Raw genomic sequence first — 72,089 nt, 5'->3', positions numbered from 1 at the left:
ACCGGTTCTAAGTTGCTACTGGTATTCACCAGAGCCCGCCGCAAAGCGGGATGGACTTGCAGCGGCGGTAGCAACCAGGTCGTATCCACCGGCAACGGCTCAACCTCTCTGACTGCTGAAGATAGGCGCGGTACAAGGGAGTAGACAAGAGCAAGGTCGGACGTAGCAGAAGGTCAGGGCAGGCAGCAAGGATCGTAATCAGGGGCAACGGCAGGAGGTCTGGAACACAGGCTAGGAACACACAAGGAAACACTTTCACTGGCACAATGGCAACAAGATCCGGCGAGGGAGTGCAGGGGAAGTGAGGTATAAGTAGGGAAGTGCACAGGTGAAGGTACTGATTAAAACCTGCTGCGCCAATCAGTGGCGCACCGGCCCTTTAAATCGCAAAGACCCGGCGCGCGCCCTAAGGAGCGGGGCCACGCGCGCCGGGACAGCACAGACGGGAAACGGGTCTGGTAAGGGAATCGAGATGCGCATCGCGAGCGGGCGCGTCGCGAATCGCATCTCGGCTGGGAGCAATTTCGCAGCGCACCCGGTCGGCAGGTCTGACCGGGGCGCTGTGAATAAGAGAACGCTGTGAGCACTCCGGGAAGGAGCGGGGACCCGGAGCGCTCGGCGTAACAAGTGTTAGTCCAGTTCTAGCATAGTTGGTGTAGTTGTACACGGGTGTAGTGTAGCTAACTTAGTTTTACAGGCAGATGAAGTGTAGTTTAGAGAGTTTAGCATGGGGTGTAGCTTAGCTTAGTCATAAAGTGAAGGGGCTACAACTCCCAGCATGCCCAGAGAGCCAAAGGCCGTCCGTGCAGGATGGAAGTTGTAGTTTTGCAAAAGTAGCAGAGGCAGCTGCGCTCTGCTACGTTGATGCAGTATACAGCCACCTGTATAGATGGCTGGAAACGATGATCACAAGGCCACTTACCCACCTCCGTTTCCTGCTCCGTCACTGGACATGTAGCAATGCAGGAAGATGACAGAGCTCGAACGGGGGTGGTAAGTTAGGCTCTCCAGGTAATAACCCATTTTTTTTGTGTTTGTCTTCTCTTTTCAGATACGTGAATGCGGAGGACTACATGGGAATCGGTGGACTACGACGATGACCTGCATTTTTTTCTTTTCTTTTAATAAAATGGTTAACGAGGGCTGTGGGGGGAGTGTTTTTCCTAATAAAAATGTTTTAACTTGGGTGTGCCTTTTTTTCTTTGTTATTACTTTACAGGCTTAGTAGTGGAAGCCCTCTTGTAGACGAAGTCCATTACTAAGCCGGGGCTTAGCGTTAGCCCCAAAAACAGCTAGCACTAACCCCCAATTATTACTCCGGTATCCAACGCCACAGGGGTACCGGGAAGAGCCGATACCAACAGGCCTAGAGTGCCAAAAATGGCGCTCTTGGGCCTAGGCGGTAACAGGCTGGTGTTATGTAGGCTGGGGAGGGCCAGTAATGATGGTCCTCGCCCACCCTGGTAACATCAGGCTGTTGCTGTTTGGTTCGTATTTGGCTGAAAATGAAGACTGGGAACCACACACGTTTTTTTTTTTTTATAAAAAAAAAACAAACGTGTGTGGTTCCCCGTCTTTTCATTTCCAGCCAAATACCAACCAAACAGCAATAGCCTGATGTTACCAGGGCCCGTTACCGCCCAGGCCCAATAGCACCATATTTGGCACTCTGGGCCTGTTGGTATCGGCTCTTCCCGATACCCCTGTGGCGTTGGATACCGGAGTAATAATTGGGGGTTAGTGCTAGCTGTTTTTGGGGCTAACGCTAAGCCCTGGCTTAGTAATGGACTCCGTCTACAAGAGGGCTTCCACTAGAAAGCCTGTAAAGTAATAACAAAGAAAAAAAAGCACACACAAGTTAAAACATTTTTATTAGGAAAAACACTCCCCCACAGCCCTCGTTAACCATTTTATTAAAAGAAAAGAAAAAAATGCAGGTCATTGTCGTAGTCCACCGATTCCGATGTAGTCCTCCGCATTCACGTATCTGAAAAGAGAAGACAAACACACAAAAAAAATGGGTTATTACCTGGAGAGCCTAACTTACCACCCCCGTTCCAGCTCCGTCATCTTCCTGCATTGCTAATAGTCCAGTGACGGAGCAGGAAACGGAGGTGGGTAAGTGGCCTTGTGATCACCGTATCCAGCCATCTATACATGTGACTGTATACTGCATTAACATAGCAGAGCGCAACTGCCTCTGCTACTTTTGCAAAACTACAACTTCCATCCTGCGCGGACGGCCTTTGGCTCTCTGGGCATGCTGGGAGTTGTAGCCCCTTCACTTTATGACTAAGCTAAGCTACACCCCACGCTAAACTCTCTAAACTACACTTCATCTGCCTGTAAAACTAAGTTAGCTACACTACACCCGTGTACAACTACACCAACTATGCTAGAACTGGACTAACACTGCACTACGCTAACTATGCTAGAACTGGACTAACATAACACTACGCTAACTAATCTAAGACTACGCTAACAATACACTACGCTAAATATACTAAAAGTATGCTAACACTACACTACGCTAACTAATCTAAGACTACGCTAACAATACGCTACGCTAAATACACTAAAAGTATGCTAACATTACACTAAAAGTGCACTAACACTACACTACGCTAAAAGTACGCTAGCACTAAGCTACGCTACAATTGCGCTAACACTACGCTATGCTAAATAAGCTACAACTGCGCTAACACTACGCTACGCTAAAAACTGTAAAACTGCGCTAATACTAAACTAAAGCTACGCTAAAATTGAGCTAACGCTACCCTAACTACTTTATACCTGTGTAAAACTACAACTCCCAGCATGCCTGGGCAGCCTTTAGCTGTCTACGCATGCTGGGAGTTGTGGTGACTTCACTGCACTACAACTCCTAGCATGCCCGGGCAGCCTTCAGCTGTCTGGGCATGCTGGGAGTTGTGGTTCCTTTGCTGTCTAATCTAAGCTAAACTACAACTCCCAGCATGCCTGGGCAGACTTTAGCTGTCTGGGCATGCTGTGAGTTGTGGTCCCTTCGCTGTCTAATCTAAGCTAAACTACCACTCCCAGCATGCCTGGGCAGCCTTTAGCTGTCTGGGCATGCTGGGAGTTGTAGTCCTAAACTACAACTCCCATGCTGGGAGTTGTGGTGCCTAACCTCCTTTCACTATTAATGCTAAACTATGCTAAATTACAACCTACACTAATGTACGGCTACGCTACCAACCTATGCTATTTGCGTAGTGCTGCGCATGCGCAGCACTACTTTAGCATTTGCGTAGTGCTACTTTACCGGCGCCCGCTGCTCTACTTTCTGTTCCCCGTTCCCTGAGAGTTAACAGGGGACGGGGAGTAGAGCAGCGGGGGGGGGGAGGCAAGAGGTTGTCAGCGCTATCGGGCATAGGGATCCTGATAGCACTGTCGAGCGATCGCGCTGGCGGGTGACAAGCTGATAACGCCGCTATCAGGCATAGGGATCCCGATAGCGGTGGCGAACGAGCGCGCTGGCGGGTGACAATAAAACAGTAAGAGTATTAGCTTCTGTGGTCCACTACCGCTTTCGGAATCGGGCCACAGACGCCATGAGAGCTCCGTACAGCTTCGGGCTATTACAGGGAGAGATCCTGTCCCTGTGATAGCCCAAGTGAGGCTGTCGTGAGCTGCGATGCCTGATATATATTAGGATAAACCCCCCTCATGGGGCAGCACGGGGGCTCAGTGGTTTGCACTGTTACCTTGCAGCACAGAAGACAACATCTGCAATGAGTTTGTATGTTCTTCCATGTTTGTGAGGGTTTCCTCCGGTTTCCTCCCACACTTCAAAAACATGTGACCCCAATGGGGACAGTGACCAATATGAGTGTACAGCGCTGCGGAATCTGTGGGCGCTATATAAATAAAGAATTATTATAAAGGAGTCACCCTCAATTATAATAGACAACCCCAATTATATTAGACACCCCCCCAATTATAATAGACACACCCCAATTATATACACATCCTCAATTATAATACACCCCCCCAATTATAATAGACACATCCTCAATTATAATAGATACACCCTGAATTATAATAGACGCCCCCTCAATTATAATAGACACATCCCCATTTATAACGGAGACACCCTAAATTATAATAGACACATCCCCATTTATAATAGACGCCCCCTCAATTATAATAGACACATCCCCATTTATAAAGGAGACACCCCCAATTATAATAGACACATCCCCATTTATAATAGACGCCCCCTCAATTATAATAGACACATCCTCATTTATAAAGGAGACACCCCCAATTATAATAGACACATCCCCATTTATAACGGAGACACCCTAAATTATAATAGACACATCCCCATTTATAATAGACGCCCCCTCAATTATAATAGACACATCCCCATTTATAATAGACGCCCCCTCAATTATAATAGACACATCCCCATTTATAAAGGAGACACCCCCAATTATAATAGACACATCCCCATTTATAATAGACGCCCCCTCAATTATAATAGACACATCCCCATTTATAAAGGAGACACCCCCAATTATAATAGACACATCCCCATTTATAATAGACGCCCCCTCAATTATAATACACCCCCTCAATTATAATAGACACATCCCCATTTATAATAGACGCCCCCTCAATTATAATAGACACATCCCCATTTATAAAGGAGACACCCCCAATTATAATAGACACATCCCCATTTATAATAGACGCCCCCTCAATTATAATAGACACATCCCCATTTATAAAGGAGACAGGCTAAATTATAATAGACACATCCCCATTTATAATAGACGCCCCCTCAATTATAATAGACACATCCCCATTTATAAAGGAGACACCCCCAATTATAATAGACACATCACCATTTATAATAGACGCCCCCTCAATTATAATAGACACATCCCCATTTATAATAGACGCCCCCTCAATTATAATAGACACATCCCCATTTATAAAGGAGACACCCCCAATTATAATAGACACATCCCCATTTATAATAGACGCCCCCTCAATTATAATAGACACATCCCCATTTATAAAGGAGACACCCCCAATTATAATAGACACATCCCCATTTATAATAGACGCCCCCTCAATTATAATAGACACATCCCCATTTATAAAGGAGACACCCCCAATTATAATAGACACATCCCCATTTATAATAGACGCCCCCTCATTTATAATAGACACATCCCCATTTATAAAGGAGACACCCTAAATTATAATAGACACATCCCCATTTATAATAGACGCCCCCTTAATTATAATAGACACATCCCCATTTATAAAGGAGACACCCTAAATTATAATAGACACATCCCCATTTATAATAGACACATCCCCATTTATAAAGGAGACACGCTAAATTATAATAGACACATCCCCATTTATAATAGACGCCCCCTCAATTATAATAGACACATCCCCATTTATAATAGACGCCCCCTCAATTATAATAGACACATCCCCATTTATAAAGGAGACACCCTAAATTATAATAGACACATCCCCATTTATAATAGACGCCCCCTCAATTATAATAGACACATCCCCATTTATAAAGGAGACACCCTAAATTATAATAGACACATCCCCATTTATAATAGACGCCCCCTCAATTATAATAGACACATCCCCATTTATAAAGGAGACACCCTAAATTATAATAGACAGACCCAAAAAATAATACACACCCTCAATTATAATAGACACATCCCCATTTATAAAGGAGACACCCTAAATTATAATAGACACATCCCCATTTATAACGGAGACACTCTAAATTATAATAGACATATCCTCAATTATCATAGACACCCCCCCCCCCCCCCCCCAAAAAAAATATAATAGACATACCCATGACTATTAGTATGAGTTAAAGGGGTACTCTGCTGGAGAACATTTTTGTGCCAGAAAGTTAAACAAAAAAAATAAATCTTAAGTACTGGAACGATTATCAGCTGCTGTATGCTCCACAGGAAGTTCTTTTCTTGTTTAATTTCCTTTCTGTCTGACCACAGTGCTCTCTGCTGACACCTCTGTCCATGTCAGGAACTGTCCAGAGCAGGAGCAAATCCCCATAGCGAACCTATCCTGCACTAGACAGTTCCTAAAACGGACAGAGGTGTCAGCAGAGAGCACTGTGGTCAGACAGAAAAGAACTTCCTGTGGAGCAGACAGCAGCTGATAAGTACTGGAAGGATTAAGATTTTCAATTTACAAATCTGTTTAACTTTCTGGCACCAGTTGATTTAAAGAAAAAAATGTTTTCCTGCGGAGTGCCCCTTTTAAGACATAAGTTCATGAGGAGGGAGACTAAGAATGGAAGAATGGAGGCTGTGAGAAGCTGAGACAGAGGCGGCCATCTTGGAAGGATGAAATCCACCATTTTGGATGAGGTAACCGGCCCTTTGGGAAGAAAGTCCAAGAGGGTGAGATGAGACTAAAGACATTGAAGCCCATATAACTCTTCCTATATGAATAACCTATACTAAGGACGGCCATTATATGGAGATTTATTGTTTATGTAGTGTCGGCCATGTTGTCAGGAAGATTATAATAAAGAGCTCGGAAATCCTCCATGGTGACACCTGAGGACACTTACCTATATGAGGTTTATAACAGGGTATAGTAAGGAATCTATTAACCCCTTCAGGACACTGGCCATAAATGAAGCTGAGCACGCTTCATACCTGGTGGGTCCCGGTTGTTATCAGCAGCCAGGACCCACAACTAATGACGGACATCGCTGATTGACCCTTTAGATGCTGCAAACTAACCCTTTAGATGCTGCAATCAATGTTGATCGTGGCATCTAAAATAGGAAAATAGCATTTCCAGCTAGCTGAGGGAGCTGACCGGGACCGTCACAACAAAACTGCGGGGGTACCAAGGACACAAGAGGAGGGTCCTTCACCTGCCTCCGGCGCGTCCAATCGACGATTGATTACTCCAAGCCTGAGATCCAGGCTTGAGCAATCGACCGCCGATAACACTGATCAATGCTATGCTATGGCATAGCATTGATCAGTGCTGGCAATCAATGTACTGTATGTTATAGTCTCCTATGGGAAATATAACACTGCAAAATAAAAGAGTAAATAAGATTTAAAAAGATTTAACCCCTTCCCTAATAAAAGATCAAATCACCCCCCTTTTCCCATTTAAAAAAAAATGTAAATAAAAATAAACATATGTGGTATCGCCACGTGCGTAAATGTCCGAACTATAAAAATATATCATTAATTAAACTGCACGGTCAATGGCGTACACGTAAAAAATTCCAAAGTCCAAAATAGCGTATTTTTGGTCACTTTTTATACCATAAAAAATTTATAAAAAGCAATCAAAAAGTCCGATCAAAAAACAAATGATACCGATAAAAACTTTAGATCACGGCGCAAAAAATGAGCCCTCATACTGCCCTGTATACAGAAAAATAAAAAAGTTATAGGGGTCAGAAGATGACAATTATAAACGTATGTAGCATGTAGTTATGATTTTTTCCAGAAGTCCGACAAAATCAACCTATATAAATAGGGGATCATTGTAACCATATAGACCTACAGAATAAAGAGAAGGGGTCATTTTTACCGAAAAATTTACTGTGTAGAAACGGAAGCCCCCAAAATTTACAAAATGGGGTTTTTTCTTACATTTTGTTGCACAATGATCTATTTTTTCCGTTTCGCTGTAGATTTTTGGGTAAAATGACTGATGTCATTACAAAGTAGAATTGGTGGCGCAAAAAAAAAGCCCTCATATGGGTCTGTAGGTGCAAAAATGAAAGGGTTTTGATTTTTAAAAGGTGAAGAGGAAAACATGAAAAACCCTGAGTCGCCAAGGGGTTAAAGTTGTATTCAAGTAAAAACTATTTTTTCACATCAACTGGCTACAGAAAGTTAAACAGATTTGTAATTTACTTCTATTAAAAAAAAATCTTAATCCTTCCAGTACTTATCAGCTGCTGAAGTTGAGTTGTTCTTTTCTGTCTGACCACAGTGCTCTCTGCTGACACCTCTGTCTGTCTCAGGAACTGTGCAGAGTAGAAGCAAATCCCCATAGCAAACCTCTCCTACTTTGGACAGTTCCTCACATGGACAGAGGTGTCAGCAGAGAGCACTGTGGTCCGACTGGAAAGGACAACTCAACTTTAGCAGCTGATAAGTACTGGAAGGATAAAGATTTTTTTTATAGAAGTAATTTACAAATCTGTTTAACTTTCTGGAGCCAGTTGATATGAAAAAAATAGTTTTTAACTGGAATGCCCCTTTAAGCTTGTAATAAGAGATCCTGCTGAAATCCTTCAGTGATAGAAACTTAGGCAATGACTCTTGTTGTCGGGTGAATATTATGTCATCTGCATAGAGGGAGATTGTCTGGTTCCTTCTCCTATTGAGACCCCAGAAATACCAGGATCTTGTGGAACTGCTTGAGCTATAGGATCTATGCAGAGGATAAAAGGGGACGGGGGGGGGGGGGAGGGGGACGGGGGGGCCTTGTCGGGTCCTGTTACTAATCATAAATTCTTGTGATAATTCTCTGTATGTAAAGACCCCAGCATATGGGGCTGTATATAGAGCTTTTACTGCATCCGAAAAGTCCCCCCCCATCCCCCTCTGCTGGATGGTGAGAAGGTAAACCACCGGTTTATACGGTCCAATCCCTTCTCAGCATCCAGCGACCGAAACAGAGTAGACTCCTCCTCCAGCGCCACATCATGGAATAGGTTCAAGATTCTCCCGGCGTTGTCACATGTTTGGCGACCTTTAATAAACCAACTGAGGCATCCACATGGAAAGACGGCCTGCTAGAATTTTAGTGTGTATTTTTAAATCCATATTTAACCCCTTAATGACCACGGACGTAAATGTACGTCCTGGAGCAGAGTACTTCACACACCAGGACGTACATTTACGTCCATTTACATGACCGCAACAGCATCATACACTGCAGGACCCGCCTGCTATCAGCAGCCAGGGACCCTGCCAGTAATGGTGGACATCAGCGATCGCACTGATGCTGCCATTAACCCCTCAGATGTCATGATCAATACAGATCACGGCATCTGCAGCAATGCGCATGTTTAACTGGATGATTGGATTGCCCGCGGCGCTGCCATAATGGCGGACGGAGGTCCCCTAAACTTCTGCTTTGGTCTGAGATTGAGCAGACCAGAGCAGAAGATGACCGATAATACTGATTAGTGCTATGTCCTATGCATAGCACTGAACAGTAGTAGCAATCTAATCTATAAAATAGTCCCCTCTGGGGACATAAAAAGTGTATAAAAAAAAGTGAAAAATCTACTCCCCCCAATTAAATGTAAATCCCTTTTTCCCATTTTACACCCAAAAAAGCGTAAAAAAAATAAATCAACAAACATATTTGGTATTGTCGCATGCCTAAATGTCCGAACTATCAAATTATAACGTTAATGACCCCCTACAGTGAACGTCTTAAACATAAAAAAAAAAGTCAAAAATTGCAGCTTTTTTGTCAAAAGCAGTACAATAATAGAAAAGTATGTAATCATGGGGATCATTTTAATTGTATTGATCCACAGGATAAAGAAAACGTCATTTTACCGTAAAGTGTACAGTGTGAAAACCAAACCCTCCAAAATTTGCTAAATTGTTGTTTTCGTTTAAATTTTATCACAAATTATTATTTTTTTAGGTTAGACGTACATTTTATGGTAAAATGAGTGATGTCATTAAAATAAGACTGAGAGATCTTATTCTGGTTTTCTAATTCTTGTTGCTTATTTATTAAAGGGATACTCCGCTCCCCAGCATCCGGAACATTTAGTTCCAAACACTAGGTGCGGGCTTCCGTGGTCGCCCCGCCCCCTTGTGACATCATGCCCCCGTGATGTCACGCCCCACCCCCTCAATGCACGTCTATGGGAAGGGGCGCCTAATATACGCCAGTGATCCAGAGGAGCGCAGGACGTGTATCTGGGGACATATTTGTGTTGAAAAAGAAATCCAGGTCTTTCTCCAGTACTCCACTGTATGTAGTATGGTGCATAAAAAATATGTTGTTGCGCCATATTTATATTAGAACCTTTTCATTAAATAATTATTTATTTATTTTTCTATCTATTTCTTTCTTTCTTTTCTACAAAGAGTTTATGTTTGTAATTTCTGTATTATTGCGGCAATATGAAAATAATTGTGGTGGAACGATGATTTGTTACATTTTTTTTTAATCTTTTGATAACAATAAAGGAGACATTGGGGAAAAAATGTTTTTCTTTTATAACTTAGTCACCGATCCAGCGATGTCATCATCTTGGACCCCACGATCAGACATCTTATCCATCGGGACCCCGCGATCAGACATCTTATCCATCGGGACCCCGCGATCAGACATCTTATCCTCTATCCTTTCGATAGGGGATAAGATGCCTAGGGGCGGAGTGCCCCTTTAAAGCTCAAGGCACCTGAATAACATGGCTGAAATGTGAGAGAATATGTCTTATTCAGCCATGTTGTTCCAGGCGCCAGGAGCTTTAAATTAACAAATGACGTCTAACAAGTCCTTTCCTTGAACTGAGAGCGCACAGCTGGCTTCAGCCCCTCAGAGATCTGGGAACCAACCATAGAGCCACCTGGTTAATTCTTCTCCGCACTTCGGCTGAATACAACTTGTTCTTCCCTTGAAAACCTAAGGAAGGACCCTGTGTAGAGTAGGAGACCCAACTAATCTAACACCTATTAGATCAGAATGTCCTAGAAGAACCATTTCCAGAGTCTTTGTTGTAACCAAGAAAATACCGTATATACTTGAGTATAAGCCGAAGCGCCTAATTTGACCACATAAACCTGGGAATAACCTATTGACTCAAGAATTAGCCTATAATCAACTGCCACAAACACCCTTCCCCCGTCATCATCCCCCCTCCCCCCCCCCCTCCTGTCATCATCCATCCCCCCTGTCATCATCCACCCCCCCTCCTGTCATCATCCATCCCCCCGTCATAATCCATCCCCCCTCCCGTCATCATCCATCCTGGACGGTGGTGGGTATTTTCCTGTTGCCTGGTAGCCGGGAAAGGGAAGCGTCTGTGATGTCAGGGGCGTCCCTTCATGGTGGTGTCAATGTGCAGCAGCGACCCTACCCCATCGCCACTAGTTCGGGGCCAGCCCGGAGTGGAGAAGGTGGATGGACCACCAGACCGGGTCGCTTTCCCAACCTGCATGCGGACAGACCCTGCAGCGTCCCTACCCTGGAGGAGTCTGGGTCAATCCCGGTAAAAATGGACGCCTTTCTGCATGAAAAAATGTGCTTATATTCGAGTAATACGGTAATTGAAATATCTTCCCACCAGAAAGATTGAATTTTCAAGCAAGAACCCTGTATATGTAAAAGAGTCCACGACTCAATCCCACACCTCCAACATTGAGAAGATTCTGGAATACCATGTGACAAAAGGAGAGGAGGAGTCCCATACCCCCGACAATATAACTTATATGAACTCTCCTGTATACGAATACAGGGGGAGGAGCCACGTGAGCGCTAGAGATAAATCCGCACTGTTCTTCAGAGAGTTGGATATTCAGCTCCTCTTCTCATATAAGATGCATTTTGGTTACTATTAGTGTTGAGCGGCATAGGCCATATTCGAATTCGCGAATATTCGCGAATATATGGACGAATATTCGTCATATATTCGAGAATATTCGCATATTCGTTATATTCTCGTTTTATTTTCGCATATGCGAACATGCGCATATGTGAAAATTAACATATGTGAATATTAGCATATACAAAATTAGCACACGCGCAAATTCGCATATGCGAACATTAGCATATGCTAATTTTCGCATATGCGAATTTTCGCGCGCCAGTCTCACACAGTAGTATTAGAGCCTTCTTTACACCACACAAGCTGGAAGCAGAGAGGGGTGATCACTGTGATGTGTGCTGTGAAAAAAAAAACTATAAATAAACGAATATTCGTAATTACGAATATATAGCGCTATATTCGCGAAATTCGCGAATTCGCGAATATGCGATATTCGCAAATAATATTCGAATTGCGAATATTCGCGAGCAACACTAGTTACTATTAGGAGCAGAAGAAATCAGATAAGAATAAAGCTTAGATAGTACAGAAAATATACACTACAAGCGCTACCTAGGGTGGACACCATCAGGGTAAGTTGCCGATTAAAATAATATGGTTCCCTATATACCATATACAAAGGTTAAAAGTGTGAATAAATGTGCAATAATCAGCGCTAATAATTAAGGTGCAATAGTCTGCAGTGGTGATTAAAGTGCAATAATTTGCAGTTACCTGTCTATACTGGTAAATATAGAAGAATCGGTGAACTGCAAATGCTGGATGGTTGAAAAGGTGCACTATGCTGTAAATACAAAGGATGTGATTAAATAGGTGCAACATTCTGCTGAAAATTAGTATAAAATGATATATATATATATATATATATATATATATATATATATACACACCTTACTTCTCAGGATATAGTATTTTTCTCTTGAAGGTATGACTTGTTTAGTGGAGGTGAATTGCACTGTGCTGAGAAAGAGGAAATATTCTATAAGCCGGACATATAAGTGCAAGGTTGATTTGTACTTTTCTTGGGGGCAATGCTCTGCATCCGTAGCAAGAAAAGAATACCTGTGAATCCTTTATGTATTGTTCCGGTAGGCTTACTGTTGTGTCAGGTATCCACGATGTCAGCAGTAGATATGCAGCTGTGTAGGTTATGGGACACGGACGGGAGACAGCCCCAGCCGGTGGCGTCTCTACCGTTCCGTAATCCTCCAGTGTCCAGGTAGTTCGCGGTCTCTGCTAGTGACGTCACTACAGGTAGCAGAAGAGGACAAAAATCCGATGTGTTTCGGAAGTAATACGACTTCCTTCGTCTGGGATGGTGTATTCTGTCTCTTCTTGCTTTTACAGTGGTCCCTCAACATACGATGGTACTTCGTTCCAAACGAGCCATCGTTTGTCGAACCCATCGTATGTTGAGGGATTCCTGCAATGTAAAAAAGTAAAGTCATACTCACCTGTCCCCGCCGCTCCGGACCGCGTCCCGCCGCTCCTGATGGTGTCCCCGCCGCTCCCGATGGTGTCCCCGCTGCTCCCGATGGTGTCCCCGGGCCTCCGCTGGGCTCTCCTGGTCTTCTCCAGTCCTCCGCTGACTTCCGCAAGGCCTTACTGGGCCTACGTAGCGATGTCATTACGTCGCTGCGTATGCCGTTCCTATTGGATGACGGGACGGCGTGCGCAGCTTCGTATTGACGTCACCGGAGAGGGCCGAAAAGACACCGGAGGACCAGCGCTGGACCCGAAGGGCACCCCGGAGTATCGTGGAGGGGTAAGTAATACTTACCGCACCACACAGGGAACATTAAGCTGCTATCCGGCAGAAGCTTAAGCATTTTGTGCTGCAGGATAGCACTTAATGCGATTGCCCCAACATAAAAAAGCATTGTAGGGGGGGCGTGGCTCGACGCGCGGGCCATGAGCAGCGTTCTGTGAGAGCTCCGGCCGGGATCCCATCTATAAGGGCTTCTTTACCCTGCTATGGGAAGGAAACACAGGGGCAAAAAGAGTAAACCCTCCCTACAGCACTCGAAGGATCACCCGAAATCGATCGCGGCGTACTTCAGCCTGCAGCCAACCCAGGATCCAGCAGCGCGGCCTCCAACCTCATTGCCGCGGGCCTGCTCCGAGTTCTCCCCACCTCCGCTGCCTCGTGAACCAGCGCAGGACGTGGCATCAGATAAGGAGATGTCTGCGCCACAACCAACATGCTTACCGGCACCTCAGTCGTCATTACCCGCAAATCCCTCTTCGCAGCGCCTGGACCGAAGCGGATCGTCATCTAAGGAGGGCCGAAATGTCGCCGCACACGTGAGTGTTCCAGTAGAACAAAGGGGAGCGTCCTCCTCCCTGCCCCCGCCATCTATGGAGGGAAGTGTAGGCCTCTCTACTCCCAAGCCTCAACAAGCCCTGCAATCTCCACAGCTCCCACAACCAGCTCAGCCCCTGCACGGCCTGGAGCTAACCATAGTGTCCTCAGCTGCAGCTTTCCCTGCCATGAGGGAGATGCCGACATACGTGCCTGCTATAACAGAGGGATCCCCTCCTGCCATTCGGGGTTCAGCTCCTCTTCAAGGGGACATGTCTCCCCTAAACCACAGTACACAGACAGCAAGTACTTCTACTGTTACTGCTAGTCATACAGCAATCGATGCTTTACCCTCTCAGGAGAAAAGACACAGGGAGAACTCACAGCGTACCCGCGCAAACACCACTTCTCCTCTCTTGAAGGAAAAGGTTATTAGTACTTCAACTCCTGAACAGCACTTGAAAAAGGCCCCTGGACCGCCGCCGCAAGATGTCACGAACTGGGCGGATATTATGGACTCAGGATCTGATGAGGGTCCTAGGGACTCTGCTGCTGACAGTGACTCCCCCGACTATTGGGGTGCCAGTCCTCCTGCGAAAAAATCCTTGTTCAAGACACCCAAAAAGAGCACTAAGCGCTTTCCTCCACACTCGGGACACTCTTCCTCTGATGATACCCCTACTGAAGATAGACGACCAAGTAGACGCATGTCTACTCCAGATCATTCCCAAATACATCATGGACCATCACAAGTTACCAATCTGCCTTCACCTGAAGCAGCGGCTAACACCTTAAAACTATTTCCGGAATTACAAGCACTGCTCGCCTTATTGCCGACTAAAGCGGATATGCAAGCACTTGCTACCGACCTCAAGGTAGCCTGGAAACAGGACCTCAAACCTGTGAAAGCAGAGGTCTCTCAACTCCGCAACCGAGTAACTGAATTGGAAACGTTCCGCGCCTCCATGGACACTCAGATCCAATCTCTTAGAGGAATAACTGCTGCATTGACCATACAACAAGCTGCGGAAATAGAACACCTGGACGACTTAGATAACAGGAACAGAAGAAATAACATCAGAATCAAGGGTCTCCCTGAAACAATTCCTCCGCAAGAAATAGCTAGCACTCTTCATAGACTGTTCAATGAAGTATTACAGCGCCCACTTGACTCTCCCCTCGAACTCGACTGAGCCCATAGGGCGCTCAAAGCCAAAGATCCGGACCCTAAAAAACCAAGGGACGTCATATGCAGAGTACATCACTTCCTCATAAAAGACGAAATCATGAGAAGGGCAAGGGGCCTGAAGTCTCTCCGTTACAATGGTGTAACAATCCAGTTGTTCCCAGATCTCTCCTTGCGTACTCTTAAACTGAGGGCAACGCTCAAGCCTCTCTTGCAACTTCTGCAGAATGCCCATATTATCTACAGATGGGGATTCCCCTTCTCCCTGACAGCGAAATACGGGACTACCACTGCTACCCTTAAAAGGCCGGATGACCTCCCAGCTTTCTTGGCTACATTCAAGCTCCCGACACCCTCTCTACCAAAATGGGAACGCATGTTTCTGCCGGTCCCGGCATCAGCCCCGGTGAACTCTGATAGCTGTTTCAAATCCCCAGGGAGAAGAGCCACAACAGACCCATCATCGAGATTTGATCTTCAGAAACGCAAGGCCTGACTTGAACCAAGCAGACTCCGTTACTTACCTTCCGTACTTGACTGGGGATGACCTTATTGACATATGTCCCTCTGTTCTCCTCCTCCCCCCTTCCCTCCGCCCCCCCATGAATACTGGCTCTTGCGCCCTATATACTCACACTATTGTTTGAACAACCCACCTACTATGTCCCATTCAGGTCACCACAATTGCACATTATGTTACATAATGTTAAAGTACTTAGATCTCAGATACCTACTTATTGCCCCTGCCATTCGTTACCTGCTCATTTGTTTCTACCTTCCCATGTTACAGACTCAGTCTCATTATAATGCAAATGCCCTACATTCTTTGCTATTTAACTTCATAGATGGATCCACGCTCGACGAGCACTGCATACTTCACATATTCTCCAAATTTTCAGTGTATTTGACATCTGCTTAACGAGTAACATCATTGCCTCATGGTTAGCGCCTCTTCCATTTTGTCCCCCATTAGCGTACTGATCAGGCTGGTCCTGTTACTGATTTCGGCCCTTATCGCCTTTCTCCCTAGTCCCCTTGTGCCCATTCTCTTATGGCCGCTACATCATCCTTCTACTCTCTCTCCTCCCCTTGCTTGTCTCAGCCTCACTCTCTTCCCTCCCTTTTCTTACAGGTACAACTACATCTCACTCCCGAACTATCGGACATCGATGAGACCAATCACCGACGATGCCCGGGGTAAGTTGTTTACATACACAACACATCACCATGGCGGCTGACATTAAGATTGCCTCTCTAAACGTAAAGGGATTTAATACCCCTGAAAAACGGGCACAGATCCTCTACTCATTTCATAAACAAAGGGTACAAATTCTCTCCCTTCAAGAGACCCACTTTAAAGAGGGTCACATCCCTAAACTCTCCACCAAATATTACAACAATTGGCTACACAGTGTTAATGCGGAGAGCAGGATGAAAGGTGTATCTTTGGCCTTTCATAGGTCCCTTCCTATTGATATCACCTCTTCACTCATTGACTCAAACGCACGATATGTTTTCACTAATTGCATAATTGCAGGACAGCCCCTCACGATAGCAGCCTTATATGCTCCCAACCAGGGGCAAATCCCCTTTCTTCTCAAAACGCTAGATGTGCTCTCTGAATACGCTACGGGCCCCATACTCCTTAGCGGAGATTTCAACACCCCCCTCTTCCCACAAATAGACACATCTGCGGGTCACTCCAGTTTATCCCACGCTAAGCTTAGAGCATTGAGAAGGAGACTTCACGCCTTACAACTTAGCGACACATGGAGATCACTCAGGCCACAAGATAGGGACTATACGTTCTACTCCTTCCCTAGACAGGTTTATAGTAGAATCGACTAGATTTTCTGTCCACACCATTTATTATCCTCCATCACCTACACGCACATTGGCACAAGGACGCATTCAGATCACGCCCCAGTTTTTTGCTCCCTGTCACTCCCCTCAGTGTCTAAGCCACACTCGATATGGAAGTTGAACGACACTCTCCTGGCTGATCCTCTCTGTCTTCAGGAACTCAAAGAATCCATCACTCACTTTCATAGTGACCACACTTCTGACACCTCGGCCCCCCTCACGAAATGGGAAGCATTGAAATGTGTCCTTAGAGGTGTTCTGATTAAACACGGCTCGAGACTGAAGAGGGAGAGGATGGCCAAACAGACAGCTCTCCACCTTGAACTTGAAGGACTGGAGACGGCCCATAAACAGTCTCAACTGGATAGCGTTTTTAGGGAGATTGTCAGAGTAAGGAGTGAGCTTCTAGCGTTACTTGCCTCCCAACATAGGTACTACACCCAACTGACTGGCCGACGATTTTATGAATGGGGGAATAAACCGGGTAGACTTCTCGCTAGAGCACTTAAGGAAAAGAGGTCTAACTTGTTTATTTCCTCCATTAAACCTAACTCAGGAACCCCTTGTTCGTTGACATCTGATATTCTGGAAGCCTTTCGTCAGTACTATTCTGATTTATATAATCTACCCGAACCCACCGGCCTAGCTTCCGATAACACTCCAACTCCTTCCTTGATACATTACATATCATCAACGGCCTTGCCCCTGTTGCCCTCCACGACGAGGAGTGGGAGAGACCGTTCACGGCTGAAGAGCTGGAGGTGGCAATTGTTTCCATGCCCTCGGGGAAAAACCCGGGACCCGATGGGTATTCGGCGGCATTCTATAAAACACTTCGACCTGAGCTGTCTACTCCCCTTCTTGAAGTGTTCAACAAAATTTCCTCTTCTGAACCCCCGTCAACATCTTTCCTAAGGGCGTTTATAACAGTACTTCCCAAAGAAGGAAAAGACCCCATGTTATGTCCCAGCTACCGCCCTATCTCCCTCATAAATACTGATGCAAAACTATTTGCCAAGCTAATTGCCACCAGACTGGCGGCTCACATGGGGTCCCTAGTGCACCCAGATCAGGTGGGCTTTGTACTGGGGAGAGAGGCGAGGGACAATACACTTCGTACTTTTTCCGCAGTGCATTATTGTTACGCCGAGCGCTCCGGGTCCCCGCTCCTCCCCGGAGCGCTCGCTACACTTCCCTCACTGCAGCGCCCCGGTCGGTTCCACGGACCCGGGGCGCTGCGTTACCACCTCCGGCCGGGATGCGATTCGCGATGCGGGTAGCGCCCGCTCGCGATGCGCACCCCGGCTCCCGTACCTTCTCTCCGGCGGAGAGGAACTACTCCATCGGGGATCGAGAGCTTCTAGCCATTAAATTAGCACTTGAGGAATGGAGGCATCTGCTGGAGGGATCAAGATTTCCAGTTATTATTTACACCGATCACAAGAACCTCTCCTACCTCCAGTCTGCCCAACGGCTGAATCCTCGTCAGGCCAGGTGGTCTCTGTTCTTTGCCCGATTTAATTTTGAAATTCACTTTCGGCCTGCTGATAAAAACATTAGGGCCGATGCTCTCTCTCGTTCCTCAGATGCCTCTGAAATTGAACTCTCTCCTCAACACATCATTCCTCCTGACTGCCTGATCTCCACTTCTCCAGCCTCCATCAGGCAAACTCCTCCAGGAAAGACCTTTGTTTCTCCACGCCAACGCCTTGGGATCCTCAAATGGGGTCACTCCTCCCATCTCGCAGGTCATGCGGGCATCAAGAAATCTGTGCAACTCATCTCTCGCTTCTATTGGTGGCCGACTCTAGAGACTGATGTGGTGGACTTTGTGCGAGCCTGCACTATCTGTGCCCGGGATAAGACTCCTCGCCAGAAGCCCGCTGGTTTTCTTCATCCTCTACCTGTCCCCGAACAACCTTGGTCTCTGATTGGTATGGATTTTATTACTGACTTACCCCCATCCCATGGCAACACTGTTATTTGGGTGGTCGTTGATCGATTCTCCAAAATGGCACATTTCATCCCTCTTCCTGGCCTTCCTTCAGCGCCTCAGTTGGCTAAACAATTTTTTGTACACATTTTTCGTCTTCACGGGTTGCCTACACAGATCGTCTCGGATAGAGGCGTCCAATTTGTGTCTAAATTCTGGAGGGCTCTCTGTAAACAACTCAAGATTAAATTAAATTTTTCTTCTGCATACCATCCTCAATCCAATGGACAAGTAGAGAGAATTAACCAGATCTTGGGTGACTATTTACGACATTTTGTTTCCTCCCGCCAGGATGACTGGGCAGATCTTCTACCTTGGGCCGAATTCTCGTATAATTTCAGAATCTCTGAATCTTCCTCCAAATCTCCGTTTTTCGTGGTGTACGGCCGTCACCCTCTTCCCCCCCTCCCTACCCCCTTGCCCTCTGGTCTGCCCGCTGTGGATGAAATTTCTCGTGATCTTTCCACCATATGGAAAGAGACCCAAAATTCTCTCTTACAGGCTTCTTCTCGCATGAAGAGATTCGCAGATAAGAAAAGAAGAGCTCCTCCCATTTTTTCCCCTGGAGACAAGGTATGGCTCTCCGCTAAATATGTCCGTTTCCGTGTCCCGAGCTATAAGTTGGGACCACGCTATCTTGGTCCTTTTAAAGTTTTGTGTCAAATTAATCCTGTCTCTTACAAACTTCTTCTTCCTCCTTCTCTTCGTATCCCTAATGCCTTTCACGTCTCTCTTCTTAAACCTCTCATCCTCAACCGTTTTTCTCCTAAATCTGTTCCTCCCACTCCTGTTTCCGGCTCCTCGGACATCTTCTCTGTCAAAGAGATTTTGGCCTCTAAAAAGGTCAGGGGAAGAACTTTTTTTTTTAGTGGATTGGGAGGGTTGTGGTCCAGAAGAGAGGTCCTGGGAACCTGAGGACAATATCCTGGACAAAAGTCTGATCCTCAGGTTCTCAGGCCCCAAGAAGAGGGGGAGACCCAAGGGGGGGGGTACTGTTACGCCGAGCGCTCCGGGTCCCCGCTCCTCCCCGGAGCGCTCGCTACACTTCCCTCACTGCAGCGCCCCGGTCGGTTCCACGGACCCGGGGCGCTGCGTTACCACCTCCGGCCGGGATGCGATTCGCGATGCGGGTAGCGCCCGCTCGCGATGCGCACCCCGGCTCCCGTACCTTACTCGCTCCCCGTCAGTTCTGTCCCGGCGCGCGCGGCCCCGCTCCCTAGGGCGCGCGCGCGCCGGGTCTTTGCGATTTAAAGGGCCACTGCACCGCTGATTGGTGCAGTGGTTCCAATTAGTGTTTACACCTGTGCACTTCCCTATATCACCTCACTTCCCCTTCACTCCCTCGCCGGATCTTGTTGCCCTAGTGCCAGAGAAAGCGTTCCTTGTGTGTTCCTTGCCTGTGATTCCAGACCTTCTGCCGTTGCCCCTGACTACGATCCTTGCTGCCTGCCCCGACCTTCTGCTACGTCCGACCTTGCTTCTGTCTACTCCCTTGTACCGCGCCTATCTTCAGCAGCCAGAGAGGTTGAGCCGTTGCTAGGGGATACGACCTGGTCACTACCGCCGCAGCAAGACCATCCCGCTTTGCGGCGGGCTCTGGTGAAAACCAGTAGTGACTTAGAACCGATCCTCTAGCACGGTCCACGCCAATCCCTCTCTGGCACAGAGGATCCACTACCTGCCAGCCGGCATCGTGACAATTATGCCCGAAAGTATAACACTCCATTGCTGCTTCTCTCCCTAGACGCAGAGAAAGCATTTCATAGGGTGGACTGGGACTTTCTGTCAGCCACATTATCTCAAATAGGCTTAGGTCCAACAATGCTGTCCCGCATCATGGCCCTATACTCTAGACCGCAAGCGCAGATTAGGATAAATGGGCAACTATCAGCCCCGCTCAGCATTGGTAATGGCACAAGGCAAGGGTGCCCCCTGTCACCTCTACTGTATGTGTTATGTATGGAGCACCTCCTAGTCGCAATCAGATCGAACCCTGACATCAGGGGATTACTAGTGCCGCCGTGCCATTACAAATGTTCAGCATTTGCGGACGACCTCTTACTGTACATCTCCTCACCCCTTATTTCTCTCCCCTCACTCATGTCTACGATACAACAATTTGATTCTTATAGTAATTATAAACTTAATATGTCCAAGTGTGAGGCCCTCAATATTACGATCCCAGAACACGTAATCACCGCTCTCCGCTCGTCATACCCTTTCAGATGGCAAACCCAGTCACTCAAATACCTAGGAGTCCAGGTACCTGCCAACCTGAGTGACACATATAAACTGAACTTTCCTCCTCTTTTCCACATGCTCAAGCTTGGCTTGTCCAGATGGGAGCGCAGGGACTTTTCCTGGATAGGCAGAGTCAATAATCTGAAAATGAACGTATTACCCCGCCTTCTCTACCTCTTTTCAAGCATACCTCTACATATGCCTCGTGCCTTTTTTAGGGAACTCTCTGCGCTCCAGTGTGGATTCGTCTGGGCCAACAAACACCCTAGAGTAGCGAGACACGCATTGATTAGACGGAAGTGCGATGGCGGCCTGGCCTTACCTGATTATACATCCTATTACCTGGCTGCGGTTGTGACTCGTGTCCTGGATTGCTTCCACCACCGCAAAGATAAACAGTGGGTAGGATTGGAGGGACACATGATAGGTTCGGACCTGGCGGCATTTTTATGGCGTCCCAAACTGGCTCCCCCGTTGATGCCTGGAATATCCTTACCCCCTGTTCTAAGATCCATAACCCAGGCTCGTAGATCATACACGGCATGTGCGTCTCTTCTGCCTCGTGACGGCTCCTTGGTCCCCCTATTTGACAATCCCACCTTTGTGCCATCTGCTTCCACTCACTCTTTCCTCTCCTATACTAGAGACAACGGCATCACCATGAGATTGCTAACAAACGCGATGACACTAAAACCCCTATCCGACATTATATCTTGCACAAGCCCTACTCAATCATTTCAATACCAACAACTCTACCATTACTATCATGCGATGAAGCACCACTTTAACTTCCATCGCCCTTTGACTGACTTTGAACGTCTCTGTTCCGCTAACCATCCTGTTACCCACACTATCAGTGTTCTCTACTCCATGTTCCTCTCCACAGCCACAACTCTCCCATTGCCCTTTAGAGCGGGTTGGGAGAGAGAACTTGGCCACACAATCCCGAATGACGATTGGCATAAGGCCCTAATTACCTGCCATAAAACGTCAATCTCTTGCAGAGCACAGGAGACCAATTACAAGGTCTTGACACGATGGTACCGAGTCCCTTCTCTCCTAGCCTCCATCTATCCGGGCACAACTGACAAGTGTTGGAGGTGTTCGTGAGATAGGGGGACGATGATACACATCTGGTTACAATGTCCATCCCTAGCTGACTATTGGAATGGAGTCATAGACACCATATTTCACATCACCTCAGTCAGACTACCGCTCTCCCCAGAAGTTGCACTCCTCTCAATATTACCCCCAAATGTACCAAAATCCTCGTCTAGGTTAATCTCCTTTCTGCTTCTGACAGCTAGGACGATCATTCCCAGACTTTGGAAGTCCACATCTCCCCCTACCCTTTCGTCCTGGTTTCAAGAATTGACACACATACACAGGCTGGAGGAGCTAAGAGCAGACTCACCTGCTCGCTTGGCCATATACTCTCAGATCTGGCTCCCATGGAGTTCATTTGTTAACTCTAGGGAGTTCGCATCTATACACCCTGCGTCATGTTCCGCGCCCTGACTACCCTGGCCCCCTCTAGCACTTGATATCCCCATTTGCCACATGGTTAAGACATTACCTCGCACAGTCTCACGGATAGCCTCGGGCGACGCGGTGGTTTGGACCCTCATCGATGGACTTGGTAAGTCCTCAGACATAACTAGTACCTCTTTGCTTCCTTATCTTTTTCCCTACCCTCCTCCCTCTTCACTTATTCCTCCCTATTCTACTATCACTTCTCTCCCTATACCTCCCACTCATTTCTCATCTCATAGCCTCGTACGATCCCTTTTGCCACCAACCTTGACAGGTCTAGGAAATAGCATACCCTAGAGTTCTTCTCCGCATGCATGTAGTAATTGATAGGCTTTGTTACCACGTTTCTTTACTCCCACAGATATGTACCGCTCCCTATGTTGGATTATTGCAATTGGCCGTTAATGGGATGCGTACACATATCCGGTTAATACACAAGACGAAGTAAAGAGATGTGATAGTTTTTATGTACTTCTTAAGTTCTAGTTTATTGTACTCCAGACCCTGTCTCACTTTGATTAGTCATGCCATATACCTACCAATATGCATGCTATTCTGACACACCATTAGGGCCATATTTTCATGTGTTGTTTAAATAGCAGTTCCATTTTTCTGGCCTGTGTTCAGACTATGCGATACCATTTACCACTGTTATGGAAATGTCGGTGATGACCTGTTTGACATCTGCTGTTGCCTATTGTTGGAAACTTAATAAAACTTTACTTTGAAAAAAAAAAAAAGCATTGTATGTCGATGCTGACATCGACATGCGATGGCCTCTGAGAGGCCATCGTATGTCGATTTGATCATATGTCGGGGCCATCGTATGTCGATTTGATCATATGTCGGGGCCATCGTATGTCGGGGGGTTACTGTATATAGGTTCGGATCTGGATGTTTTCAAAATCTACCTGTGGTGCCCTAGCTGATTCTCCAACGAGTAAAGGTACAGTAACTTTATCTGAATAATTATAAATCCATAGTGAATTATTCTGATATATCAATGTTTAATAAAAACCAAATATTTCCATGTCCATATTTAAACCATGCGGAACAAGTGTTTTCATTTAAAAAATCCATCGGCTTTCCGCTCGCAACATTTGCGCTATGTAATCCCCCCTCTCCAGTGAGGGAAGATTTGTTCCAGTCCAAAAAATGTGGATCCTGTTTTTCTTTATAATGCTTAGATAGGGGATGCCCCTCAAAACCCCTATTAACCTCTTCAGGACACAGGGCGTATGGATACGCCCTGCATTCCGAGTCCTTAAGGAACGAGGGCGTATCTATACGCCCATGGGAAATCCGGTCCCCACCGCTAGCCGGTTGGGGACCGGAGCCGGATGCCTGCTGAAATCATTCGCCCCAGTCCTGAGACCCCCCCATGTCGGCGATCGGAGAAAATCGCATGTCAATTCAGACATGCGATTTTCTCCAATTCCGGGCTGATCGGGTCTCTGGTGACCCGATCACCCGGAAAATAGGGCTGATCGGAGTTGTCAGCAAGAGCCCCGATCAGCCTAAGGGATAGGAGTGAGGTCGCAGAGCTGCGATCTCCTCCTATCCCCTGCCATTAGTCGGAGTTCTGACCAATGGCAGCGCAGGACAGGGGGTTGCCATGGCAACCCCTTGTTCTGCCCGCCCCTGGATGTCGAGGGGATCTGGGAAGAAGATGGAGGCCGTACCTGCAGGAGAAGATGCCTGGGGACCCGGGATCTTCGCTGGAGCCTGCTGGATACTTGCTCAGGTAGGGAATCGACGGTGGGGGGGGGGGGGATTGATAGTGAAAGTAAAACGATCTTTACTGTGGCAACCACTAGGAAGGCCAAACTGCAACTCCCAGCATGCCCAGACAGCAAAAGGCTGTCTGGGCATGCTGGGAGTTATAGTTTTGCAACATCTGGAGGGTCACAGTTTGGAGACCACTGTTACAGTGGTGCCCAAACGGTAGCCCTCCAGATGTTGCCAAACTACAACTCTCAGCATGCCTCGACTGCCCAGGCATGCTGGGAGATGTAGTTCTGTAACATCTGTCCCTTCAGATTTAGCAATTTTCATGAAATGTTTGAAAATTGCTGCTCTACTTTGAAGCCCTCTAATTTTTTCAAAAAGCAAAAATATGTCCATTTTATGATGCCAACATAAAGTAGACATATTGTTTTTGTGAATAAAAATAAAATTTATTGTGAATATCCATTTTCCTTACAAGTAGAGAGCTTCAAAGTTAGAAAAATGCAAAATTTTCAAAATTTTCATGAAATTTGGGGATTTTTCACCAAAAAAGGATGCAAGTAACGCCGAAAATTTACCACCAAAATAAAGTAGAATATGTCACGAAAAAACAATCTCAGAATAAGAATAATCGGTAAAAGCGTTTTTGCGTTATTAGTTCGTAAAATGACGGTGGTGTTACGCCGAGCGCTCCGGGTCCCCGCTCCTCCCCGGAGCGCTCGCTACACTCTCGCTCCCGCAGCGCCCCGGTCAGATCCACTGACCGGGTGCGCTGCGATACCGCCTCCAGCCGGGATGCGATTCGCGATGCGGGTGGCGCCCGCTCGCGATGCGCACCCCGGCTCCAGTACCTGACTCGCTCTCCGTCGGTCCTGTCCCGGCGCGCGCGGCCCCGCTCCCTAGGGCGCGCGCGCGCCGGGTCTCTGCGATTTAAAGGGCCACTGCGCCGCTGATTGGCGCAGTGGTTCTAATCAGTGTGTTCACCTGTGCACTCCCTATGTATACCTCACTTCCCCTGCACTCCCTCGCCGGATCTTGTTGCCATTGTGCCAGTGAAAGCGTTCCCTTGTGTGTTCCTAGCCTGTGTTCCAGACCTCCTGCCGTTGCCCCTGACTACGATCCTTGCTGCCTGCCCCGACCTTCTGCTACGTCCGACCTTGCTTCTGTCTACTCCCTTGTACCGCGCCTATCTTCAGCAGTCAGAGAGGTTGAGCCGTTGCTAGTGGATACGACCTGGTCACTACCGCCGCAGCAAGACCATCCCGCTTTGCGGCGGGCTCTGGTGAATACCAGTAGTGACTTAGAACCGGTCCACTAGCACGGTCCACGCCAATCCCTCTCTGGCACAGAGGATCCACCTCCTGCCAGCCGGCATCGTGACAGTAGATCCGGCCATGGATCCCGCTGAAGTTCCTCTGCCAGTTGTCGCCGACCTCACCACGGTGGTCGCCCAGCAGTCACAACAGATAGCGCAACAAGGCCACCAGCTGTCTCAACTGACCGTGATGCTACAGCAGCTACTACCACAGCTTCAGCAATCATCTCCTCCGCCAGCTCCTGCACCTCCTCCGCAGCGAGTGGCCGCCTCAGGCCTACGACTATCCTTGCCGGATAAATTTGATGGGGACTCTAAGTTTTGCCGTGGCTTTCTTTCACAATGTTCCCTGCACTTGGAGATGATGTCGGACCAGTTTCCTACTGAAAGGTCTAAGGTGGCTTTCGTAGTCAGCCTTCTGTCTGGAAAAGCTCTGTCATGGGCCACACCGCTCTGGGACCGCAATGACCCCGTCACTGCCTCTGTACACTCCTTCTTCTCGGAAATTCAAAGTATCTTTGAGGAACCTGCCCGAGCCTCTTCTGCTGAGACTGCCCTGCTGAACCTGGTCCAGGGTAATTCTTCCGTTGGCGAGTACGCCGTGCAATTCCGTACTCTTGCTTCAGAACTTTCCTGGAATAATGAGGCCCTCTGCGCGACCTTTAAAAAAGGCCTATCCAGCAACATTAAAGATGTTCTGGCCGCACGAGAAATTCCTGCTAACCTACATGAACTCATTCATCTAGCCACTCGCATTGACATGCGTTTTTCCGAAAGGCGTCAGGAGCTCCGCCAGGATATGGACTTTGTTCGCACGAGGCGTTTTTTCTCCCCGGCTCCTCTCTCCTCTGGTCCTCTGCAATCCGTTCCTGTGCCTCCCGCCGTGGAGGCTATGCAAGTTGACCGGTCTCGCCTGACACCTCAAGAGAGGACACGACGCCGCATGGAGAATCTCTGCCTGTACTGTGCCGGTACCGAACACTTCCTGAAGGATTGTCCTATCCGTCCTCCCCGCCTGGAAAGACGTTCGCTGACTCCGCACAAAGGTGAAACAGTCCTTGATGTCAACTCTGCTTCTCCACGTCTTACTGTGCCTGTGCGGATATCTGCCTCTACCTTCTCCTTCTCCACTAAGGCCTTCTTGGACTCCGGATCTGCAGGAAACTTTATTCTGGCCTCTCTCATCAACAGGTTCAACATCCCAGTGACCAGTCTCGCCAGACCTCTCTACATCAATTGCGTTAACAATGAAAGATTGGACTGTGCCGTGCGTTATCGCACGGAACCCCTCCTAATGTGCATCGGACCTCACCACGAAAAAATTGAGTTTTTGGTCCTCTCCAATTGCACTTCCGAAATTCTCCTTGGACTACCCTGGCTTCAACACCATTCCCCAACCCTGGATTGGTCCACAGGGGAGATCAAGAGTTGGGGTCCCTCTTGTTTCAAGGACTGCCTTAAACCGGTTACCAGTACTCCTTGCCGTGACCCTGTGGTTCCCCCTGTAACCGGTCTCCCTAAGGCCTATATGGACTTTGCGGATGTTTTTTGCAAAAAACAAGCTGAGACTCTACCTCCTCACAGGCCTTATGACTGTCCTATTGACCTCCTCCCGGGCACTACTCCACCCCGGGGCAGAATTTATCCTCTCTCTGCCCCAGAGACTCTTGCTATGTCTGAGTACATCCAGGAAAATTTAAAAAAGGGCTTTATACGCAAATCCTCCTCTCCTGCCGGAGCCGGATTTTTCTTTGTGTCCAAAAAAGATGGCTCCCTACGTCCTTGCATTGACTACCGCGGTCTTAATAAAATCACGGTAAAGAACCGCTACCCTCTACCTCTCATCTCTGAACTCTTTGATCGCCTCCAAGGTGCCCACATCTTTACCAAACTGGACTTAAGAGGTGCTTATAATCTCATCCGCATCAGAGAGGGGGATGAATGGAAAACGGCATTTAACACTAGAGATGGACACTTTGAGTATCTGGTCATGCCCTTTGGCCTGTGCAACGCCCCTGCCGTCTTCCAAGACTTTGTTAATGAAATTTTTCATGATCTCTTATATTCCTGTGTTGTTGTGTATCTGGACGATATCCTGATTTTTTCTGCCAACCTAGAAGAACACCGCCAGCATGTCCGCATGGTTCTTCAGAGACTTCGTGACAATCAACTTTATGCCAAAATGGAGAAATTTCTGTTTGAATGTCAATCTCTTCCTTTCCTAGGATACTTGGTCTCTGGCCAGGGACTACAAATGGATCCAGACAAACTCTCTGCCGTCTTAGATTGGCCACGCCCCTCCGGACTCCGTGCTATCCAACGTTTTTTGGGGTTCGCCAATTATTACAGACAATTTATTCCACATTTTTCCACCATTGTGGCTCCTATCGTGGCTTTAACCAAAAAGAATGCCAATCCTAAGTCAAGCGGAAGACGCCTTTAAACAGCTCAAGTCTGCCTTTTCTTCAGCTCCCGTGCTCTCCAGACCTGACCCATCTAAACCCTTCCTATTGGAGGTTGATGCCTCCTCAGTAGGAGCTGGAGCGGTCCTTCTACAAAAAAATTCTTCCGGGCATGCTGTTACTTGTGGTTTTTTTTCTAAGACCTTCTCTCCGGCGGAGAGGAACTACTCCATCGGGGATCGAGAGCTACTAGCCATTAAATTAGCACTTGAGGAATGGAGGCATCTGCTGGAGGGATCAAGATTTCCAGTTATTATTTACACCGATCACAAGAACCTCTCCTATCTCCAGTCTGCCCAACGGCTGAATCCTCGCCAGGCCAGGTGGTCTCTGTTCTTTGCCCGATTTAATTTTGAAATTCACTTTCGGCCTGCCGATAAGAACATCAGGGCCGATGCTCTCTCTCGTTCCTCGGATGCCTCGGAAGTAGAGCTCTCTCCGCAACACATCATTCCTCCTGACTGCCTGATCTCCACTTCTCCAGCCTCCATCAGGCAAACTCCTCCAGGGAAGACCTTCGCCTCTCCACGCCAACGCCTCGGAATCCTCAAATGGGGTCACTCCTCCCATCTCGCAGGTCATGCGGGCATCAAGAAATCCGTGCAACTCATCTCTCGTTTCTATTGGTGGCCGACTCTGGAGACGGATGTTGTGGATTTTGTGCGAGCCTGCACTGTCTGTGCCCGGGATAAGACTCCTCGCCAGAAGCCCGCTGGTCTTCTTCATCCTCTGCCTGTTCCCGAACAGCCTTGGTCTCTGATTGGTATGGACTTTATTACAGACTTACCCTCATCACGTGGCAACACTGTTGTTTGGGTGGTCGTTGATCGATTCTCCAAGATGGCACATTTCATCCCTCTTCCTGGTCTTCCTTCTGCGCCTCAGTTGGCAAAACAATTTTTTGTACACATTTTTCGTCTTCACGGGTTGCCCACGCAGATCGTCTCGGATAGAGGCGTCCAATTCGTGTCTAAATTCTGGAGGGCTCTCTGTAAACAACTCAAGATTAAATTAAACTTTTCTTCTGCTTATCATCCTCAATCCAATGGGCAAGTAGAAAGAATTAACCAGGTCCTGGGTGATTATTTACGGCATTTTGTTTCCTCCCGCCAGGATGACTGGGCAGATCTTCTACCATGGGCCGAATTCTCGTATAACTTCAGAGTTTCTGAATCTTCTTCCAAATCCCCATTTTTCGTGGTGTACGGCCGTCACCCTCTTCCCCCCCTCCCTACTCCCTTGCCCTCTGGTGTACCCGCTGTGGATGAAATAACTCGTGATCTTTCCACCATATGGAAAGAGACCCAAAATTCTCTCTTACAGGCTTCATCACGCATGAAGAAGTTTGCTGATAAGAAAAGAAGAGCTCCCCCCATTTTTTCTCCCGGAGACAAGGTATGGCTCTCCGCTAAATATGTCCGCTTCTGTGTTCCCAGCTACAAATTGGGACCACGCTATCTTGGTCCTTTCAAAATTTTGTGCCAGATTAATCCTGTCTCTTATAAACTTCTTCTCCCTCCTTCTCTTCGTATTCCTAATGCCTTTCACGTTTCTCTTCTTAAACCACTCATCATCAACCGTTTCTCTCCTAAACTTATCTCTCCCACTCCTGTCTCCGGTTCTTCAGACATCTTTCCTGTAAAGGAGATACTGGCCTCCAAAAAGGTCAGAGGAAAAACCTTCTTTTTGGTTGACTGGGAGGGCTGTGGTCCTGAAGAGAGATCCTGGGAACCTGAGGACAATATCCTAGATAAAAATCTGGTCCTCAGGTTCTCAGGCTCCAAGAAGAGGGGGAGACCCAAGGGGGGGGGTACTGTTACGCCGAGCGCTCCGGGTCCCCGCTCCTCCCCGGAGCGCTCGCTACACTCTCGCTCCCGCAGCGCCCCGGTCAGATCCACTGACCGGGTGCGCTGCGATACCGCCTCCAGCCGGGATGCGATTCGCGATGCGGGTGGCGCCCGCTCGCGATGCGCACCCCGGCTCCAGTACCTGACTCGCTCTCCGTCGGTCCTGTCCCGGCGCGCGCGGCCCCGCTCCCTAGGGCGCGCGCGCGCCGGGTCTCTGCGATTTAAAGGGCCACTGCGCCGCTGATTGGCGCAGTGGTTCTAATCAGTGTGTTCACCTGTGCACTCCCTATGTATACCTCACTTCCCCTGCACTCCCTTGCCGGATCTTGTTGCCATTGTGCCAGTGAAAGCGTTCCCTTGTGTGTTCCTAGCCTGTGTTCCAGACCTCCTGCCGTTGCCCCTGACTACGATCCTTGCTGCCTGCCCCGACCTTCTGCTACGTCCGACCTTGCTTCTGTCTACTCCCTTGTACCGCGCCTATCTTCAGCAGTCAGAGAGGTTGAGCCGTTGCTAGTGGATACGACCTGGTCACTACCGCCGCAGCAAGACCATCCCGCTTTGCGGCGGGCTCTGGTGAATACCAGTAGTGACTTAGAACCGGTCCACTAGCACGGTCCACGCCAATCCCTCTCTGGCACAGAGGATCCACCTCCTGCCAGCCGGCATCGTGACAGGTGGTCAGAATTGCGAAAAAGGGCTCAGTCCTTAAGGTGAAAAAGGGCTGCGTCCTTAAGGGGTTAATATTATATACATGCCTTCTTATTCTTTTGGAGTGTTCTTTTCGTACGCCCGATGTATGTTTTATTACGTGGGCAGCGTAACCCATAGATTATTCCCTGGGTTTTGCAATCTATATGGCTTATAATTCTTTTTTCAACTGTGTTTTCTCTATCAAAAATGGAAAACACGGGGATTTTATTTTTCATTGCTAAACATGGTTGACAGCGACGGCATGGTAAAAACAAACATTTTTTAGGGTACAGATGGAACTAGTAGCGGTTTCTTTTTTGTTTGATTTCCGTGGGGATTTTTTATGGTTGGAGCTATATTGTTCCCTATATTTTTATTCTTCCGGAACACAAATGATGGTTCTTTGGGTAGCAGTTCCCCAATAACTTTGTCATTATGTAAAAGGTTCCAATATTTTTTAATAATCTTTTTTACCCGGAAACTTTGCGAGGAGAAGGTTGTGATGATTGGTATATTGAGTGTTTGTATTTCTCCATTTTCTGTTCCTTCTTCCATTGGCATAGGTGCGTTTTTCCCTACTAATAGTGTACTACATTCCATTTCTCTTATTTTATCCATTGCATTGGTTAATATTTCCTCCTTGTATCCTTTACTCAAAGATTTGGATTTCAGAGTATTTGCTTCATTTTCAAAGTCTTCCAGCATTGTGCAATTCCTTCTCAAACGTAAAAATTGACTCTTTGGAATATTATCCAACCACTGTGGTAAATGACAGCTAGTCCTTTCAATGTAGCTATTGCTATCTGTCGGTTTTATGTATGTAGTAGTAATCAATTCATTATTTTTTACTTGAATATTTAAATCTAAAAAGTGAATTCCAGTCTCACTATACGTAGCTGAAAAATCTAAATAAATATTATTTTTATTTTCAATTAAAAAACGTTGCAGACTGGATTCACTCCCCTCCCATATAAAAATCACGTCATCAATACATCTTTTACCATAGGACCAGACCCGCACCGTTTACCTCCCTTATAAATGTTATTTTCTTCCCAATGTCCTACATAGAGGTTAAAATAACTGGGTGCGAATCTGGTCCCCATCGCAGTCCCCCATCTTTGTAAAAAGTAAATGTCATATTTAAAATTATTATGATTTAAAATGAATAAAATACATTCCCCTATAAAATTAATCTGTTCCTGGGGGTGTCCGTGTATTGCTTTAAAAAGTGTTCTGATGCTGTCCTCCCCTTGTTATGTTCTATAATTGTATATAGGGAGGTAACATCTAGGGTGCCCACAATATATCCCTGTTTCCACTTAATATCATGTAGTAACTGTAAAGTATGTGTGGTGTCGTTCAAATATTCCGGTAACTGCACCACACATTTTTGTAACTGTAGATCTACATATCCGGACAAATTAGCTGTGAGGCAATCAATGCCCGACACTATGGGCCTGCCTGGGGGGTTATTAAGTGTCTTGTGCACCTTTGGAATATGATAAAATGCCGGTATCTTTGGATTCTTAACCATCAGAAACTCTTAAAATTCCAAGTTCTACACCTTTTTGAATTAGTGTGTAGAGTTCTTTTTTATATACCTCTATTGGGTTGCTCTTTAGTTTTTGGTATTTTATTATTATTTAGGAAATAAATACAATCTCTCTAACCAATTTCAGGGACGTATGTTAGTATAACGCTTAAAACATTGGAGAGTAAAGAGAAATTTACTTATAAAACCCCAGAAAGCCTGAGATTCCTCTATGGCCAAAGTCTTAGTAGAAGAATATAAATCTCGTAACGTAAAAGAATGTAAACGTTCCCACAAAGGGGAAGAGGGAAAATGTGTTTAGTAATAACCATAGGGAGTAAAGAAAGTGGGGTTAGGGGAGAAGGGAAATCAGAATCAGTCGTAGAGCAGTCTCGTAATACCGACAAAGTTATATATAAAAGAGGAAAGAACTAGAGAGGCCAAGGAGGAGTGCGGGGGCCACAAAATGGGCCCTATAGAAGGAGGGACTGAGGAGAATTCAATATCCACATGAGGAGGAATATAAAGGGGAGGATGAGAAAAAGAAGAGCGAACGAGCTCTAATAATCCAGACGAAGGAAAAGCTTTATAATAAGTGTGTAAATCCGGAAACACAAAACCGCCGTCTAATGTCTTCAGGGTGAGCGTCTATACGGGACACGTGGTCTCTTCTGAATCATAACAAAATTACTAAATAACCATCGGATAGAAGAAAAATAACAATTCCGTACTATGATAGGGACGGACTGTAAAAATATAAAATATTATTGGTAAATATAAGATTTAAGAACCTTTTTCCTTCCAATCCACGACATATATGGGAATTTACGAGCGTGTAACTGGGTCTTCAATCCGTGTAATAATGGCGCAAAGTGTGAAGTAAAGAGATCTTGTACCAGATGTGATCAGATCTCTAGGGATTTTATACCCCGGGGAGGACAAAGAAAAGGAAAAGAATTACACCGATGTTTACCGAACCCGGGGGACGCTGAGATATTGACGACTTCTCATATAGAAAAATGGATTTTATGATCTGAGACCGAAAATAGACGTCAAGACGGGAAACGCTGGTCTAGGGTTTGTGATAAATAAAAGTATCTGCAGCGTCTTATGTTCAGAAGAGACGATCTTCAAGGGAGACGCGCGGATCCTGTCTGATGCCTTGAATTAAAGTCTCTATAATCATAATGAGAAGGGGGCGGGGACAACACTGACGCGTTACATTCCCTATATACAACCTCAGGGACAATATTACATTTATTATAAGTCCAGTGTGCGGAGATGAATATAAGAATAATAAATCATATAAGAAAGAAAACTTTTATTAACAATTGGTAACAAGTTTGGAGATGCAGTATATGATATATGTATAAATGTCAGATATCCTATGTACATGGATAATATATAGATGTGTTATCTGCATCATATACTGCTCTGAATTGGCTTCTCTCCTGTGTGAGTTCTTTGATGTTGAATAAGATGTGATTGCTGAGTAAAGCATTTTCTACATTCTGAACATGAAAATGGCTTCTCCCCTGTGTGAGTTCTTTGATGTACAACAAGGTCTGATTTCTGAGTAAAACATTTCCAACATTCTGAACATGGAAATGGCTTCTCTCCTGTGTGAGTTCTTTGATGTTTAACAAGATCTGATTTCTGAGCAAAACATTTCCCACATTCTGAGCATGTAAATTGCTTCTCTCCTGTGTGAGTTCGTTGATGTTTAACAAGACCTGATTTAAATGTAAAACATTTCCCACATATTGAACATGAAAATGGCATTTCCCCTGTGTGAGTTCTTTGATGTACAAAAAGATAGGATTTCTGAGCAAAACATTTCCCACATTCTGAACATGAAAATGGCTGCTTCCCTGTGTGAGTTCTTTGATGCAAATCAAGGTCTAATTTCTGAGTAAAACATTTCCCACATTCTGAACATGGAAATGACTTCTCTCCTGTGTGAGTTCTTTGATGTACAACAAGACCTGATTTAAAAGTAAAACATTTCCCACATTCTGAGCATGAAAATGGCTTCTCCTCTGTGTGAGTTCTTTGATGTCTAATAAGACTTGGCTGATGAGTATAACATTTCCCACATTCTGAACATGAATATGGCTTCTCTCCTGTGTGAGTTTGTTGATGTACAACAAGACCTGATTTAAAAGTAAAACATTTCCCACATTCTGAACATGAAAATGGCTTTTCCCCTGTGTGAGTTCTTTGATGTCTAATAAGACTTGGCTGATGAGTATAACATTTCCCACATTCTGAACACGAATATGGCTTCGCTCCTGTGTGAGTTATGTTATGTTGAATAAGTTGTGATTTGCTATTAAAACATTTCCCACATACTGAACATGAATATTGCTTCTCCCCTGCACAATCTCTTTGATGTCCATCATTCCTTCTGTGGCTTTTATTTTTCTTAACATCCTGTGATGACTGAGAAGACAGGACCTGTATATAAGGATGAGATGACAGATCTTGGCTGTGAAGGGCTGAGGGTGTATCTGGGATAATGGAATGTTCTTCATATGTATCTTGTGTGATATCATCATCTGCTTTATAATCTGAAGATATAAGATTCTCCTCTGATCTCCTGCTACAAGAATCTGCAGAGAATAACACAGATTTTATTATCAGTATTAACCCCTTAACAACCCAGGACATTTTTGTATTTCTAAGCAATAGTACTTTGTAAATTCACCCTTCATTTTTAAATAAGTTTTACTGCAAAACTGAAGAAAGATAGTTACTATGATAGCGGAGCAGCCATACAACAGTGGTGTCAAACTGTGGCCCTCCAGATGTTGCAAAACTTCAACTCCCATTATCCCTGGACACCAAAGGTCGGTCTGCCTCCTCCGAAAGGTAAATCCCCGAAAGGTAAATCAAGGCTTCCCTCTCATGGTATCCCTTAGTGTAGTGGTCTTCAAACTGCGGCTCTTCAGATGTTGCAAAACTTCAACTCCCAGCATGCCCGGGATTTGAAGTTTTGGAATATCTGGAGGGCCACAGTTTGACACCACTGGCTTATAAGGAGCAGGGACACCTGTCTTTGACAATCATGTGGACACAGCCTCAGGGAAAATCACTGCTATGGGGCTAAGTCAGGGACCAAATGACCGTGCCCCCCAATCCACCTGACCCCACAGGTTATAATGGGGCAGTCATCCAAACCGCCCCCTTTATAATCCTCATGCCAGCCAGAGAATTCAGACAAAGGATAGGGGATATGTTATAGATCACGGGGGTCCGACCCTTGGGACTCCCAGCGATATCCTGAACGGGGCCCTGGCAGTCTGCTTGAAGGGGGCGGACAGACCCCTGCATGGAGCGGCGGCCGACACTCCCCCTCAATGTATCCCATAGAGATACATGGAGGGGGTGTGTCGGCCGCGGCATCCTGTAGGGGTCGGAATGACCGCTTCCTGCAGACTGCCGGGGCCCCGTTCAGGAGATCACGGGGAGTCCCAAGGGTCGGACCCCTGTGATCTATAACCTATCCCCTATCCTGTCTAGGCAGAGAGTATAACATTTTTGTCTTTTGTCTATTAATGTGTATAGAAAGACTTATGTCCTAATAAAGTTAGTGACATTTTCCTGGATCCAAGTTAAAAGGGGAACCTTTATTTTTAATGATTTTGGCTCATGGCTCGCCAGCCGCACCTATACCTCAATTTGGACCCACACAGGTGACCCGAACCGGAACATTACCGTATCAGAGGGAAAGAATGAAGGGATTTAAAGGGGTACGCCACTGCTAGACATCTTATTCCTTATCCTAAGGATAAGGGGATAAGATATCTGATCGCGGGGTCCGGCTGCTGGGGCCCCGAGGATCTCCTGCAACACCCCCCCCCCCCCCCCCCGTTCTAAACAAAAGCCAGATTCCAGTGGTCTTGATGTTACGGCTACGCCCCCTTGTGATGTCGCACCCCCTCCATTCATGTGAGAGGGGGCGTGGCCACAACTTCATGATCACTGCCTCTGAGCGTTCCGAACAAAAAGTTCAGAATGCTGGAGCACCGGAGTACCCCTTTAACCCCTTAAGGACTCATGACGTACCGCTACATCATGAGTCCGCTCCCGATCTATAACGCGGGGTCACGGCCTCTTAACAACAGCCGGGACCCGTGGCTAATAGCGCGCGGCACTGATCGCAGTGTGGTGCGCTATTAACCCTTAGACGCGGCGATCAAAGTTGATCGCTGCGTCTGAAAACGAAAGTAAACCGTTCCCAGCAGCTCAGTCGGGCTGATCGGGACATCGTGATAAAATAGCGATATTCCGATCAGCTGGGACGCAGGCGAAGGTCTCCTTACCTCTCTCCGCAGCGTCTGATTGTCGATTGATTGCTCCAAGCCTGAGCTACAGGCTTGAGCAATCGACCGCCTCTCTGACTGATCCCTGCAATGATCAGCATAGGAGATCAGTGTGTGCAGTGTTATAGCTCCCTATGGGATAACAATGATCAGTATAAGAGATCAGTGTGTGCAGTGTTATAGGTCCCTATGGGATAACAATGATCAGTATAAGAGATCAGTGTGTGCAGTGTTATAGGTCCCTATGGGATAACAATGATCAGTATAAGAGATCAGTGTGTGCAGTGTTATAGATCCCTATGGGATAACAATGATCAGTGTAAGAGATCAGTGTGTGCAGTGTTATAGATCCCTATGGGACCTATAACACTGCAAAAAAAAGTGGAAAAAAAAAGATAACAAAGGTCATTTAACCCCTTCCCTAATAAAAGTTTGAATCGCCCCCCTTTTCCCATAAAAAAAAAACAGTGTAAATAAAAATAAAAATAAACATATGTGGTATCGCCGCGTGCGAAAATGTCCGAATTATTATATATTATATATTATTATATATTGTTAACTAAATTGCACGGTCAATGGCGTGCGCGCAAAAAAAATCAAAAGTCCAAAATAGTGTATTTTTGGTCACTTTTTATATCATGAAAAAATTAATAAAAAGCGATCAAAAAGTCCGATCAATACAAAAATGGTACCGATAAGAACTTCAGAAGACGGCGCAAAAAATTAGTCCTCATACCGCCCTGTACGTGGAAAAAAAAAAAGTTATAGGGGTCAGAAGATGAGAATTTTTAACATATTTATTTTCCTGCATGTATTTATGATTTTTTCCAAAGTACGATAAAATCCAACCTATATAATTAGGGGATCATTTTAATCGTATGGACCTACGTAATAAAGATAAAGGTGTAATTTTTACCGAAAAATGCACTGCGTAGAAACGGAAGCCCCCAAAAGTTACAAAATGAAATTTTTTCTTCAATTTTGTCGCACAATGATTTTTTTTTCCGTTTCGCCGAGGATATTTTGGTAAAATGACTGATGGTTCATGCACTATTTCTCCCGTTACTATCTTCCGTCACAAAATAACGTCCGTTATCAATAACGGACTATAATGGATTAAAACGGATATAAGAAAAATCCCATAGACTATAATGGGATTTTCTAACGGCCGTATAAGATATTGTTACTGACGTTTTCAGCTGGTTTTCAGACAGAACTTCATACGGATGTTTAAAAACGGAGAATTTTGTAGTGTGAGAGAAGCCTGACTCACCGAACCCCTGGGGATCGATCGAACCCAGGTAAAGAACCACTGATCTACACTATCTCCTCCCCGAGCACAGCGCCCCCTACCTATTGAGGTGCAGCCCGTCCCCACCATAGAGCCTGGATCCACAGTTATAAACCTCCTTCTACAAGATGGCGGCGGCCGGGGAGACATGTGGACACTCGGGAGAGAACCAGAAGGAGAAGAAGAACCTGACATATTAGAGGTAAAGACATAACAGGAATAGGGCCACAAGGACAGGAGGACGGGGCTTCTAGCTGGGGCCAACTGGGCGGAGATATAGGAAATGAGTAAAGATGGTGGAATCTTTGCAGATGATACTAAACTCTGTACAGCAGTAAACACAATAGAGGACAGTGCACTGTTACAAATGGATCTGGATAGTTTGGGGGTTTGGGCTGAGAAGTGGCAGATGAGGTTCAACACTGATAAATGTAAGGTAATGCACATGGGGAGGAAAAATCCGGGCTGGGGTTATATATTAAATGGGAGCACACTTGGGACGACTGACGTGGAAAAGGACTTAGGAGTCTTAGTTAACAGTAAATTTAGCTGTAGTGACCAGTGTCGGGCAGCGGCTGCCATGGCAAATAAAATCATGGGGTGTATCAATGGGGGCATAGATGCCCACGACAAAGAAATAATTCTACCGCTGTACAAATCACTAGTCAGACCACACATAGAATACTGTGTACAGTACTAGTCAGACCACACATAGAATACTGTGTACAGTACTGGTCAGATCACACATAGAATACTGTGTACAGTACTGGTCAGACCACACATAGAATACTGTGTACAGTACTGGTCAGATCACACATAGAATACTGTGTACAGTACTGGCCAGACCACACATAGAATACTGTGTACAGTACTGGCCAGACCACACATAGAATACTGTGTACAGTACTGGTCAGACCACACATAGAATACTGTGTACAGTACTGGTCAGACCACACATAGAATACTGTGTACAGCACTGGCCAGACCACACATAGAATACTGTGTACAGTACTGGTCAGACCACACATAGAATACTGTGTACAGTACTGGTCAGATCACACATAGAATACTGTGTACAGTACTGGTCAGACCACACATAGAATACTGTGTACAGTACTGGCCAGACCACACATAGAATACTGTGTACAGTACTGGTCAGACCACACATAGAATACTGTGTACAGTACTGGTCAGACCACACATAGAATACTGTGTACAGTACTGGTCAGATAACACATAGAATACTGTGTACAGTACTGGTCAGATCACACATAGAATACTGTGTACAGTACTGGTCAGACCACACATAGAATACTGTGTACAGTACTGGTCAGACCATACATAGAATACTGTGTACAGTACTGGTCAGACCACACATAGAATACTGTGTACAGTACTGGTCAGACCACACATAGAATACTGTGTACAGTACTAGTCAGACCACACATAGAATACTGTGTACAGTACTGGTAAGACCACACATAGAATACTGTGTACAGTACTAGTCAGACCACACATAGAATACTGTGTACAGTACTGGTCAGACCACACATAGAATACTGTGTACAGTACTGGTCAGGCCACACATAGAATACTGTGTACAGTACTGGTCAGACCACACATAGAATACTGTGTACAGTACTGGTCAGGCCACACATAGAATACTGTGTACAGTACTGGTCAGACCACACATAGAATACTTTGTACAGTACTGGTCAGACCACACATAGAATACTGTGTACAGTACTGGTCAGACCACACATAGAATACTGTGTACAGTACTGGTCAGACCACACATAGAATACTGTGTACAGTACTGGTCAGACCACACATAGAATACTGTGTACAGTACTGGCCAGACCACACATAGAATACTGTGTGCAGTACTGGTCAGACCACACATAGAATACTGTGTACAGTACTGGTCAGATCACACATAGAATACTGTGTACAGTACTGGTCAGACCACACATAGAATACTGTGTACAGTACTGGTCAGACCACACATAGAATACTGTGTACAGTACTGGTCAGACCACACATAGAATACTGTGTACAGTACTGGCCAGACCACACATAGAATACTGTGTACAGTACTAGTCAGGCCACACATAGAATACTGTGTACAGTACTGGTCAGACCACACATAGAATACTGTGTACAGTACTGGTCAGGCCACACATAGAATACTGTGTACAGTACTGGTCAGACCACACATAGAATACTGTGTACAGTACTGGTCAGACCACACATAGAATACTGTGTACAGTACTGGTCAGACCACACATAGAATACTGTGTACAGTACTGGTAAGACCACACATAGAATACTGTGTACAGTACTGGTCAGACCACACATAGAATACTGTGTACAGTACTGGCCAGACCACACATAGAATACTGTGTACAGTACTAGTCAGGCCACACATAGAATACTGTGTACAGTACTGGTCAGACCACACATAGAATACTGTGTACAGTACTGGTCAGGCCACACATAGAATACTGTGTACAGTACTGGTCAGACCACACATAGAATACTGTGTACAGTACTGGTCAGACCACACATAGAATACTGTGTACAGTACTGGTCAGACCACACATAGAATACTGTGTACAGTACTGGTCAGACCACACATAGAATACTGTGTACAGTACTGGTCAGACCACACATAGAATACTGTGTACAGTACTGGTCAGACCACACATAGAATACTGTGTACAGTACTAGTCAGACCACACATAGAATACTGTGAACAGTACTGGTCAGACCACGCATAGAATACTGTGTACAGTACTGGTCAGACCACACATAGAATACTGTGTACAGTACTGGTCAGACCACACATAGAATACTGTGTACAGTACTGGTCAGACCACGCATAGAATACTGTGTACAGTACTGGTCAGATCACGCATAGAATACTGTGTACAGTACTGGTCAGACCACACATAGAATACTGTGTACAGTACTGGTCAGACCACACATAGAATACTGTGTACAGTACTGGTCAGACCACACATAGAATACTGTGTACAGTACTGGTCAGACCACACATAGAATACTGTGTACAGTACTGGTCAGATCACACATAGAATACTGTGTACAGTACTGGCCAGACCACACATAGAATACTGTGTATAGTACTGGTCAGATCACACATAGAATACTGTGTACAGTACTGGCCAGACCACACATAGAATACTGTGTACAGTACTGGTCAGACCACACATAGAATACTGTGTATAGTACTGGTCAGATCACACATAGAATACTGTGTACAGTACTGGCCAGACCACACATAGAATACTGTGCACAGTACTGGTCAGACCACACATAGAATACTGTGTACAGTACTGGTCAGACCACACATGGAATACTGTGTACAGTACTGGTCAGACCACACATAGAATACTGTGTACAGTACTGGTCAGACCACACATAGAATACTGTGTACAGTACTGGTCAGACCACACATAGAATACTGTGTACAGTACTGGTCAGATCACACATAGAATACTGTGTACAGTACTGGTCAGACCTCACATAGAATACTGTGTACAGTACTGGTCAGACCACACATAGAATACTGTGTACAGTACTGGTCAGACCACACATAGAATACTGTGTACAGTACTGGTCAGACCACACATAGAATACTGTGTACAGTACTGGGCACCAGTGTACAAGAAAGATATAGTGGAGCTGGAGAGGGTTCAAAGACGGGCAACCAGGGTAATACGGGGAATGGGAGGACTACAGGACCCAGAAAGATTATCAGAATTAGGGTTATTTAGTTTAGAAAAAAGAAGGCTTAGGGGAGACCTAATAACTATGTATAAATATATCAGGGGACAGTACAGAGATCTCTCCATGATCTATTTATACCCAGGACTGTATCTATAACATGGGGGCATCCTCTACGTATACAGGAAAGAAGGTTTCTACACCAGCACAGATGGGGGTTCTTTACTGTAAGAGCAAAGAGACTGTGGAATTCTCTCCTGGAGGAGGTGTCATGGTGAACTCTGTAAAAGAATATAAAAGGGGTCTGGATGTATTTTTGGAGAATAATAACATCGCTGGTTCTGTATATTAGATTTATATGGACAGAACGTTGATCCAGGGATTTATTCTGATATTTGGAGTCGGGAAGGAATTTTTACCTCTAGTATGAGGGTTTTTTGCCTCCTCTGGATCAACGCAGAAGGGACTTATTAGGGTTATAGGTTGAACTAGATGGACTCTGCTCTTTTTTCAACCTTATGAACTATGTTACTATACCGCACCCCCAGAAGTTACATAGTTAGTACGGTCGAAAAAAGACATATGTCCATCAAGTTCAACCAGGGAATTAAGGGGTAGGGATGTGGCGCGATATTGGGAAGGGATGGGATTTTATATTTCTTCATAAGCATTAATGTTATTTTGTTCCATGAATGTATCTAATCCTGTTTTAAAGCTGTTAATTGTTCCTGCTGTGACCAGTTCCTGAGGTAGACCGTTCCATAAATTCACAGTCCTCACGGTAAAGAAGGCGTGTCGCCCCTTTAGACTAAACCTTTTCTTCTCCAGACGGAGGGAGTGCCCCCTCGTCCTTTGGGGGGGTTTAACCTGGAACAGTTTTTCTCCATATTTTTTGTATGGGCCATTTATATACTTATATACGTTTATCATATCCCCCCTTAAACGTCTCTTCTCAAGACTAAACAATTGTAACTCCTTTAATCGCTCCTCATAGCTAAGATGTTCCATGCCCCATATTAGTTTAGTCGCGCGTCTCTGCACCCTTTCCAACTCCGCAGTGTCCCTTTTATGGACAGGTGCCCAAAACTGAACAGCATATTCCAGGTGAGGCCGTACCAATGATTTATAAAGGGGGTGTTACGCCGAGCGCTCCGGGTCCCCGCTCCTCCCCGGAGCGCTCGCTACACTCTCCTCACTGCAGCGCTCCGGTCAGATCCACTGACCCGGGGCGCTGCGATACTGCCTCCAGCCGGGATGCGATTCGCGATGCGGGTAGCGCCCGCTCGCGATGCGCACCCCGGCTCCCGTACCTGACTCGCTCTCCGTCGGTCCTGTCCCGGCGCGCGCGGCCCCGCTCCTTAGGGCGCGCGCGCGCCGGGTCTTTGCGATTTAAAGGGCCACTGCGCCGCTGATTGGCGCAGTGGTTCCAATTAGTCTGATCACCTGTGCACTTCCCTATATCACCTCACTTCCCCTGCACTTCCTTGCCGGATCTTGTTGCCATCGTGCCAGTGAAAGCGTTTCCTTGTGTGTTCCTAGCCTGTGTTCCAGACCTCCTGCCGTTGCCCCTGACTACGATCCTTGCTGCCTGCCCCGACCTTCTGCTACGTCCGACCTTGCTTCTGCCTACTCCCTTGTACCGCGCCTATCTTCAGCAGTCAGAGAGGTTGAGCCGTTGCTAGTGGATACGACCTGGTCACTACCGCCGCAGCAAGTCCATCCCGCTTTGCGGCTGGCTCTGGTGAAAACCAGTAGTGACTTAGAACCGATCCACTAGCACGGTCCACGCCAATCCCTCTCTGGCACAGAGGATCCACTACCTGCCAGCCGGCATCGTGACAGTAGATCCGGCCATGGATCCCGCTGAAGTTCCTCTGCCAGTTGTCGCTGACCTCACCACGGTGGTCGCCCAGCAGTCACAACAGATAGCGCAACAAGGCCAACAGCTGTCTCAACTGACCGTTATGCTACAGCAGTTACTACCACAGCTTCAGCAATCATCTCCTGCACCTCCTCCGCAGCGAGTGGCCGCTTCTGGTCTACGCCTATCCTTGCCGGATAAATTTGATGGGGACTCTAAGTTTTGCTGTGGCTTTCTTTCCCAATGTTCCCTGCACCTGGAGATGATGTCGGACCAGTTTCCCACTGAAAGGTCTAAGGTGGCTTTCGTAGTCAGCCTTCTGTCTGGAAAAGCCCTGTCTTGGGCCACACCGCTCTGGGACCGCAATGACCCCGTCACTGCCTCTGTACACTCCTTCTTCTCGGAAATCCGAAGTGTCTTTGAGGAACCTGCCCGAGCCTCTTCTGCTGAGACTGCCCTGTTGAACCTGGTCCAGGGTAATTCTTCCGTTGGCGAGTATGCCGTACAATTCCGTACTCTTGCTTCAGAATTATCCTGAAATAATGAGGCCCTCTGCGCGACCTTTAAAAAAGGCCTATCCAGCAACATTAAAGATGTTCTGGCCGCACGAGAAATTCCTGCTAATCTACATGAACTCATTCACCTAGCCACTCGCATTGACATGCGTTTTTCCGAAAGGCGTCAGGAGCTCCGCCAAGATATGGACTCTGTTCGCACGAGGCGCTTCTTCTCCTCGGCTCCTCTCTCCTCTGGTCCCCTGCAATCCGTTCCTGTGCCTCCCGCCGTGGAGGCTATGCAGGTCGACCGGTCTCGCCTGACACCTCAAGAGAGGACACGACGCCGCATGGAGAATCTCTGCCTGTACTGTGCTAGTACCGAACACTTCCTGAGGGATTGTCCTATCCGTCCTCCCCGCCTGGAAAAACGTACGCTGACTCCGCACAAAGGTGAGACAGTCCTTGATGTCTACTCTGCTTCTCCACGTCTTACTGTGCCTGTGCGGATGTCTGCCTCTGCCTTCTCCTTCTCTACTATGGCCTTCTTGGACTCTGGATCTGCAGGAAATTTTATTTTGGCCTCTCTCGTCAACAGGTTCAACATCCCAGTGACCAGTCTCGCCAGACCCCTTTTCATCAATTGTGTAAACAATGAAAGATTGGACTGTACCATACGTTTCCGCACGGAGCCCCTTCTAATGTGCATCGGATCTCATCACGAGAGGATTGAACTTTTGGTCCTCCCCAATTGCACTTCTGAAATTCTCCTTGGACTTCCCTGGCTTCAACTTCATTCCCCAACCCTGGATTGGTCCACTGGGGAGATCAAGAGTTGGGGGCCCTCTTGTTCCAAGGACTGTCTAAAACCGGTTCCCAGTAACCCTTGCCGTGACTCTGTGGTTCCTCCAGTAACCGGTCTCCCTAAGGCCTATATGGACTTTGCGGATGTTTTCTGCAAAAAACAAGCTGAGACTCTACCTCCTCACAGGCCTTATGATTGTCCTATCGACCTCCTCCCGGGCACTACTCCACCCCGGGGCAGAATTTATCCTCTGTCCGCCCCAGAGACTCTTGCCATGTCTGAATACGTCCAGGAAAATTTAAAAAAGGGCTTTATCCGTAAATCCTCCTCTCCTGCCGGAGCCGGATTTTTCTTTGTGTCCAAAAAAGATGGCTCCCTACGTCCTTGCATTGACTACCGCGGTCTTAATAAAATCACGGTTAAGAACCGCTACCCCCTACCCCTCATCTCTGAACTCTTTGATCGCCTCCAAGGTGCCCACATCTTTACTAAACTGGACTTAAGAGGTGCTTATAATCTCATCCGCATCAGAGAGGGGGATGAATGGAAAACGGCATTTAACACCAGAGATGGACACTTTGAGTATCTGGTCATGCCCTTTGGCCTGTGCAACGCCCCTGCCGTCTTCCAAGACTTTGTTAATGAAATTTTTCGTGATCTTTTATACTCCTGTGTTGTTGTATATCTGGACGATATCCTGATTTTTTCTGCCAATCTAGAAGAACACCGCCAGCATGTCCGTATGGTTCTTCAAAGACTTCGTGACAATCAACTCTATGCCAAAATTGAGAAATGTCTGTTTGAATGCCAATCTCTTCCTTTTCTAGGATACTTGGTCTCTGGCCAGGGACTACAAATGGATCCAGACAAACTCTCTGCCGTCTTAGATTGGCCACGCCCCTCCGGACTCCGTGCTATCCAACGCTTTTTGGGGTTCGCCAATTATTACAGGCAATTTATTCCACATTTTTCTACCGTTGTGGCCCCTATCGTGGCTTTAACCAAAAAAAATGCCGATCCCAAGTCTTGGCCTCCTCAAGCGGAAGACGCCTTTAAACGACTCAAGTCTGCCTTTTCTTCGGCTCCCGTGCTCTCCAGACCTGACCCTTCCAAACCCTTCCTATTGGAGGTTGATGCCTCCTCAGTGGGAGCTGGAGCTGTTCTTCTACAAAAAAATTCTTCCGGGCATGCTGTCACTTGTGGTTTTTTTTCTAGGACCTTCTCTCCGGCGGAGAGGAACTACTCCATCGGGGATCGAGAGCTTCTAGCCATCAAATTAGCACTTGAGGAATGGAGGCATCTGCTGGAGGGATCAAGATTTCCAGTTATTATTTACACCGATCACAAGAACCTCTCCTACCTCCAGTCTGCCCAACGGCTGAATCCTCGCCAGGCCCGGTGGTCTCTGTTCTTTGCCCGATTTAATTTTGAAATTCACTTTCGGCCTGCCGATAAGAACATTAGGGCCGATGCTCTCTCTCGTTCCTCGGATGCCTCGGAAGTTGAACTCTCTCCGCAACACATCATTCCTCCTGACTGCCTGATTTCCACTTCTCCAGCCTCCATCAGGCAAACTCCTCCAGGAAAGACCTTTGTTTCTCCACGCCAACGCCTCGGAATCCTCAAATGGGGTCACTCCTCCCATCTCGCAGGTCATGTGGGCATCAAGAAATCTGTGCAACTCATCTCCCGCTTCTATTGGTGGCCGACTCTGGAGACGGATGTTGTGGACTTTGTGCGAGCCTGCACTATCTGTGCCCGGGATAAGACTCCTCGCCAGAAGCCCGCTGGTTTTCTTCATCCCCTGCCTGTCCCCGAACAGCCTTGGTCTCTGATTGGTATGGATTTTATTACTGATTTACCCCCTTCCCGTGGCAACACTGTTATTTGGGTGGTCGTTGATCGATTCTCCAAAATGGCACATTTCATCCCTCTTCCTGGTCTTCCTTCAGCGCCTCAGTTGGCTAAACAATTTTTTGTACACATTTTTCGTCTTCACGGGTTGCCTACGCAGATCGTCTCGGATAGAGGCGTCCAATTCGTGTCTAAATTCTGGAGGGCTCTCTGTAAACAACTCAAGATTAAATTAAATTTTTCTTCTGCATATCATCCCCAATCCAATGGACAAGTAGAAAGAATTAACCAGGTCTTGGGTGATTATTTACGACATTTTGTTTCCTCCCGCCAGGATGACTGGGCAGATCTCCTTCCATGGGCCGAATTCTCGTATAACTTCAGAGTCTCTGAATCTTCCTCCAAATCCCCATTTTTCGTGGTGTACGGCCGTCACCCTCTTCCCCCCCTCCCTACCCCCTTGCCCTCTGGTCTGCCCGCTGTGGATGAAATTTCTCGTGACCTTTCCATCATATGGAGAGAGACCCAAAATTCTCTCTTACAGGCTTCATCACGCATGAAGAAGTTCGCGGATAAGAAAAGAAGAGCTCCTCCCATTTTTTCCCCTGGAGACAAGGTATGGCTCTCCGCTAAATATGTCCGCTTCCGTGTCCCTAGCTACAAGTTGGGACCACGCTATCTTGGTCCTTTCAAAATTTTGTGTCAGATTAATCCTGTCTCTTACAAACTTCTTCTTCCTCCTTCTCTTCGTATTCCTAATGCCTTTCACGTTTCTCTTCTCAAACCACTCATCATCAACCGTTTCTCTCCCAAATCTGTTCCTCCCACTCCTGTTTCCGGCTCCTCGGACATCTTCTCAGTCAAAGAGATTCTGGCATCTAAGAAGGTCAGAGGGAAAACCTTTTTTTTGGTGGATTGGGAGGGTTGTGGTCCAGAAGAGAGATCCTGGGAACCTGAGGACAATATCCTAGACAAAAGTCTGCTCCTCAGGTTCTCAGGCTCTAAGAAGAGGGGGAGACCCAAGGGGGGGGGTACTGTTACGCCGAGCGCTCCGGGTCCCCGCTCCTCCCCGGAGCGCTCGCTACACTCTCCTCACTGCAGCGCTCCGGTCAGATCCACTGACCCGGGGCGCTGCGATACTGCCTCCAGCCGGGATGCGATTCGCGATGCGGGTAGCGCCCGCTCGCGATGCGCACCCCGGCTCCCGTACCTGACTCGCTCTCCGTCGGTCCTGTCCCGGCGCGCGCGGCCCCGCTCCTTAGGGCGCGCGCGCGCCGGGTCTTTGCGATTTAAAGGGCCACTGCGCCGCTGATTGGCGCAGTGGTTCCAATTAGTCTGATCACCTGTGCACTTCCCTATATCACCTCACTTCCCCTGCACTTCCTTGCCGGATCTTGTTGCCATCGTGCCAGTGAAAGCGTTTCCTTGTGTGTTCCTAGCCTGTGTTCCAGACCTCCTGCCGTTGCCCCTGACTACGATCCTTGCTGCCTGCCCCGACCTTCTGCTACGTCCGACCTTGCTTCTGCCTACTCCCTTGTACCGCGCCTATCTTCAGCAGTCAGAGAGGTTGAGCCGTTGCTAGTGGATACGACCTGGTCACTACCGCCGCAGCAAGTCCATCCCGCTTTGCGGCGGGCTCTGGTGAAAACCAGTAGTGACTTAGAACCGATCCACTAGCACGGTCCACGCCAATCCCTCTCTGGCACAGAGGATCCACTACCTGCCAGCCGGCATCGTGACAGGGGGAGTATTATGTCCCTGTCCCTTGAGTCCATGCCTCTTTTTATACATGACAATATCCTGCCGGCTTTGGAAGCAGCAGCCTGACATTGTGCTATTCTGTAGTCTGTGATCTACAAGTCACCCAGATCCTTCTCTACCAGTGACTCTGCCAGTTTAATCCCCCTAAGACATACGACGCATGCAGGTTATTAGTATACACAGAACCCCTCTATATACACAGCCCCCCCTCTATATACACAGCCCCCCTCTATATACACAGCCCCCCCTCTATATACACAGCCCCCCCTCTATATACACAGCCCCCCCTCTATATGCACAGCCCCCCCTCTATATACACAGCCCCCCCTCTATATACACAGCCCCCCTCTATATACACAGCCCCCCTCTATATACACAGCCCCCCCTTTATATGCACAGCCCCCCCTCTATATACACAGCCCCCCTCTATATACACAGCCCCCCTCCTATATACACAGCCCCCCTCTATATACACAGCCCCCCTCTATATACACAGCCCCCCCTCTATATACACATCCTCTATAGACTGTACCGTGCTACAAAGCTTGGTGTCATCTGCAAAATATATACCGCACCCCCAGAAGTGACCCCATTATATATACCGCACCCCCAGAAGTGACCCCATTATATATACTGCACCCCCAGAAGTGACCCCATTATATATACTGCACCCCCAGAAGTGACCCCATTATATATACCGCACCCCCAGAAGTGACCCCATTATATATACAGAACCCCCAGAAAATACCCCATTATATATACTGCACCCCCAGAAGTGACCCCATTATATATACCGCACCCCCAGAAGTGACCCCATTATATATACTGCACCCCCAGAAGTGACCCCATTATATATACTGCACCCCCAGAAGTGACCCCATTATATATACCGCACCCCCAGAAGTGACCCCATTATATATACCGCACCCCCAGAAGTGACCCCATTATATATACCGCACCCCAAGAAGTGACCCCATTATATATACCGCACCCCCAGAAGTGACCCCATTATATATACTGCACCCCCAGAAGTGACCCCATTATATATACCGCACCCCCAGAAGTGACCCCATTATATATACCGCACCCCAAGAAGTGACCCCATTATATATACCGCACCCCAAGAAGTGACCCCATTATATATACTGCACCCCCAGAAGTGATCCCATTATATATACCGCACCCCCAGAAGTGACCCCATTATATATACCGCACCCCCAGAAGTGACCCCATTATATATACCGCACCCCCAGAAGTGACCCCATTATATATACTGCACCCCCAGAAGTGACCCCATTATATATACCGCACCCCCAGAAGTGACCCCATTATATATACCGCACCCCCAGAAGTGACCCCATTATATATACAGAACCCCCAGATGTGACCCCATTATATATACTGCACCCCCAGAAGTGACCACATTATATATACCGCACCCCCAGAAATGACTGGAGATGCTACAGTATATGTCAGAATCACTGTTATTGACGTGATGCTGACGGATACCTGTAACATAACGCTGAAACGCAGTATGAACGGGACGCAGTGTAGGGTCACATAGAGCGCAGAGTATTTCACACCGCGGATGCCTCCGGTAGTCACAAGAGCGAGATCACTGCTGCGGCTGGGTAGGTCAGTGTGTCTGCTCATGACTGCCGGCGGGAAATCCACCGCTATGAGTGAACGCACAAAGATACCCAGCCGCAGCAGGGAGCTCACTATTGTGACTGCCGGGGCATCCGCAGCATGTAATATGGGATGTGCGCTGTGTAATCCTACACATTATGCATTTTTATTTTTCATTATATTTATTTAATAATTTTTTTTTTCTTTTTATACTTTTTTTTAACTATTTTTACACTTTTTTTGTTTTATATATTTTTTTTTACACTTTTGAAAATGCTTTGGAATACTTAGCATTGGTTATATGCTGCCTGTCAGTTTTACACTAGCAGGCAGCATATCAGGACGTGCCTCTGGCAATAAACGGGGCAGACCTGGGGGTCCTTGTAAGTCCAGGTAACAAGCAGCACCCTGCGATCGTTGGACGGTGCAAAAGAGAGACAGAGGGAGCCTCCTCCCTCTGTCCAACTCCTTACAGTTTGTCGTCGCTTCCGACCGTGGCTGTAAGGGTTAAACTGCCTGGACAGAAGATTACTTTGGTCCCGGCAGTGCGGCAGGCCCCTGCCTGCCAGGGGTTACACACAGCCCCCCATGATCGTTGTACGGTGCTGCAGGGAAGACAGAGGGAGCTCCCTCTGTCAAAACACTTATAGCCCACAGTCACTTCCGACAGCGGCTGTAAGGGTTAAACTGCTGGGACTGAAGTTTACTTTGGTCCCGGCAGTGCGGCAGGGTCCCGGCTGTGTGTTACAGCCGAGTCCCTGCCGCGATCTTGTGGGTACACTGGACAGTACCCACGAGAACCATAGACATGTATACTCGTCCATGGTCGTTATCGTGTTAAAGGAAAACTCTAGTACATGAGTACTTATCCCCTAGTCACAGAATCCTGGGAGGATAAATGTCTGATCGTGAGGGGTCCGACCACTGAGACCCCCGCGATCTCCTGCCTGGCATCCCGTTTGTATATCTCCGGCTCTCCCATAGAGATTTATAGAGAGACATGTCGGGCACCTCTTCATGCAGTGGTTGACAGTAATCCCTATACGGAGCGGAGGTCACTTGTGCCCAGAGGAGCTGGGAGGCCCCCAGTCTGAGATATGTTTTGGGGGAGGGGGAGGTATTCCAAAATTTGCCCTGTAGTCCCAGAGATTCTAGTTACACCACTACTTCCCCCAAAATATTATTGTAGCCGGTGACTGAATAGAATCTGTAACCCTTCTCTGTATTTAGTGGTCACTACTTACCTGGGTGGTTACCTGTAGAAATGTCCTCCTTAAACTGCTCATCACCGCTCACATCTGTCTCTTCTGCTTTTACTATTATGTCTGGAGCATTAATATATATCAGATCTTTCCCTGTAGGAACGTCCTCCTTATACTGCTCATTACTGACCACATCTGTTTCTTCTTCTTTCTTTGTGTCAGTATTAATATAGATCAGATCTTTCCCTGTAGGAATGTACTCCTTATACTGCTCATCACTGCTCCCATCTGTCTCTTCTTCTTTCTTTATGTCTGTAGTTTTATTATAGATCAGATTTTTAACTGTAGGAATGTGCTCCTCATACTGCTCATCACTGCTCACATCTGTGCCTTGTTCTTCCTTTATGTCTGTAGTATTAATATAGATCAGATCTTTTTCTGTAGAAATGTCCTCCTTATACTGCTCATCACTGCTCACATCTGTCTCTTCTTCTTTTATGTCTGTAGCATTAATAGAGATGAGATCTTTCTCTGTAGGAATGTCCTCCTTATACTGCTCATCACTGCTCACATCTGTCTCTTCTTCTTCTTTTACGTCTGTAGCATTAATATAGATCAGATCTTTCCTTGTAGTAATGTCCTCCATATTCTGTTCATCAAGAGGACGGGGACACCTCTCTGGTGCTGTTCTTTTACTGGATGTGACTGTAGGGAACACATACAGAGACTGAATTCATTCTTTACATACAAATAATGAGAGGACGTGTTTATATAGTCATGTCTATTACCTGGTGATGTGAGGGGCTGCTGATCCTCCATCATGACCTGATCCTTGTACTGATCCTTGTGTCCTTCTACATACTCCCACTCCTCCATGGAGAAATAGACCGCCACGTCCTGACCCCTTATAGGAACCTGTATTGTGAATAAACATTTAATTCTATACAATTCCAGGATGTTATATGGAGACATTTGAGGGGATATTCCTGCACATGATTTATCTTCTTGCTCTCGGATGATGAGGTGAATACTTGTCGGGGCAGATCCTCTATATTATGGTCACATGTCCTGAACTGACCGCAAGTCTGATGACCCAGCTGTCAGTTCAGGTCATTATACCCAAAGCGCCCGTCCCATGGAGTGTAAGGAGTTAAGTGATATTTCATAGTATCACTGCTCCCCTCCCCCGGGACTATATAGATGGCTGCTTACTGTCTGGCCCCTAAGGATAGAATTGGCAGTGCTGTGCGCCACTTAACCCTAGCTAGACTGGTTGATCTTATCCCAGCGAGTAGAAGGGACAATAAGCAGCTATCTGTATAGTGTGTGGCCCCAAAAAAGGTAAGTAGCAATGCATCACCACCATTTAACTCCTTCATGGCTGACTGGGCAGGAGGTATATAATGTATAGCCATGGGCCCAGCTCCGGAGCAGGAGACGCATCAAATCTGGCATATCTTCTGCTCTTGTGCAGGAAACTAGGGATCGACCGATATCGGTTTTTTAGGGCCGATACCGATACCGATAATCGGTGCAGGTTAGGGCCGATAGCCGATAACTTATACTGATATTCCGGTATAAGTTATCGGCTATTTAACCCCCTGCGACACCGCTGCAGATCATTGATTTAAAGCGGGCGCTTTAAATCAATGATCTGCAGTGGCTTTTGCGGGGCCATAGGCCGCCGCCGCCGCCACCACCCGCTTCTCTCCCCTACCTGTCAGGATGGTCCGGGCCATCCATTCATCGTTCCTGTAGTGTCCGGGGGCGTTCCGGGTGAAGAGTGAACCGGTCCGGGCTGTCCTTCTTCTCCGGGGGCCATCTTCTCCACTCCGGGCAGGCTCCGGCCTAGTACGCTGCATAGACGCCGCTGCACAGTGACGCACCTGACGTCACGGCGTAGCGGCGTCTATGCAGCGTACTAGGCCGGAGCCTGCCCGGAGTGGAGAAGATGACCGCCGGAGAAGAAGGACAGCCCGGACCGGTTCACTCTTCACCCGGAACGCCCCCGGACACTACAGGAACGATGGATGGCCCGGACCACCCCCATTATGGGTAAGTTACATTTTTTTATTGACTCGGAGGGTGGGGGAGGGGCCCGACCGATATAGCTGTATGGGCAAAAATCCATACCGGTATACCGCCCAGCATCACGGTGGGGGGTGCGACGCGATGCGGTGGGTCGGGGGTGCGGTGCGGCGGTTCGGGGGGGTGGCGGTCGCGGTGCGGTGGGGGCGGTGCGGGGGGCGGGGCATTATTGGCTTATTGGCAAGATAATTGCCGATACCGATAATGCCCAAAATCGTGATTATCGGCCAATAATATCGTCCATACTGATAATCGGTCGATCCCTACAGGAAACCCCTTTCAGAGCAGGGACTCCTGTCATTAAAGTGATAAGATTTGGAGGGGAGGGAGGCCGCTGCCAGTCTATGAAGCACAGTCAGGAGTTCAGCACAATTCATAGCCCCTAGGACCTACCTGCTATCAGCATCTGGGACTCATTGCTAATGCCGGACATCACCAATGCCAAAAATCTATTTCCGGTAGCTCAGTGGAGCTGATAAGGACACCCACAGTGAAATAGCGGGGTCCCGGTCAGCTGAGAGAACGGGTGGAGGTCCCTAACCTTGCTCCATGCTGTCTGAACGACGCTCCAATCCTGCAGGCAGCCTCAGCATCACAGCATTGATCAGTGTATGTAAGCTGATGCAAAATCATTTTTGTACAAAAAGTTTGAACTTTTTTATATTTTAAAAGTGTTAAAATAAAACCTATATAAATCATTTATCATTGTAATCGTTTGGACCTACAGAATAAAGAGAATTATTACCGTAATGTGCACTGCGTCCAAACAGAAGACACCAGATTTTAAAAATTACTTTCACCCAACAATTAATATTTTTTTGGCCCTTGTTTTGAGGTAAAATGAGTGATGTCATTACAAAGTACAAATCTGTGGTGCAAAGAAACAACAAGTACAAGAAGCCTCATATGGATTTGTAAAGAGGAATTTGCAATCATTATGGCTATTAGAAGGAAAAAAAAATTTAAAAAGAGAAATCACTGTGTCCTTAAGGGGTTAAAACTCAAAACTACCGAGTCATGAAGGGGTTAATAGTTAAAAAAACCCCATCTGACAGCCTCCACATGTAACCACACACATACCTCCACCTGCAGACTGTACAGGAGCCACTTATAGGACCTGCATGATGTCACAGTCATGTGATCAGTCACATGGAGGAGTCACATGATCAGGGGCTGCTGCTCTAGGCTCATCTGCTCAGCGTATACAGGACTCTGCTGTCACATGACCATTATCCCAGGTCCTTCAATCACAATGTCTTCTATCCTGCACTGTTGAGCTCCGCCCACTCCTGTCACATGATCCTTCCCGCAGGTCCTTCAGCCGCAGTCACATCTAAACTGCTAAACTTCGCCCCCAAATGTACTGGTCACATGATTGTGACATCATCACAGGTCCTACACCCCCAGCATGTAGCAGATACAGAGCAGGTCCTGGTGGGGCAGTCACTGCTGTTGTGTTGTTTGTGGAGATCTCTCAGAGCAGCAGCCCCTGATCATGTGACTCCTCCTCCATGTGACTGATCACATGACGGTGACTTCATCGCAGGTCCTGTAAGCACACGGCTCCTCTACAGATACAGGTATGTGTGTGCGGTCACCATCAGATCAGGATTATTGGGGATGCTTATTATTAACCCTTAAGGACACGATGTATATTTACATTATGTGCCCCATATGGGACTTTGAGGTGAGCTCAGGAGCTATAAGCAGCCAGGACTCACCACTAATGACGCTCATCGCCGTTAACCCTTTAGATTCCATGATCAAAGTCGATTGCAGGATCTAAAATGAGTAAAATGCAGTTGTTGGGGGGCGGAGTCTAGATCAGCTGAGATGACGGCCGGAGGGTCCCTTACCATGCTCTGTGCTCAGATCGGGGCTCTAAGTATACAGACACCTCCACAGCCTGTATAAGCCGAGCACCGATAACACTGATCACTATGGCAGAGCGTTATTCAGGGTTTGTAATAGAAGCCCCTCCCCTAATAAGTTTATATCCCATTTTTGTAATAAAAGAATGTAGGTGGGCGTGGCTTAGACATGGCATTTAACCCCTTGAAATCACCAGTTACTTATTCAAAATGTAGAAAATGTATATACATGGCAAGGTTGGCACCTGTTTTCATGCCAATCCACAATTTGGGCCAGGCTGGATATGGTTGAAAAATATAGAGGGGCCCTTACTCTTTATTTAGTATCCCTTAGGTAAGTGGCCCAACAGTGTTTAACCCCTTGAAATCATCAGTTACTTATTCAAAATGCAGAAAATGTATATAGTTGGCAAGGTTGGCACCTGTATTAATGCCAATCCACTTTTTGGGCCAGGCTGGATACAGTTGGGTATTATGGAGGGGCCCTTACTCTTTATATTTCCATACTTAATTCAGTGGCCCAATCGCGTTTAACCCTTTGAAATCATCAGTTACTTATTAAAAATACAAATTTTTTCATCCATTTTTTACTATTGTTTTTTTCAGGAAAAATACAAACAATCTAGATTTTTTCTTTTGAACCTGATTGTTCCCAAATAATATTCAACATTTATGTATAAAAAACAGATTTACTGCAGAGAAATAAGAGGAGAAAAGGTTTATTAGTCACAGTCATCTATAAGACAATGAGAATAAGAAACCAACTTCAGTGAATAAGAAACTGGACGAATAAGAAACCAACTTCAGCCTCGTGTCGATTGCAGGATCTAAAATGAGTAAAATGCAGTTGTTGGGGGCGGAGTCTAGATCAGCTGAGATGACGGCCGGAGGGCCCCTTACCATGCTCTGTGCTCAGATCGGTGCTCTAAGTATACAGACACCTCCACAGCCTGTATAAGCCGAGCACCGATAACACTGATCACTATGGCAGAGCGTTATTCAGGGTTTGTAATAGAAGGCCCTCCCCTAATAAGTTTATATCCCATTTTTGTAATAAAATAATGTAGGTGGGCGTGGCTTAGACATGGCACTCTGCGGTTGTTTTTCTAGGGAGCGCCGTGCCGACCAGCGGTTGTTTCCTGATTTCCTGCCTATACTGCCTCCCAGGGGATGTCTGGATGGTGAAGGTATCAGGTCACTTACCCGCCCATCCTGTCACCTGGTCAGTCTCTTTTCTCCGAGTATCAGCCACTTCTTCCATACAGGACTATGTAAGTATCAGGTTTTTTAAGTTTCTCCCGCGCCCCTATTATTACTTAAGACAGTGTTTCCAAACCAGCGTGCCTCCAGCTGTTGTAAAACTACAACTCCCAGCATGCTCTGACAGCCAAATGCTGTAACAGCTGGAGGCACCCTGCTTGGGAAACACTGACTCCGGTGGTGGCCCAGACCCTGCGTGTGTAACGGTATATGATGCTTGGCCTCTGCTGCAGGTAACAGCAGGTTCTTCCGGGGGACATATCACAATTCACATAAAATCCTGATGTAATTGTGATGTATATTGTGCCCCCTAGTGGACACATTTCACTATTCTTCATTGGACAATGTCATATTGAATCCCTCTATTCTTCTCCCTGCTCTGATGAAGACGTTCTGAATACACCGCAGCCTCAGAGATTAGGAGAAATGGATTCACAACGTCTTCAGCAGAGCAGGGAGAGCGACCTCAGAAGACCTGGAGGACCAGAGCGCCACCACTGGACGGGAGAGGGGAGTGCGCTCTAGTCTCTTATTTTACAGCCCTCGGACAATGGATTTTGTTTTATAGAGAAATCTGAAAACTCCTATAATGTCTCCTCAGATGTTTCCCCAGATTATCTCCAGGAAATGGATTTTATTTCTCCATAGAATCTGGTGCGGTTTATCATCATCTCCTCTTCTTCCCTTCAGGTTTCTCCAATCCAGGATCCTCTGCTGATATCTTCTATATAAGAGAATTCTCCTGGATGACCCATCAACCATGGAGAGAGACAGGAACAAGATGGCCGACAGGATCATAAACCTCACCCTACAGATACTCTTCCGGCTTACTGGAGAGGTGAGGGATTCTGGGAGTGATGTCACATGACCTCATTCTTATCTATGTAATAACAGATGGATATGACTGGAGAGGTGAGGGATTCTGGGAGTGATGTCACATGACCTCATTCTTATCTATGTAATAACAGATGGATATGACTGGAGAGGTGAGGGATTCTGGGAGTGATGTCACATGACCTCATTCTTATCTATGTAATAACAGATGGATATGACTGGAGAGGTGAGGGATTCTGGGAGTGATGTCACATGACCTCATTCTTATCTATGTAAAAACAGATGGATATGACTGGAGAGGTGAGGGATTCTGGGAATGTATGTAGTGATATTAATGTGTCTCTCCATACACAGGATTATACAGTAGTGAAGAAGTCCTCTAGTGGGCGCTGTCGGGCCCCTGTGTGTGAAGGATGGGGAAGAACCCTGAGCCCAATCCCGGGGCCCCCATCTCACTCCCTGATACATGAGGAAATGGATGAACAGAAGATCCGAGAACTCATCAACAAGATGATGGAGCTGCTGACTGGAGAGGTGACCCTGCTGGGACATTATACAGTAATGGAGGGGTCTGGTGATGACTGGAGAGGTGACCCTGCTGGGACATTATACAATAATGGAGGGGTCTGGTGATGACTGGAGAGGTGACACTGCTGGGAATGCTGGGACATTATACAGTAATGGAGGGGTCTGGTGATGACTGGAGAGGTTACACTGCTGGGACATTATACAGTAATGGAGGGGTCTGGTGATGACTGGAGAGGTGACACTGCTGGGAATGCTGGGACATTATACAGTAATGGAGGGGTCTGGTGATGACTGGAGAGGTTACACTGCTGGGACATTATACAGTAATGGAGGGGTCTGGTGATGGCTGGAGAGGTGACACTGCTGGGAATGCTGGGACATTATATAGTAATGGAGGGGTCTGGTGATGACTGGAGAGGTGACACTGCTGGGAATGCTGGGACATTATACAGTAATGGAGGGGTCTGGTGATGACTGGAGGGGTGACACTGCTGGGACATTATACAGTAATGGAGGGGTCTGGTGATGACTGGAGAGGTGACACTGCTGGGACATTATACAGTAATGGAGGGGTCTGGTGATGACTGGAGAGGTGACACTGCTGGGAATGCTGGGACATTATACAGTAATGGAGGGTCTGGTGATGACTGGAGAGGTGACACTGCTGGGACATTATACAGTAATGGAGGGGTCTGGTGATGACTGGAGAGGTGACACTGCTGGGACATTATACAGTAATGGAGGGGTCTGGTGATGACTGGAGAGGTGACACTGCTGGGACATTATACAGTAATGGGGGGTCTGGTGATGACTGGAGAGGTGACACTGCTGGGACATTATACAGTAATGGAGGGGTCTGATGATGACTGGAGAGGTGACACTCCTGGGACATTATACAGTAATGGAGGGGTCTGGTGATGACTGGAGAGGTGACACTGCTGGGAATGCTGGGACATTATACAGTAATGGAGGGGTCTGGTGATGACTGGAGAGGTGACACTGCTGGGACATTATACAGTAATGGAGGGGTCTGGTGATGACTGGAGAGGTGACACTGCTGGGACATTATACAGTAATGGAGGGGTCTGGTGATGACTGGAGAGGTGACACTGCTGGGACATTATACAGTAATGGAGGGGTCTGGTGATGACTGGAGAGGTGACACTGCTGGGACATTATACAGTAATGGAGGGGTCTGGTGATGACTGGAGAGGTGACACTGCTGGGAATGCTGGGACATTATACAGTAATGGAGGGGTCTGGTGATGACTGGAGAGGTGACACTGCTGGGAATGCTGGGACATTATACAGTAATGGAGGGGTCTGGTGGTGACTGGAGAGGTGACACTGCTGGGAATGCTGGGACATTATACAGTAACACCACTGGAGGGGTCGGGGTGATGACTGTATTATTATGTGTCAGGTTCCTATAAGGTGTCAGGACGTGGCAGTCTATTTCTCCATGGAGGAGTGGGAGTATGTAGAAGGACACAAGGATCAGTACAAGGATCAGGTCATGATGGAGGATCAGCAGCCCCTCACATCACCAGGTAATAGACATGACTATATACACACGTCCTCTCATTATTTCTATGTAAAGAATGAATTCAGTCTCTGTATGTGTTCCCTACAGTCAGATCCAGTAAGAGAACAGCACCAGAGAGGTGTCCCCATCCTCTTGATCAGCAGTATAAGGAGGACATTCCGACAGGGAAAGATCTGAACAATATTAATGCTACAGACATAAAGGAAGAAGAAGAGACAGATATGAGCGGTGATGAGCAGTATAAGGAGGATGTTCCTACAGGTAACCGCCCAGGTGAGTAGTAACAACTTAATATAGAGAAAAGTCACAGATTCTTCTGCTGTAATAATTGTGTAGAATTCTTTAATCTCTCTGTCCTGTCTCTTGCTGTATATTCTTCTATTCACCCAAAATCCAAACTAATGTGATACTACAGCTGGAATATGGACAAGAAATATCCCTATGTGTACGAGGCCATCACGCTCGTTTCCATAGACTTGCACTGAGGGGGCACAGTGTGACATCATGATTCCCGCAGCCCACACCCAGCGCTTGGAACTAAATGTTCTGACCACTGGGGCAGTGGAGTTCCCCTTTAATCTCCCTGTCCGTTCTCCCTCTGCGGCAGAGCAGCTCATGTCCATGTAACAGAGGACGAGAACTGTGGCCAAGAATTCAATAGAGTTCTGTATTCTAGCAGCAGAAGTGTGCTGGGATAAGGAAGCGCTGGTGGACACGTTCTCTCGTGGACTCTCCCATATTATACAAGATGAGATTGTGGTCAGAGATCTCGAGGAGCTTTTGTCTTTAATTATCCTAATTGACACTGGCCGACGTTTATCATTGTCTTTAGACTGTTTTTTCGTGTCTAGAAAAGGCGCAAAAAAGGAGCAAGCAGGGTTTATTTGCACCTTAAACCTACAATGATAAATGCCGACCACTAGGTTCTGAGAGAAATCACCATTTTGGGACCCTTCGAGGAGGCCTTCTATCAGATTGTCGCCTTTCCTTTCATGCCCTCCCATGTCTCCCTCGCCTCCCATGCCTCCCCCGTCTCCCATGCCCCCTCGCCCCCATGCCACCCTTGCCCCTATGCCCCCCTCACCCCCCCATGACTCTTTATTGTGGCAAGTCGGGCCCTTTGCCCAGATAATGTCAAACTTGGTCAGGAAACATTTGCACCTGAGGTCCTGAGTGGGCTTTCTTTATCTTAGTCAGGGCCGATGCAATGTTTTTTGTCTACACAGATAAAGGTGCATTTGGTGTGTGTGTCCCCCCCCCCCCCCATCACTGGTGCAGCGCGGGTTGGAAGCACCATGCTAGGCAGAATATTGTGCATCCACCTGCAGCCTATGAATGTAAGAGAATGGTGATGCATATATAGTGTATGTATCGCCGCTCACCAGGGGCACATGCAGGATTTTCTCACAGGTTGTGGTTTAGAAACATAAACTAATAACCCCAAACCAGCAGGACAACATATTACTACTGCAGTGACTTATACCATCATACTGTTATTTTCTCTAGTCGTCTCCACGACAGCACCCTGAGATTGCCTCTGCCTGATTGGACAGGGAAAAACACTGAGAGGTTAAAAGACCCTCCCCTTCCTCTCCCCTCCAGTGTTTTTTCCTGTCCCGATCCGGGCAGGTAACCTGAGAGGTGCGGGAGATGGATCCCGCTTGATAGAATATTTATTTTTCCCCACCTACTTCTGCGGCATCCAGGTCGGGCTTATGCAGAGTGGGTGCGGATCAGAGAGCCGGCTTCTCTTCCGCTCCCGTGCTGACTTTTTTTCCAGCGTCGCACGGAGCCTTCATTCCGGTTCCGTGGAAGTAATGCCAGTGCCGGCCGGCGTCTGACCTCATTTCCGCTATCGTGGGGTCAGTTCCGGGCAGATCCCCAGTCCCGTGGTTGGTGTCTTATGTCACTTGCAGAGGGGGCAGTGTCACATGCTCCGGCCTGCCCTAGAGGATTAAGAGGTGGGCAAATTCAAACGGGATCGCTTCCAGACCCCAGACAGTGTCCTCTATTAAAGGATCCTTAGTCTAGCGTCCTCTGCTTCATTCAGCTCGCTGTATGGAGCTTCCAGAGCCCACGATGTCTACTCCACCAAAAGTCTCTGAGGGTGAGACGCTGCAGAATCCGGGATCCGGGAGTACTGAGGGCTATGTGGTCTATACCCAAGCCTATCTACAGTTGTTTTTCTGATCCTTTCCTCCCTTGTTTTTATTTCAGAGAGAAAAGGATGTTACTGTCCCTAAACCTAAACATACTAAAAGGAAATGTTTATTGTGTAATAAGGACTGTGTTAAGAAGCCGATATGTAAAAGATGTTTGGATAATTTAGTTAGGGAGGAAACCCCTGACCTTATGAGAGAGATTAAGGAGATTATCCACACAGAGATTCAAGCTGCTAAATCATCTCAGCCCGTCGCTTCTACCTCAGCTGTGGTTAAGGTGCCACAGCCTAAGATAATTACTTTTTTGGACTCAGTGGAAAGTACCGCTACTTAGGATATTGAAGAACAAGAAGTGGTTGAATGTCCTGAGGTAGAGGAGGACCTTGGCTTCAGAATATTCCTGTTTAGTCCTGAGGATACTGAGGAACTAATCTGAGCCATTAGATCCTCCTTTGGTATAGAAGAAGTTCAGGAGCCTAGAACAATTCAACATTCATAAAATCATTAAAGATGAATGGTCCAAACCTGAAAAAGGATCCTTCATTACAAAGGGATTAAAGGATGCTATCCCTTTGATAATAAGGATTCGGAAGATTGGGACACTATACCTAAAGTAGACATCCCTATTGCGAAGGTGGCAAAACACACTTCCTTACCCTTTGAGAACGCTACCCAGCTCTTCATAAAAAGACTTGGGAAGCTGCTGCGACCCTTTTACGTCCTAGCATTGCTTCCACATGTGTTGCTAGAACCCTTGGTGTGTGGCTAGATCAACTGCCCCTGCATCTTCAAGGTGATACGCCTCGTGACCAGATTCTTGGATCTCTCCCTCTCCTCAAGATGGCCTAAAATTTTTATCGGATGCTTCTGCCGAGTCTGTCAGATTATCTGCACGTACAGCTGTGTTATCGAACTCCTCAAGACGTGTCTTATGGTTAAAGTCCTGGTCTGGGGATCTAGCATCAAAATCCAAGTTATGCTCCCTTCCCTTTCACAGTCAGTTTGTATTTGGTCCTGAGTTAGACTTCATCTCAGCTAAAGCAGCTGATAATAAAAAAGGATTTCCTCGGGAGAAAGCAGAACCTAAAAAGAAGACTCCTTTTCGTCTCCTATGCCAACCAAGTCAATCTTATAGAGGAGGGAAAGGAAAAACAGGACGCTGGTCTTATAGCAAGGGTGGCAGAGGTAGAGGATTCATTCTTAATCCCTCGCAGACTGAATCCGATATCAAGAAACAATGACGCCATTCCTGTGGGGGGCTCGGTTAACCTCTTTTGCCCACAATCGGGAAGCTTTAATTCCCAATCCCTGGATTGTGAAAATTATACAGGAAGGCTACATAGTGGAATTTACCTCCCCTCCTCCTCAAAAGTTTGTAATGACTCTAACTTCAAATCATTCCTCGCAGATTCTTCAGGGGGTTCAAGATTTATTAAAATTGGGCGCGGTTGTCTAAGTTCTCTTACATCAACTAAAACAGGGACGTTACGCTCACCTGTTTTTGGTAAAAAACAAACAGTGGGAAGTTCAGAACCATAATAAATTTTAAACCCCTGAACAAATTTGTAAAGTACAGAAAATTCAAAATGGAAACAATAAAATCAGCAGTAGCTCTAATAAAGAAAAATTCAGTAATGGCAACTATTGATTTGAAGGACGCCTATTAGCATCTTCCAATTCATAGGGAATCTCAGCAGTTCCTGAGGTTTGCCGTTTCCTGGGAGGGCAGAATCCGTCACTACTAGTTTGTCTGCTCTTCGGGCTTTCTTCTGCCCCCCCATATTTACAAAACTCATGTCGGAGGTGGTGTCCCTTCTGAGGAGGGAGTTTAATATTATTATTCCCTATCTGGACGATTCTGTTCCTCGATTACAGGTCCACATTCACAGGAACATTTAGATTCTTCAGAGCCTGGGCTGGATACTCAACTTAGAAAAGTCCGATCTTTCTCCCAGTCCAGTAAAACAATTTTTAGGAGTCCTCCTAGACTCGACTGTCCAACAATCTTTCTTCCCACCAGCAAAGAAGTTGAAGATTCAGCAGTTAATAACAGAATTTTGTGCTAGAAGGTATTTCTTAATCCATTATGCAATGTCCATATTGGGTCACCTAACGTCTTGCATCCCGTCAGTGAGGTGGGCCCAATTTCCCTCAAGACCACTACAAAGATGGCTCCTAGCAGTATGAGACAAATCCCTATTTTCCTTGGAGAATGTACTGATTCCCATAAAAAAAAAAAAAAAATGTTAGTTTGGTGGCTCTCCCAGGAAAACCTGAGTCAGGGGGTTCATTGGTTTCAGGAGGATCCCCTGATTATTACCACAGATGCCAGCACGTGGGGGTGAGGAGCCCACACAGTGGATCATGCAGTTCAGGGCAGATGGGGACCTGTACTAGCTCAGAAATCCTCAAACTTAAGGGCGCTTCTAGCCATGTGGATGTCTCTCCAACACCTAGAACCATTCTGCAGAGGCAGACACATTCTTCTTCACTCCAACAATACCACGGCAGTGTCCTTTATCCGCCATTATGGAGGCCCCAGACACAGTCATCTCCAATCAATAGCAAAGAACATTTTTTCTTGGGCAGAAGACAGAATCTTATCCATAACAGCCGTACACCTAACAGGAGTCTGGAATCTACAGGCAGATGTTCTCAGCAGGCAGACCCTAGATCCCGGGGAATGGTGTCTAGCAGACTGGGCTTTCAGATTGATAACAGAGAAATGGGGTGTCCCCCAGATCGACTTGTTCGCCACCAGAAAAAAACTGAATTTTTTTCCCCCTCAATCCAAGGGACCATCCAGTGGTGACAGATGCCTTAGCTCAGACATGGAACTTCAGTCTAGTCTATGCCTTCCCTCCTATTCCGGTAATTCCCAGGGTCCTTCAAAAACTAAGTTGAGAGAAGTGCACCCTGATCTTAGTTTCTCTATTCTGGCCCAAGAGGGGATGATGATTTGCTCTGCTACAGTCCATGAGGCTGCACAAGCCAATTATGTTCCCTGCTCACCAGGACCTGCTCTCTCAGGGACCAATTCTACACAGACAGGTTCAGAACCTCAATCTATCAGCATGGATTCTGAAAAGTTCCTGCTAGAGAAGAAGGGATTCTCAGATAGAGTGATCAATACCCTCTTGGCAAGTCATAAACTTTCTACCTCTAAAATGTACACTAAGGTGTGGAAGAAATATTCCTCTTGGTGTGGGTCATCTTTTTCTTTTCTTTTTTTTTATTCAATAAGTTTTTATTGTTTTCGAATTTGTCATAAAGCAGAAGTAACAGTTGTATACATAGAAATAAAGCATGTCAACTAGTTGAACATATAACAGCCTTATAAGGTCTAGTGCTCAGGGAGACAATGCCCCCGGTTCAGTCTAGACAAATAGGTAAGTGTAAAAAAAATAAACAAGGAATTGAATTAAGAGAAGCAAAGGAAGAGATAACAAAACAAAAATAAGTTGATAGGATTTTAGGAAGCCGTTGTGCAATGCGACTTATTTGTATGCTAGCCAGCTGTTGTATTGATCAGGGACAACCGGCAACAGCCGGTTACCATCGGTAGTAGTGCCAGTACATCATTTAGAGTAGTGTTCCCCAACCCCCGGGCCGCGGACCAGTACCGGTCCGTGGATCAAACGGTACCGGGCCGCCCGAGGAACTTTAAATAATTTCACTGTGGCAGCCGAGCCCGCCCATTGTTTGACAATAGCGAATTAAAATTCGCTATTGTTACACTGATCCTCCTCCAATACCTGCAGTGCTGCTGTCCTGTTCTCCCGATCGCATCATTGCATCCTATGGAGGAGCATGTGACACACAAGTCATTCCTCCTCCCCTGGGAGTTGTAGTTTTGCAACAGCTGGTGGTCCACACTTTGGAGACCACTGATCTAGCAGCAGAGTGAGTGCTGTCTATAAGGGGGGCCCTGCTGTCTATATAAGTGTGTGTGTGTGGGGGGGCTGCTGTCCATATAAGTGTGGGGCTGCTGTCTATATAAGGGGGGGCCTGCTGTCTATATAAATGTGGGGTGTGGGGGTGTGGGGGGGATTCTGTCTGCCAGTCAAGGTTGAAATGTCGTTTAAGAGAGTCAATTACAAGCATGTGGAGGTTAACAGGCAATATTTGGGATTTTGAAGAATTGAGCTTATAGAAAGAGATATCGCTAAATCACGCCAAGAGGGAGAATAAAGCTGATAGAGATGACGGGACATCGGTTAGGGTGAGGATGATATCGTCAGCAAATAAAGCCAATTCATGAGAATAACCTCCAACGTCAATTCCGTGTATTCCATGATGGGCACTTATGGCACACGCTAAAGGCTCAATGGAGAGGACAAAAAGTAGGGGTGAGAATTGGCACCCCTGTCTCATGCCGTTCGACAGGTTGAACCGATCAGAGAGAGAACCCTCCGAGAAAACCATCGCAGTCGGATTGGAGTAAAGTGCTTCCAAAATCTGGCCCGAAAACCCAAAATGCTCTCAGTGCTGAGAATGCATATTGCCAGTTCACCCTGTCGAATGCCTTTTCAGCGTAAAGAGTAAGGAAATCTGCAGGGGTACGGTGATGCTCACAATGTTGTAGGAGGGACAGCATGCGCCTAGTATTATCGGGTGCTTGACGACCTGGAGTGAAGCCAACCTGGTCGGCACCAAACAAGTAGGGTAGAATGGGCAGTAATCTAGACGATAACATTTTTGCGTAAAGTTTAACATCCCCGTTCAGGAGCTAGATGGGTCGATAGCTAGGAGTTTGATCCAGGGGTTTTCCGGATTTTTGTATAGTGGTGAGAAGAGCTGCAAGCATTTCTTGAGGGAAAGAACCAGAGGACATAGTGACATTAAAGACTGCATGTAAATGGGGGCGTAAAATGTCCTTGTATCTCTTGTAATACTCATTCGGTAGGCCGTCAGGACCAGGCGTTTTGTGTGAGGGCAAAGATGCTATAGCGGTCTCAATCTCTGGAAGATAGGTGAGTTAAGCGACAGGAGAGCAGAGTCAGATAGAGAATGAAGGAAAGAGTCGATAGCTTCCTCAGTTGGCTGGACCATCTGGGAGTCAGTCTGTAGGTTGTATAAACCACAATAGTAAGATTTGAATGCGTTAGCAATGTCCCTAGGGGAGAGGAGGACAGTGTTAGAGGAAGGGTGTTTTAAAGTGCCAATTTTACATTTTGTCCTGGGCGGCTTAAGATGCTTGGCTAATAGGGATGTTGGTTTGTTATCCCAGGTATAAAAATTGAATTTTGACCTACGAATATCTGCTTCATATTGGTAGAGTAAAAGTTGTCGTAAGAGGGTGCGAAAGTGTATGAGTTGGGAATATAAGTCTGTCGAGGGAGTAGTCTTATGTAAAGCTTCCAACACAGCGACCTTGTTGATAGCCTCTTGTATGTCTTCTGTTCGTAAGGAACCCAGACGAATGAAATTGCCTCTAATGACCGCCTTGTGGGCCAGCCACAGGGAGGTGCATGTTACACCAGGAGTAGAATTTAAGCGAAAGTATTCCTCCACAGAGGTTTCAATAGTTTTGCTATGTTCAGAGTGGGATTAGAAACCACTTAATTAGGCACCAATAAGGCTAGGTTAAAACATAACTTTTACTTCATCTTCATAACTTTTATTCAATACAATACATGTATTTTCTATCGGATAAAGTAAAAGTTATGTTTTAACCTAGCCTTATTGGTGCCTAATTAAGTGGTTTCTAATTTCAATTTCTATCACCAAGGGCTGAATATCAGGAGTGGGCTTTGGTACCCGTATCTTATACCAAAAGTTGGGTTTCTATGTTCAGAGTGGGCAATAACATGCATGTTGGCCCTCCAGACAAAGTCGCTGTGTGTGGGAGCAGAAAATGTGACTGACAGCAGGGTTAGCCGGACTCCCTTGATTAAGTCAGCGTGGGCTGACAAAACGTTGGGGGGCGGATGGCTAGCATCTAATTTTAAATAGCGACCATCAATACCAGCATATATATAAGTGCATATCCAGAAGCTAATTGCTATATACAAAAAGAGTGAATGCCCGTCATATTGTTGGAAGCACATACTCAATCTGCTGAGCGCAGGTCGTTTTTTTAACAAGCACCAAACACTTATTTTGTTTTCTTGTTTTAAATGAACTAATAAAACATTGACCTTTTAATATAGGGGGGATTTCTAGTTTTAGGGCTAACCCCTTTGGGGGAATACCCCTAAAAGTTGTTGCTGACAGCAGGGTTGGGGCATGGTCCCATCAGGTAATCTCCCCAATCTCCGAACTAGTGACCCGCTCTAACAAACCCCTTGAGACCAGGATGAGGTCTATCCTAGAGTAGGTGTGAAATCTGGGGGAAAAGTAGGTAAAGTCGCGTTCCGAAGTATGATATATTCTCCACACGTCAAATAGGTCGTAAGTGGAGAGGAGAGTGCCGTGGGCAGATGAGCGTCTCTACGATGCTCCAGAGCGGAGTCAATGACTGTGTTGAAATCACCGCACACTATTACCTCACCCACACGGACCCAGAGTAGCAATTTGAAGAGTCTTCTCAGAAAGCGACTTTGTCCACTGTTTGGGGCATATAGATTAACTAAAGTAAAAGGTGTATTATCAAGGGTACGCATGATAACGATAAACTGACTATGAGGGTCTACAATTTGGCGGCATATGGTAACAGCAAGGTCATCTCGGAATGCAACTAGTACGCCCCTTTTCTTTTTGGCAAAGGAGAAATGGATCATCACTGGAAATCTCCGATGGCGGAGAGGGGGAGGATTTTCAGAAGAGACATGCGTTTCTTGCAGACATACAATCGATGCATTGCGTTTCTCCACCTTCCGCCATAGAAAATGTCATTTTTGGGGACTATTAAGGCCGTTGACGTTCAGGGACAAAACATCAATACCCATGACTATCAATTCAGAGTGTGCCCCACAGGAGTGTAAAGATAGATTAAAAACTCGACTTACCACCAAGTGGCTCAGACAAGGATGTCACAACTCAAAAACACAGGTGCAGCAGTGCGTGAGGGGGGACAATTAAAATCCAGACTGAACCCGAAAGGGGCCAGATGGGGATGTCATAAATACAGACCTTAATCATCCTCTGGTGCACCTAGGAGATGGACTTGCGCTGCAGGTTGGAGATCCCATGGAGTTTGAAGGCACTAGGCTGGGAGTCACGAGAGATATATATCTTAGCACAAAGGTCAGTATGCAATGCAGGCTAAGCAAAAACATTAACCATAAATACAATGAGGTCAGTAAAAGAAATGGCAGTATAGGCAGCACTAAAAAAAAAAAGTAAGAAAGAAGAGAAAGGAGGATAAAACACAACGGAATACAACAGTTGCACAGGTTCTCCGGTGAATAAATCGAGGTGTAGCACCGATTTAGTTGGGGTGGGACAGATATAATAACTGAGCTCGTTAGAGGAAAGGGCTCCAGCACCGGGAAATACTGAGTCATCGTAATACCACAAACTCAAACAAAGCAGGGAGTCAAACCGGGTCTCGGTGCGGTGGGGAGAGGGGCCGTGGACCAGGGATCTCGACATCATCAGAAATCATACCCCACTCCTGTAAGATTGAAAGTCCTTGGGATGCCGTAAGAAGAGCATGGACCCTTCCCTGCCGATTGATCAGCACTTTAGCTGCGAAACCCCACCGGTACGGGACCCCCAGGTTGCAGAGCGTTTCTGTGAGGGGAGCAAAGCTTCGCCTGGCCTGCAGTGTAGCAGCGGAAAGGTCCGCATACATCTTCACCTCTTCATATGGCGCTGGTAGGATAGGATGACTCCGAGAGTATTGAAGGAGCAAGTCTTTTGCATGGAAAAAAGTGAATCGCGCTAGGACATCGCGCGGCACCTCTTCTGGTAGGGAACGAGGGTTCGGTACTCTGTGGGCCCGATCAACGCTGTACTCGTATTCCTCCATGTCCGGGAGAATCTGTTTAGTGAGGTGGTGAACATAGCGGGCCAGTTGGGAGCCCGGTATATTCTCTGGGATACCCCGAAACTTGACGTTGTTACGTCTATTGCGGTCCTCAAAGTCCACCATCTTGGCATGTAAGGAGTCCACTTTTCCATCGAGCCCATTATGCGCACTTTGTAGCTCATTGTGGGCTTTAGCGAAATAAACTAGCCGTCTCAGCTCTGGACATCTTGTGTTCCAGGAGAGTAGTGGAAGATTGCAGGGGTCGGAGAAGCTTAGAAAAGTCAGCTTGTAGAGAGCTTCTCAGTAAAAGCAGCATGTCGTTTAATAAGGTGTCTGAAACCGCTGCATCCTTAGTCTGGTACACTGTGAACAAGTCAGTGTCAGGACAAGCAGCAGTATCTTCAGGCTCAGTAGTAGCCTCACCTGGTGCAGCCATGCAAGGTTTCTTTTTAAGAGGACTGACCTGCGGGGAATCACCCGGGGCGCCATCTGCATCTTCGTCAGAGGTCTTGTTGTCAACCGCTTCAGCACTCAGAGTTTGAGGAGTGCCGGTGATTAGAAGCGGAGGTTCGGGGCCATCCCACAGGGCCGAGTCTTCAAACGACAGTGTCTGGTGCACCCAAGTGGAAGGTAGGGTCTGGTATGGACTCACAGTTGTGACAGCATCTTCCCCGTTGTCCGCTCTTTTTTTATCTATTGCGGCCTGCAGGAGTTTGTTGTGCACGCTCCGAGGCGCCATCTTGGGAGAGCTTGCAGGTCAAGTCCCCGGAGCGGGAAAAGTATGTTAGCTTTTGTGCACTGCTCGGTTTGTGGTTCCTCTTTCTGCCTGAGGTCGCCATAGCGGTGGATAGAGCTTTTGGGAAAAGCTGGAAGTCGCTGGCAGAGTTGCAACAGCTAGTTTCCCGGCACTAGAGCAGGAGCACCTCTTCTATGCGGCCATTCAGCACGGCGGCCAGATCACACCCCAGTCATCTTTTTCTTTTGATTCTCTTGATATCACTAAAATTCTTGACTTCATCCAAGACGTGTTTGATCTGGACCTCTCTCCTAACACTCGTAGAGTACAGGTCTCAGCCCTAGGTGCCCTCTATCAGACCAAACTGGGAGAGGATATCTATATATCTAGGTTAATTAAAGCTACAGACAAATTAAGACCCAGAATTTAAAAAAAATGTCCTTCTTGGAATATTAATACGGTCCTCTTAGCTCTAACTAAAGCTCCTTTTGAACCTTTAGACTCTATTTCCTTAACATTTCTTACCATCAAAACCGTGTTCCTAGTAACCATCACTTCGGCCCGAAGGGTTGGTGAAATTCAGGCTCTCTCCTTTCAACAACCTTATTTCAGAGTATTAGACTATAAGATTATTTTTCAACTAGACACAAATTTGATTCCAAAAGTTTCTTCTTCCTTCCACAGATCCCAGGATATTGTTATCCCATCTTTTTGTGCTCATCCTAACAATGAGCAGGAGCGATCTTTCAGTTTTTTGGATGTTAGGAGAGCTGTCCTTAACTACATAGACGTCACCAGTACCTGAAGGAAGGATAAGAACCTGTTTGTACAATTTGCAGGTCTTAATAGAGGTAGGAAGGCCTCTAAAAGCTCTATCTCTAGGTGGATTAGTTTAGCCATCTCAGAATCCTAAACATCTAGTGGTCAGGATCCCCCTCAGAGATAAGGGCTCATTCCACTCGTGCTGTATCCTCCTCTTGGGCAGAAAAAGCTTCAGCCTTGGTGGAACAGATCTGTAAAGCTGCTACCTGGAAAAGATGACATACCTTTTCCAAATACTATAGACTTCATGTAATGGCAGGACATGGCATTTGGATGCAAAGTCCTAGGTGCTGTGGTCCCTCCCTAATAATTCTTTGGTATTTCTCGGGGTGCTGTTGCCGAGACGACTAGAGAAAGGGTTAATTATACTCACCGATAATTTGTTTTCTGGGAAGTCTCCACAACAGCACCCATACATTCCACCCTTTGGTGATAATTTTGGTGTTGGTTTTTAGTTACCACTTTTTCCTTTTCTACTCGGTGGGAGGGTCTTTTCCCTGTCCAATCAGGCGGAGGCAATCATCTCCGGGTTCTGTCGTGGAGACTTCCCAGAAAACACTATAAACAGACCAAAATCACCACTATACAAGGGATGAATAATTACACTGCACCATGACCACTACCGTTACCACCATATAATGACAGGATAATACTACGGTACTGATACTGAATAAAACCCCTGCACACAGACCACTATCACCTTAACCTCTTAAGGACGCAGGGTGCGCCCGCTCCCATGCTATACTGTGGGGTCATGTGGGTCGGGCCTGGCACCTAGCAACGACCGGGACCGGTGGCTAATACTGGACATCACTGATTGCGATGATGCCCAGTATTAACCCCTTAGACGCGGCGATTAAAGTTGATTGCCGCATCTAAAATTTTAGAAACTGCTTCCCACAGCTCAGTCAGGCTGATCGGGGACACCCTGGTGAAACCGTGGTGTCCTGATCAGCTGTGAGGACATGGAGGGTCCCCACCTGCCTCCTCGGCGTCCGATTGTCGCTCTATTGCTCCATGCCTGAGATGCAGGCATGTGTAAAAAATATAGTTGATAAATTA

At 46.7% G+C, this 72,089-nt stretch overlaps 1 protein-coding gene across 1 annotated transcript; it reads right to left on the bottom strand.

Moving 5' to 3' along the window:
• Positions 1-33,748: 33,748 nt before the first annotated feature.
• Positions 33,749-69,002, bottom strand: LOC130297952 (oocyte zinc finger protein XlCOF22-like; the record flags this gene model as incomplete). Its single annotated transcript, XM_056550814.1, has 6 exons — positions 68,923-69,002; positions 66,810-67,087; positions 62,908-63,049; positions 60,876-60,933; positions 51,308-51,476; positions 33,749-34,908 (listed from the first exon to the last, which is right to left on the bottom strand). Coding segments are annotated over exons 1-6 (1,887 nt in total), but the record flags the coding sequence as incomplete, so codon positions are not given.
• Positions 69,003-72,089: the final 3,087 nt, after the last annotated feature.

This window comes from Hyla sarda (genome assembly GCF_029499605.1).
Source record: "Hyla sarda isolate aHylSar1 chromosome 1 unlocalized genomic scaffold, aHylSar1.hap1 SUPER_1_unloc_11, whole genome shotgun sequence".
Classification (NCBI taxonomy): domain Eukaryota; kingdom Metazoa; phylum Chordata; class Amphibia; order Anura; family Hylidae; genus Hyla; species Hyla sarda.
The sequence above is the reverse complement of the archived record's forward strand: the minus strand, read 5'-3'. Positions and strand labels throughout refer to the sequence as shown.